The sequence below is a fragment of the Danaus plexippus genome (assembly GCF_018135715.1).
Source record: "Danaus plexippus chromosome 13 unlocalized genomic scaffold, MEX_DaPlex mxdp_40, whole genome shotgun sequence".
NCBI classification, from domain to species: Eukaryota; Metazoa; Arthropoda; class Insecta; order Lepidoptera; family Nymphalidae; genus Danaus; species Danaus plexippus.
This window is the reverse complement of record NW_026869850.1, coordinates 374,071-446,159: the sequence shown is the minus strand read 5'-3', so window position 1 is coordinate 446,159 and position 72,089 is coordinate 374,071. Positions and strand designations below refer to the sequence as shown.

The 72,089-nt window shown below is 31.4% G+C and overlaps 1 pseudogene; it reads right to left on the bottom strand.

Annotated features, from left to right (window-relative positions):
* Positions 1 to 20,066: 20,066 nt before the first annotated feature.
* On the bottom strand, positions 20,067 to 46,284 carry LOC116770129 (uncharacterized; annotated as a pseudogene).
* Positions 46,285 to 72,089: the final 25,805 nt, after the last annotated feature.

Below are 72,089 nucleotides of genomic sequence, written 5' to 3'. Positions count from 1 at the left end.
GCTTTTCTTATCCATGTGCTCTCTGCTGTCGCCTGAATTTCATCTGCTCATCGTTTGCATGATCTACCTTTTTCTCTTTTTATGGGTAGGTTACAAGTAAAGTATTATTTACCTTCTTTTATTGCACTAGTTTCTATTAGAGCTAAAGTTGCTAGTTTAATCCTTTGGTATAAATCCGCTAAGCCTAAAAATGAAATGGAAGTAGGTTCTATTTCTTAGTATTATTTGTTTTTCCAAATCATTGTTCCATGACGGGAGATATTCTGTTGACGTTTCTTTTCCCCATTCCTAGGATTACAACATTTTTAAGATATATTCTACCAGTTCAACTTCAGTTTTTCCGATCTCTTCTGCTCAAATTAAAACCAAAGTATGATTTTCTTCAACCTTCTTTTAATTGAATGACTATTCTTTCCAAATGAAAAAGTTTTCTTTTAAGTTCTCTCCAGTTGGATTACATTATTTCACCTATCGCTAACATGACACTTTATGTTTGCCTACTTTAGTTTGTTGCTCACGTTTCAAATCAAATTTGACCATAACAATTCTATACTTTTCTCTAGGTATTTTGAGGAACTTTTCGTCACTGGCAACACTGGTAATGTCAATTTGAATTATTAATGACATTAAATCCATGTCTTTGACATATGTTGGTTAGGTCGTCTGCACCTCGGTTATCAGATAATTGAATTATAAGATTAGTATGTTACAAAATTTCTCGTAGTTTTAACTTCATGTTCCACGTATGTGGCACTGTTTCCACTCTTAATTGATACTCCTATGTATTACTACGCTGATTTAGCTTTGTAAATCTATAGACTCGCGTTAATTACGCAATTAATGATTATATTCTGCGGAGTACGTTGAGGTCTATATTTGCCGCGCGATCGCAGAGAACTTAAATTAATAATTCGAGCCTATTCACTGTCCAAAACAATATATTTAGAATTAAAATCTGCTCGTTGGCTTTACATACTTTGTGTTCAGATTCACAATTTTAATTATAAGTTTTGATAAAGAAATTCTAGCACTTACTTATTTTATGAAATATTATTATAAAAGATTACATTTAATGTTGACTTGTCATGTCTACGTAGTTTTAATTTAATATAACATCAAGAATATTATTTTAATTTAACATAAAGAAATTAATAATTTATGTTTATATTTTATCCTCATATGTTTTTTGAAATAATTTGTTTTTTATTTATTCATGTACTAGGTATAGAAAGGTTTCAGGCAACGCTATGAAATCTCTATCGGAACTTATTATCGGCGTATCAGTTCAAGTCCCCAAGAAAAGACATCACGCTGTTTGTTATAAGACTCACTGTAATTGGATGTATGTGGAATCTTGGTCCTAGACTCGATTGCCATGGGCGTATTTTCATATAAAAACATGTCGATTTCGATGTTGAGAGGAACCAAAAAAAAATCAGTAGGAGACTCTACCGCTTTACTTAGTTTTGAAGGCAGAACCTAATACAATTTTAAAGCTTATAGAAACTATAAATTTAGAATATAATACACGTGATTTTGTAAAAATACCAAAACTTAAAAAACCTAATTTTAGATATCTTATATAATGTGGATCATATTGTAATTCATATAACTAATAAAAATGTTAACTTCAGATACATAAGCAGAGCCGTAAAGCTTTTTATTTCCACCGCAATGTAACGCAATAAAGCGTCTTACGTGATATGTAAACTCAACTTGTGTTATAAAGTTACAAGTTGTGATTTAATTTTAAAACAAAAGTTTCATGAACTTAGAAATCTAATATGACATATCTCCCTACTTCGTAAATATTACGTAATTAAGAAAAATAAAACAAGATTCGTTTTTATACTTACAATTTCTTTGTTTTGTAATAATTGTCTTTCAATCTAAATTAAAATTTTCATTTGACATTAATAAAGTATTTGTTTTATAATTGTTATTTAATGAGTGCGTAGCCGGGCGGAAGCTGTACCATGGGTTTGTTATGAGATTCGTTGGTCTGTGTGTACTAAAGTCAAGCTTACATTTGGTTTTAGATTCCAGCTACATTAATTATGCCACCGGTTTAACTCAAAGTAACGCCACCCGTACCCCATTTTCCGGCACGTGTATCACATAAAAACCTTTTAAACCCATATATGTACATAGGGTATAAAAAGTACTCTGGACTTCAAAATTTAAAGTTCTCAGATGCTGCATTTGCTCTTCACTAACCTTGAGCTAAGGACCCAAAAAAGAGAACGAATCAATAAGTGAAAATTATTTTTTTTTAATAAAAACAGACTATACAAAATGAGATTTAAGACTTTCGCGAGTTTTATTCATTTAAATGAAACTAATATATTTCGGACATACTACGCGAATTTTTGTTATTTTAACATCATAATCCCGACGTTTCGGTTACTTTTCAGCAACCGTGATCACGGGCACGGGATGAAATTCAAAATTGTACTTTTAAAATAATAAAATTCGCGTAGTATATCCGAAATATATTAGTTTCACTTAGATAATACAAACTTGTTTCTTACTTAGAAAGATAGTGCTTAAATTCTTAGACTTAGACTCGGAGTTGGACGATGATTTTGTTTTTTAATGAAATTAAATTGAATAGTTAGTTTTAGGTAAAGGAGCACATTCACAGATTCAGTGTTATTATCTTTGTTGTAACTGGAGAGGCACGACTGATGAACTGTTCGTTACGATGTTTGCTTGAGACCGAATTACTTGCACATTTGAATTTCAAATCAAATGCACACGTTATCTATCATATAAGGTTTTAAACATTTTAGAAGAGAATCTCTGCAATCATAACTTTTCCTGAAAAGTAAAAGTCTAATACTTTAAAGCCTGAAATAAAATATTTTAACAAATATTTTTTTCTTATCAACACTGTAAACAAATTTGTTTAGAAAGAAATGGTACTAATACACCACGTTGTTCATTTGACGCTTGTCAACTATTTCTTTGTTTAATTTTACGAGCCCAAGTCGTTATCTGTGTTATAATAAATATTGAAAGCCATTAAAATGGCGACTGATGTCTCGATATCTGATTTTTACATTGTGTTCGTGTTTATTTATTGGGTTGTTACTGATGTTAGGAAAACAGTAGTACTTTTAGATACAATAAAACATAAAATATAATGAAGCTGTTAATGCTTTGTTATCTTGTTTGTTTCTTCAATATTTCTTATAGCACATAAAATAAACTTTAACATGGTTTCCTATTTGTTTTATTTCGTTTGGTAATGTTTATTATTTAATTTGTAAATACCATGTACATCAACAAAAATCATATTTGAGTTATATATATATGTATATCGTTGTGAAATAATCTTTCCATAAGCAATTTTTTTGTAATTTGTACATGTATTACTAATACAAATGCAATAAAAATCTTTGAAGTCAGAGTGCTTTCCACTTTGTCATGCAGTTTATATAGGTTTATAATACCATCTCCTTTTCCCAAAATGTTAGGCACCTGATTAAAACAATTGTATTTTCTTTTAAGTTTTTTATCACTTAAAGTAACTTTGTTGTGATCAGTCTGAAATATATTAAACATGTCATTTATATTATCAATGTAAAACAATAAAAAAAATGCGACTGTCATGAAAGTGGCATTTAAATTGTCAGTATTTTTAGGTAATTCTAAATTTTTGCTTGTTCGATATCAATAATTAAAATAACATTTTAATTTCTATGAAGATCATACTTGATAAAACATATTTTTAAATTTAATAATAAATAAGTAAAGCTTTTTATTTAAACTGATAGAAATATTTTTCCCAATGTGATAATTTGAAATTTTGAACCAAAAAACAAAAATGACTTAATTTCAATTTTTACATTTTTGACTTTCGTAACCTTCATGATTTTTTTAGTAAATTTATTTACAATTTAAATGAATTAAATTAACTTTATAAGAACACGGCATTGTATTAATGGACAAGGTATAAAATACTTAATATTAATGCGAAATGAATTAATTCCCAAAAAAACTTTTGTTCCGTTTAACTTGGCACTTAACGCCAATTCATTTGATGGATGTTCAAAAGTTTCTGAACTTGAATCAAATGTATCTTGAGCGACAAACATCTCATTGATTCATGAAGTAAAGCGTCATAAAATTTTAAATTAATATTGCTGCGAGTAAAACATGCGAGATTGTTTTCATAAACTCCTAAGACAGGTTTAATAAAAAAAATACTTCTACAAAAGTAATAACGAAAAACACTGAAATGTAAAGTACAGTGATTTAATATACTAAACATATTACATTCACAAACTTACAGGATTCAATATTAAGTTAGATAAATTGCTAATATCGTCTGAGTTTAACTACTACCCGCAATTCTTTCAGCTTCTAAGCTAGTTTGAAATAATCCAATTTCAATAAATTGAATTCTGACATTTTCATTGGAGAGATTGTCTCGAATTGACCTGTTCTGTAACTGAATCTTATATAACTTCCATTTCTCGGCTCCACATTTGTATGGGAGCTTTTCTCATTGTTATTCCGTATTACATTCTGAATAACACAAAATAAAAAACAAACATACTTCAAACTTTCGTTTTTGCTTTTCACAAAAAAAAATTATTTCATTTATACGATATGATTTTTTTTTATTTCGTTAACAATGACTTATTTAATGTTTTATATTAAGTTATGAATATTACAAGTGCAAAATCTTTAAAGTGCTTTGGTACATTTTTAATGTATGTATTCGTTTTGTTCTTTTAATATATATTATATTTCTCAAAGAAAAAAATAATTAGTAGTGAAAAAACTTTCATCTTATAACTGGATTGTCTTTGACTACAATTTCAATTGGCTCTAAGTGTAAATAAAGGGTAAGGTGATAAGCGCACTATCACAGAAAAAAACATCCTATATATTAAAAGACATTGCTGTGTTTGGTTCGTAAATTAAGATTTGCTGTTTAATCACAGTGTCGGTTTTCCATATATCCTTAGAAAAATATGATATTTTGTTTTTATATTTAAATATTTTTTATTTAACATTTCTTCTTTCAGTTTATTATTTAATATTAAAGGCTTTAAAAAAAACATGTAATGCGTGTTACGGGCATTACCGCGCCCTTTTAGGGCAGAAACACAAATACACCCAAAATGGGATAAGGCTTAATACACACCTTTTATACGATGGTAATAAAAACATTATTAATTTTAATTCATTAAGAAAATATAGATTTTTGAGACAGTTTTATATAAGAAACATATTATATTTTTTATCAAAATAAAATTAAATAAAGTTTTTTTTATAATTTCAATTCATGCAATATATTTAAAAAAACAACATACCTTCAAAATACGGAGTAGTTCATCAGAAATCATTCACGATTCAAAAGACACAAAATAAGAAACACTCGTAACCGTTGAAAGTTTATATCGGAGGCGGCAAATCAGATTTCCACCGCACCGCTCAACGGCTGGCCACCGACTGAAAGATTCACGATGTTGTGTGTTACAGAAAAGTTTATTCCATACTGTACTCTTGTAGTGATAGCCGAGTGAGAGCATAAAAGCCTGGCTTATATTTAACAGATCAAAACAGAACAAACCAAGTTAACAGTTTTGTTTTGTTTTAACACGTAATGATGTTATTTAATAACGAATTGCTGTATTTCAATTAGACTAATGGATCGTTTTAACTTTGCCAGTTACTTAAAATACATTAATATCTTGTTGTTAGGTTTGCATAAAGGGGACTAGTAAATGACTAGGAGAAAATACGAGTATTTTGTATTCAAATTTATGTTTCTGTTAAAGCGATACGAATAGATCGGGGAGGAATTATATGCAAAAAAATGTAGAACATTTTTACTCTATCTGTATGTAATCTAGGGATCTGCACCTGGATTTTAATAACGTGACCGCGGTGTATAGAATAAATCTTATTTTTGTTTTTATTTCGACAAAACTGCGATCAAGGGGAATATTAAATAATCATCATAATTATTAAAATGTATCCACGCTGCGCATGCATTACTATATTATAAATTCAAAACAACGCTTAGTAACTTGGAATCAAGCACTTCATTCAATTTTGAATTGCGTGCCTCAATAATAACAATTTCTACTCTTTATTGGACAATTTATTAATTATAACTAACTTTTAAATTCTTTTAGAAACATACAAAAGAATAAAAATATCAATAAGAAGACTTAATAATGCATTTCCGTTCAATTTTCAGATATCACATTCAATAATAATCCGACTGTCGTTGCCGGAAGAGCTAATTGTCTTCAGATACATACATACAAAGAAGCTTAATTCATCAAAAGTTTTTTTCTTGATATTACTCCAAAAAAGTTTCTCTTGTATTTTTTTAAAGTAAGCTTAAATATTAGAAATCATTTATAATTCTTTAAAGTTATAACTACCTCACTAACCAAGGACTTCATAGCTAAAACAAATAGGTAATAATGCGGTAGGTCTAGGATGGCTCCGAATGGTAATGTCATGTAAAACACTTAGAATATTAGTTACAAATAAATAATGCAGACTACTCAATATTTATTCAGAAATACAAGTGAAAGGGAATTGTTGAAAATTTCTTTTACATTTTCTATTTCTATGAAAATAATTAATGGCTTTATTAATAAAATACTGAGTATTTAAGTAAATATTTGAGAATAAAAATAAACTCAGAAATTTTTTGAATAAAAGATGCTTTTGAAAGGACAAAGATGTAGTATTATTTGTAATTTTCAACATGACTAATAAATGTTTAAAGCAATATATGAAAAGGGGTAACACAAGATATGAAATCAACTACCTGTATGATAATATTATTGTTACAAATATAGTAGGACGAAAAATAAGTTTTCTTTTATAGGGTAAATAGTCCCTCTGCGTAACCTTCCTTTGGACTTTACTCCTTGTGAGTTGATATCTTGTTTATAATGTCAAGTGTATGCTGACAGCTTTTTTAAGTTTAATAATAAAAATAATTCAATAAAACTGAAGTAATCCGGATAGAAAAAATATTTTATAATTTAATTTTTCTCATTAAAATCAACACTGATTAACAGCTCTTGGTTGAACGAATACTATTACAGGTACAAGCGAAATCTTTCTTGTGAGACCGGAAGTACATAAACATGTACAGCTGAATATTTATTTCATGTCAATAGAAAATGTGATAATGAATATGATACTAGTAAAAACTTTATTAAATCACTTCCACTATTATAACATGTACTTCGCATTTTAAACAAGGAAGATATTTTGGGAATAAAGTTATCTAAAATTTTATTTAAAAATAGAAAAGGAAAAATCATTCTTTTGTCCTAGTACACGCTACCTTGCATCGTTTTGGTTTAACATTATATAAAGTGTCTTTTATATTATTGATACAATAAATAAAAATTCTATATATTTTCATACAACTGAAGAGGTTCTTAATTTTTTATTAACTCTGCGATCAAAAACCTTGATAAATTTACATGGACTTGTGAAATTTTTAATACGCTTTTGCTACTGAATATAGTACCTTGTTTCGTTCGTAAAAAAATCTTTAATTATATGAATAAAACAAATGCTACAAAAAATGTCCTGAAAACAAAAATTGTACGTACACCTATAACAAACGTTGTAGGTATATGTAATAATTATTTATTGTGTATATCTGCATTTAAATAGTACCTTTTACAAATATTAAGATCCCCGCACACAGCAATCCATACTAAATGTAACTTTCAACTTGTTCAATTTGTTTTGTTTCATTTCTTATTACAACCAGCTAAAGAATATCAAAATTTAAAGGAATCTTTTTATTACGGTGAGAACTTGCTATTATTTTTTATATATATATTATTTGAATGCAGAATCCTCTCGTACCAGATCTCATGGGATATTACCGAAATATATAGTATGAAGTACATAACATATTATACAGCAAGGATGCTTTTTCATGTACCGGGAACATGGAAACCTCTCGTGGGATTGATTTGCTTTTAGATTATTTCGTGTTTTTTTCATAAAAATATGAGTTATATTTAAGTGTATGTAAACGGTTGTTTAATTATAATTCACTCACTAGACGTTATATGATTCAGCTTAAGAAAGATTTTTTCTTATATGTATATATATTCCTTTGATAATTTCCTCTTAAAAAGATGATATTATAAGTCTGACATCTATGTGTGTATGTACATGCGTGTGATCGTGTGTGTGCGCGCGTAATTGTGTATCATCTCTTTCCAAGACAGAGATACGTTTCTTACGCACACAATTTTACAAAAAATTTTCAAATAAGTGACGAAGACGTGATTTTTTACACATATAAAATTTTAAAGATGAAGTGAAAATGATAAACAATATTTTGTTAATAGTTTACATATAATAATAAAAGGTTTGAAAATAAAGGTGATGACTGTAAAGATCTGGATGATATATTTTGAAGAAATTTACAAAAAGTTGAATTAAATAAATAGGAATGTAGTACACTTCTAAATCACCTTTTTTTTTACATATTGTGATATAAACTTTACAGGAAATAAATGTAACAATTTCTTCGGAGACACGCTCGTCAATAATTTAAATCGGAACGAGATGATTGTCGTTGTACAAGTTTGAATAATAAACATTATTTTCGATACAAAAAACACAAAAAGTTGTATGACAAAGTTACCTAATTGCTTTTCGTGGACCGGCAACAGATGTTACAACAATTATTAAGACTGCGAGAGAGATATTGATTTTTTCCGTTCTCGGATATCATAAACTGAACCTCCTTATTGAGGAATGAATTTTAGAATATACAGAACATATTAATTTTAGAACGTTTTATACAGATTCTTCTTATTATAATAATATATCGTATATTATCTTATGTACTTAGTAAATCTCTATGAATATATTCAGACAATATTTTAGCATAATATTCGTAATTTACGAATAGTTTATGCTGCTTAGCGAATTGGACAGAAGTGTGGTTTTATTTACTTGATGGGCATTTCTATAAAATCGTGTCTTTTCTCCTGCCATTATCGAAAAACTCAGAGCCGTCGGTACAAAAACAAATGTTATCAATTAATCAAATAAGAAATAGAATATACAAAGTGATAAAGTCTGAGAAAACATGAAATGTAAAATCATACAATAATTTATTTACTATTTTTAATTTAATGAGTTAAAAATTTATTATTTTGTAGATTGTATACATAATTTTTATATTTTTGTATGTTTTACGATTTTATTTCATAGGTAAATTCAGGAGAATTAGCTAGTTGAGAAGAAAAAATATAGAAGGAATGTTCAGAAAATTAAATCTTAAACTATTCAAAAGAGAAAACTAAATGCCAAATCAGCATAAAATACCTTTTTGTATATAACAGTATACATAAAAGACTATAACCAGAGTCAAAAAGATTGTGAGCACGGCTTTTCTTTGATACAAACAGATTTTACAAAAAAACATCGTAGCCAACGGTGTAAAGTGTAAACTACTGGACTGATTTTGACAATATTCGGTGTTGAAAATATGTATATACAGTGACATTGAAGAATTTATGGGTTCAGAAAATAGGCAGTTCATACTCGGGATAGGTTTCCGAATTACCTACCATTTTCCGTCGATTTCTCTGATACTATTACAGATCTTGGTTTTTACCTGTAAACTACAGTCGATATATGTCATTTCTAAAAAAAAAGAATCATCAAACTAGTTTAATGGGGGACGGAGTTAACCGCGACACACGTAGAAAAATATACGATTGGATTAAGAAATCTTCCCTTTTGCGAAATCGCTTAAAAATATCAAATTATTTCCAAAAATACATATGATATCTTTGGGATAAGGTAGCCATTAAATTCACTTGAGAAAATGGACTCAGTAACCTTCTACTTATCGGCAAGTATTTAAACTTTATACATTAATTTTATTTAGAATAAAATTATATTTTTGAGTCCAATTTCTTGCTCAAGCATTATGGATAAAACATTTGATTTAACTCAAAAATTTTCATTACATTTCATTTCTCGTTCTTTACAGACGTTGAGTTTAAAATGTCTATCAGCTCATCATACTCGTATTATTCTTTGACGTCTGTGAATCCCTACCGCATTATAAAGGAATTGAAATAATGGAACAAAACTTAAAAGAATTCGTTTTATGAAAATGAGGTTAGAGTATAGATTGTAATTTTGTTATTTGTATTACAATACATATAATGTATTTGAGAATTGTTTATTTTTGGGTAATACCGATTTATAAAAGACAGTTATAGTATTCGGAGTGTCAGCTGTAGGATTCGAAGGAAGATACAGATGTTTGATTCTCCTGTCTATATCTATATCTAAACACCATTTCAGTTAGGTCACATTATAGACAATTTTAAAACGTTTAGAATTGTTTCATATCGGAGATATGAGAAAGAAATTTTCATTTGTTCCATTACTTGTATTGTATTTGGAGTTTTTAGTGCAATATCTATTTATGTTAAAATGATAGATAAGTAAAATCAAAATACTAACTAAAATAAATCTCGATAACCTAAACTTTAAACTTCTCATTGGCTACTATGATATACATAGATAGGTATTATATAATTCCAAAGTTAGATAGTAAAAGAATATTAATTTTAATAGCATTTGTTAATTTGGCTATCAAATGCCAAATATTCGATAGATTCAAATGCCAAAGTAGATGCTCATCGAATGCAATTTTTTTTAAATTATTTGGGAGAGGCATTGTTGTACCACTAAAACAAGCTTTCATATTAATGTACTTACACTACAAAGACCAATTGTTATTGCTATTTTATTATAAGTTTCTAACAATAATTACATTTGAAGGAATTTGAATATTTTAAAATTGTACTATTGTTAGCAATTACAACAGACTATTTAATAAATTCAACAACACAATAGACACTTCAAAAACAATATATTCTCATAATGTAATAAAGAACAGTACATTGTTCGTTGTCTCAGATTTTGATGGCTAAGATAGCTTATTTTATTAATTATTACCAATGTTGCTAACACTATCGAGATCTCACAGATTTGTTAACAGCTAATAAAATAATTTAAACACTCAAGTTAAAGATATTTATACATTTACGACCTTCAGATTTGAATATACGTTTTTCATTTCCAGGATTAAATCAAAAGCAGCGGAGTATTTCACCATGTTACAGTGAAATTATGCTGCCGAAACGAATTTTATTATGTTAACTGAATCGCGGTTGAGTTTTTAACACCGGATATTAAAATTATAACAATGTTGTTTTTGAGTCTTTTTGAGTTTTTTTCATATTCTTAAAATAATATAACATCATTTTTATTTGAAAAAAATATATATACATATGTATATTACTTTTTTATTGTTATCACTCTTTTTGTCAGATGTAAGATTATAATTATATTCAATTTTTTTTTATTAAAAAATAAAATAATGAATAGAGTCCAGATTAATATATATATATAAGTCCCCGTGTAAATCAAGGCTTACAATAAGTATTTTTGAATTATTGTGATTCACGTCCAGGAGATTGGTTGTCCAACTTAATGTTCTTTTAACTAAAAAGTTGTTTTCAATCTTGTAATGAATATACTCTTAATTTACCGCAATACGAACAACTTTATAATATCCCTTAGTTTTTACTAAACAGTATTTTTTATAAATCAATTTTCAATATCTTTTGTCTGGTATCACTCCATTACCGAAACGCCATCCACTCATGGACTGAAAGTGATTACCGCGTTGCCAGCTTCCTTCTATAGATACTTTCGATAAATTTCAGAATAACGTTAACAAAAAATATGCGAGCGCTAGAGAGATACATGTCAATAGATTGGGTCATTGATTCTCATAGTGGTTAAAGGGGTCAATAAAGTAGGGATTTACAATTCGTAAGAGGCGGTCCAACAAAATATATGTGGTTTTAGGGTTCATAACAGTTAAATTTGCTTTGGTTCATCTAGCATTATGGGCACATAATATTTAAAGCAGCTCAGTGAGTTTCAATTATCAAGTAAATACTTGTTATTTGCATTTTCAGTATATGTCAAGTATCTAAAATATAATATCGTAGTCTCTCATATTCACATTCTTTTTTGAGTCTTATGAAATTTTACAAATACAACCTTGGATAGATTCCAGCCACCTTCTCTATTGAAATTGGGATGTTTTTTTAATTTCAATAGCCTCGCGGCTTAACCTCGGTATAGATCTGTCTTCACGAGACAGGATTTGTTGTTTATCAAACCGAATGTAGTGGAATCTATCCAACACCTGGAACCCCCTCCTTAAAAATATAAAATCCCATGTCTGTGACCACACCGCAGGACCTCATGAAATCATAAACGTATCAGAGCGGTACGCACGTAAATTAAGAAATCGATGGCTGTAGATGATAAAAAATAGACATTCACATCTCGTCTGCCCGTGATCATGGTAATTGAAAAGTAACCGAAACGTCGAGATTTGTAGTTTAAAATAATGAAAATTCGCGTAGTAAATCCGAAAAGGTATTAGTTTTATTTAACCAACATGATTTTATTGTAAGGGGAATATCACAGTAACCCATCGGTAGCCATGCTCACATGCCGAGAGAAATATGGAAGTCTCGTTATTCCCAAATTGACGGCTGTATTGTTGTATTCTGGATAACTTGAGTCCAGACGTTAGAGGAAAATCAATCAAGCGAACGGTAATCTACTATGAAGAGTTTGTAACGTTTTGTTAGAAATATTTTGCGAGGGATTGAATTGCATTTTCGGGTACATGGGACGTAAATAAAAAAATAACCTTTTTTCTATATTTAAATTTGATTATTTTTGTTCATTGCAATTTAAATTTTGGTTATGCTAACAGAGTGCCGAAAAATTGGGTGACGACACAAATTTTCATTCGTGACATATCTCACGTGACACTAAGCTCTTTCCGTTTGACAACAGGTCATTCACTGGACATTTACAGTTCCTGTTGTTTTATTTAGTGGGTTTTCAGGTTCTATGGAAATGTTGTATTTTTAATACAAAAAAAGAATTGTTTTGTAGTTTTTAAAATACTGCAAAGTACAAAGATTGAAGATGACTTTTTTTATTCTCATATTATTGTATCCAAATCGTATTCGAATGTACACAGCAAAGAAGGACTTGAAGTTTAACAGATGAAAGGGGATCATGGAAAAAAAATCAACAAATCTGAAAAAGGAAGGTGACTTCAGATATAAAACAATTTAATTGGTAAATCAATAATAATAATAACTGAGTAACTTTACGCAGTTGGTGGCACTCAGAATGTTCGGCGTTATAAACGTAAAAGAACTTTTTGTATAGATAGAGAGCCAACACTGTTATTTATATCAAGACGCAATTCACCATCATCGCTGAGGAATAACTCCAGCACTGCCGAAAAATTCTATATTCTTCTCCAAGCAGCAGTACGCAAACATGGGGGTTTTGTACCAGGAATGAAAGAAAGATCAGAACTGCCTATTTCTGAGATATAAGTATTAACATTGTAATTTTTTTTTGTATTGTTGTCATATTGTATTATCCAAATCTTTAATGAAATAGTGACAAAACCTATTAAAAAATTGGAAAACTGTTTTTAACAATGGGAATATGAAATTGAACTTTGAGTAAGTAACTATTGTTTAGAAAATATATTTTATTTATTCATAAATTTAATGGCATAACCCAATAATAACTTCGATAAAAATTTATAACTTTTATGTGTATTCACAAATTATTTTAAGGTAAATTGCTAAAGATATTTTTAAAGTGAATAACAAATCTCTATTGAAAAGAGTATATAAGAAATTCAACATTAACTCTTATACTTTTTACGTGAAGTAGCAACCCATTTGGCGCATAATTCAATTAACTTGATTGCACACATTCCGATCTACCCAAAGTGAAATAAACTGAGGTCGTGAATGGAAATTAAAAATTTTGAAAAAGATAGATTGTACGTTGTCGACTTACATTGGATAAATATTCACTTAAGCTTTTTAAGATATGGATGGTTTTATTAACAGAAAATGGACTTATTTACATTTGTAGTTAGTACAGCACGTATTCCAATGTTTAAAAAGTAGATTTTGGATTTTGCAAAATATATTTAACTCGTTAAAATAAAAGTAGTTTAAAATTATTATTCAATAAAAGCTCCTCCCAGTCACCACAATCCTATTAATATTATAAATATGGAACTTGGTTGGGTTGTGTGGAGGGTTGTTGCAATATCACACTAAAACTACCTCACGGATTTCAATTAAGTTTTACAGTAATGTATATATTATACTAGAACAAAGGCTATAATATATACCTTGATAAAAATGTTCATCCGAAAATATATAATAAAAAATTCATCGATACAGACAGGATTCGAATGTGAAACTTCCGGAAGATCACGTCGAAGTTTCAATTCCAGAGACTGTAGGTCGATCTGTATGTATGAAGTAGAATATCAAATTTAATTTAAGTAGAAGCTCAACTTTGTTTTAAAGCTCAAAATATAATAGCATAAATATAATGTTCTTCCCAATAGGTCACGGGGTGCCACGTCATTACAGTTGTTGTTAACATGAAATCACATGACATAGACTAAAGATGCGGTTTTCTGTTGGTTACGATGTCTATTGTTTTTTATACGATTTGTACATTTCTCATTGAATCTAACACCGAAGACAAAAGTTGACTGTTGAAGTTGAAGACAAAAACTAGTAAACCGTATTTTCAGAATAAACACTCAGTTAATTTGGCAGCTTTATGTACCATACTATACCATAAGCGATAAAACTATAATAATAAAGTCAAACCGAATATAAGTCCTTCACCTGTCTGTTAGCTGTCAGTTCCTTACTCAACTAAAAGTAAATGCGAAAGTTGAAAAACGAGGATGCCATTTAAGATTGACATATAATGTTTTAACATTGCTGAAAATGCTCGTTTCATATCTTTATTAAAAGTCAACTCGAATTTCTACCTTATACATTATCTATTTTTGTTTAAAGTGCATTGGGTAAATCAATAATTTAAATGAAATAATTAATCTTAAATGAATGAAGTATACATATGTATGTATTTATGGGAAAAACACTAAAATGACTAAACAAAACGTAGCAGGGATGTAGCTTCGTCTTAAAGAGCCTTATATCAAAACTTGGTGGAGTCACCTCTTTCTAATTGTGTTAAAACCGAAATCGGAAAATGACATTTTTAAGATTAATTTTTCTTGCGATAAATCTGGTAGATCATAACCAAATCCCCAGCCATGGAAATTTAGCGTAATTACACTTTATAAATCAGTGAATATTAAAAATAGTAAAATTAGCACATTAGCACAATTAGCACTTATAACAATAAATGATGACTTGCAGCTTTTTGGATATATTAATAAACTGAGGACCTAGTCTAGACTAGTTAAACCTTACTTACTTAGTTCTACCTTATGCACGATTAGGGATCATCTGACTATTTAATAGTGTTATAATGCCCATATCTAAAATACGATTTACAGTCGTAGCAACAATCCTAAATATATCCTAAAATGACTTCACTAAAATATTCCAAAGAGATCATGATCATATGGCCTGAAAACAAAACTGCAATGTTTCATAGAAACGATATTTCTTCGTCAGAAGAGTAAACTCAACAATCAAGTCATTGTCGAAATAGTGTTTGGTTCTGAAATTATAACGAGCGTCACCTGACGCCTCTAAAATAACAATTAAACATTTTTGCATATATAAGTAATATAAACGATATTTAACTTAAGACGAACTATCCAACGCTTGTGTCAACTACTTATGCAATGTCAGCTGCCGGAAATATGTCGCTCAAGTGCACACATTCCTTCAAAGAGCATTTGACTTCCCTTTGGTTTCAAGTTTGTTATAATGTGCAAAGTTGGTTTGCGTCTTAAACACAAATTTCAAGTAAGACAATTGCATTGTTATATTATTAACAAAGAACATCTTACTCAATCCAACATGTTAGCGAGCCCAAATGTCAGACGACTTAGTTTCATTATATTTGCATTATGGTATACTTCCAAATGAAAGGGTTCATCGAAAATAAAGCAAAACTAATAAATTTATTTCACTTTAAATACCTCATGAGCAAATCAACATGCTTAATAAAACTTTTTTATAAAATCATTTAAAAAAAGAGACGAAAAAATTTAGATTTTCATTACATTTTCCATATTTTATTTTTCTGAAATCAAAAAGTGAAAAATTATTTTTAAAAACTTTTACCTAAATTTAGGTAAATTATTTAAATAGATAAATTACAGTAAGAACATAAAAGTAACCATTTAATAAAAAAAGTGTATGAAAATCATATCGAGACAGATATAGGAATTTCCAAGAGCCGTGTATATTACATATGTACATACATACGCAAATCGTAAATTATATGTCTTCAACATAAAACTAATGATTTTTATTAAGAATGACACAATGATTATACCTTACAACTCATTCAAGTTGTTACTGAGATACTTTTTTCGTCGACTAAGCAATAAAAAGTTTAATGTTTTTATTTTTGCTATCTGTTTTTTCTTTATTATAATATGAAACGAATTTTCTCAGCACTCCATGGATTCGCCGTGTGGGTGTAGGGTCCATCACGTTGCAAGGAGAGGACCTTCAACAGTGTCTGGGTCATGCGATCCAGGTTTAGGTTTAAGGGGCCCCAATCTAACGAGCGTTAAACTCTCGCCTATACCGTCCAAGCTCCTCTCTCTACCCTACCAAATTTGAAACAAACCTAAACCTCCCTTCGAAGTAAGTAAGTAATAGCAGCGGTAAATGGTAGAATTGTTTTCTATAATATTGACACAATACAACGCTCTATAATAGAACTTTAAAGATTAAGCACATTTGTAGTAGTAGTATTAGGCTAGTTAACGGGCTAGCCGGGATTAAATTGAGTTTGAAAGAGAAGCCACAGAAGCGCGTTACTTTCTAAGTTCAGGCAGTTTGCAAAAGAGGGATGCTGATATTGTTAAATGAACGCCAATAAAATGCCAGCGTTTTTTTACGACTGAGAAGATCTCGTTTAGGTCTACTCTGACTTCTCAAAAACTTGGTGTTCCTATTAACTTAAGGCAATACTTCACCCTGGAACGGATTCTATGTCTCTGTAAGGCAAAGATCCTGTGTTGTATGTCCCGTTTAAGCAGGTGCTTCCAAATGTTATCTTATGGCTTCAGGCTCCTGGAAGATAAGAGCCAAGATACCGTTTTTAACCACGATTTGATTAAAACTTTATTAGGTAGCATTAAACATATGCTTAAAATAGACAGTCTCTATATATTTTATAGGAAATATTTTGGAGACCGTGCCAAGAAATTATATGATATTATAGTTCCTCCATCTCCCTTTTTCTATCGTACAACTAGACGCACGGTGGGTCGTCATCCTTTTGATGTAGATCTTTAACCCGCATGGACGAGGGCTTACCTTTTTCTTTTGAAACGATGACTTGACAAAAAAAAGACATGACCATTGGTTACAGTCAGACAACGTTTTGGTATTTCGATTTGCTAGTCAGTAAATATGTCTGGTGAAGCTCGTGATATGTTTTCTACACTTGATCAACTCAGAGTGTCAAAGTCTAAATAGTTAATTAGGGCACAGGAAAAAAATGCTATTATTATACCTGTTTGAGTGCAATGAACACCTTGTTAATGTTACGTTTTTAATATAGTTTATTAGTTTTTTACTTTTCATATATAATTCCGTATGAGCCTTAATAATTTCTATTAAGTATAGAAATTTTGTTATTTCTTTATAAACAAGCTTTTTTAAATTTGAGTTATGTGACATTATTTCGTTTTTTTTTTTTTAGTAATATAAATAAAAACTAAGTTTTTTGTTCAAAATATGAAATTAAGTTTATATCTATGACTACATATTTTAATTTTGTCATCTTCAGTATTACTACCCGGCTCCTTAGATGAAAAAAGTTCGACTGATGTACACCTCCCTCCTCTTAACACCTCTCTTAATTAATGTTCCTTATAAGTCTGAATATATTTGATATTGTTCATTTCAATGCTCTTGTCTCGAAAGCTATGACATCCGTGGCATACTTGTTTCTGATTATGGCTTAATGAAGTTTATCTCTTTTTAATTTGATTTTCAGAAATCCCATAGTGTGTACGCTAATTACTTAACATAATTAAATACTAACACCAATATATTATTACGCTGTTAAAGTAAATATATGTAAACTAAACATTGCTTAAGTGCTAATTAACAATTACACGTATAAGAAGAGATTGTTTGGCATGAAAACACAATGTAACTCACGAGCAAAACATATTATAGTAATTAAGATTGTTTAATGTGATTGCAAAATCGCGCTGACTGAGTTGCGGGATTGGGCATTTTTTTGCAGATGTTGGTTTTGATGTGCATTGTGTTGTTATGCGACTGCCAAGTCAACCTTTTTTTTTCATATAAAAGACAATTAATGTGAATGTGATCACTATAAGAGGTTGCTAGATAAGCCAATTACGTTATAGCTTAAAACAGAAGGTCCCTTAAGCAAGCAACGAATAAATCAACATAGATCTCACAACTTTTTGCGGTAGAAAGACTTGACTTGCGGTAGAATTTTTTTGTTTTACAAGTTTTGGTTTCCCTTTTGATGATTTTTTGACATCTCATTTATTTTCTGTATATAGACCACTTTTTTTCAGTAACCTCTACTTCTCAAATGCCATCAATAAATTATCTGAAAGACCAGTCTTTGACTTATGGAACGATCATTTATGTATATATATATACAGAAATCCGGACGGAAATCGCATAATATTATAATTTTTCATTGATTTATACTCTTAACACTAATTGTATTGAAAATTTGAAGCTCCTATATGTACTATAAGTGCCTTACTTGTGATCTGTCAGTCAGTGAGTGACAAAATTAAGTACTTTTTGAATAGTTATAATTCTCAAAATACAGGTTCAAATAGAATAAATAATACATCGTGTTTATAGAATGCTTGCTTGGTTACTAGAAATATAGGCGTCTAGTTTATACCACAATAAAGTTATAGGCGGTCAAAAATGGTCCGAAATGCTTCAAAAAAAAGTATGTTCCGACTTTACCGCATTTTTCGGAGCACTGCAGCGCCCCCATATAAAGCATCCTCATATTATAGTAGTTGTGACGTATCTGTTATGCATGATAATACTGGCAAGCCTCATATTAATTGTTTTATGTTCTGTAGTTCTTGTAACAAAGAAACTTTTATTTATTTTTTCTGAATGTATTGAACTCTCTTCTTGTAAGCATTATACACACATCTGCATATTATAAATTTTTAGTACATTCAATTATAGACAGACTGTCCCTCACGTTTTAGGTATCACAGTCGTCTATAAGCTTTATTGTGATTTGTATGCTCAGTCATTAATAATTTCTAGTCGACTGAAATCCGAGGCCGCGTACACAATGATATACATTAATTATATATTTCAAAAGTATTTGTTTTGCAGATACTATTTACTATCCATTTATATAAATTGTTTTATTAGCGTTAAAATTTGTAAAATTATCACGATCACGTTAAAGTTAAAGAAAATCAGTAAATGATTAAATCATTAGAAAAAAAAAAATTGTCATCTGCAAATATGAGAAATCAGGAATAATGTATAGATGTAGGAATACCAAATTAATATTCTGTATCGAGAAGTGGAACTCACTGCAAGCACTTTCCAAAACCACGTCTTGCCTTAATTAGCTTACATACAAGTAAAACCATCTATGCAATTCACCACGTGTGCCAAAAGCTTGCAACTTCTCAAGTAGAGTAATAAACACGACTTAAAACTTTTCAAAGCTAAAGTAAATAGCATCAACAGGAAGCTTTTTTATATATAACCCTAAGGGGCAAACGGGCAGACGATCTGCCTGATGGAAAGTACTCACCGTCGTCCATACACATTTGCAACATAAGGGGTGTTGTAGATGCGTTGCCTTCCTTGTTTGTGAAGGAACCACCTGAACACTTGATGAAAGACCCCATATTGTAACTCTCTGGGAAAATCTTGGGCGGATGATCGCTAGAACACACAGAGGAAGCTCACATTCCTTCGAAGGCTTAGTGGTTCTAGATCGTTTGTGAGCATGGGATCGCAGACAATAGGAACTGCTCGACGTTGAATGGAGTCAAGTGGGAGAAGTTGTGGGGCACCACACCAAAGGTGAGAACATTACTCTATGTGGGGACGAACCTGTGCTTTGTTTTATAAAATCAAATGTCCCGTTATGAAGTACTGCCTCGCTCTACTTAGTAAACCTAGTTTTCTAGAGGCTAGTTTAACCTTATCCTTCAAATGTCTCCAGAACTGAACGTCGTTCGCTATGTCAACTACAAGCATCTTAATACTCTGGTTGATCTTAAGGGGAGTGTATTGAAATGTTGGAGATACCGTAAATGGGGTCTTTTTAAACGTGTGAACGCGCAAAACTTGTATCTTCTCGTGATTAAACTGAACTAGATTCAGCTTACCCCATTTAGAGACTTGCTTCAGGGAGGTCTCTATTTGAGACAGAAGTGTTTTTCTACTCTCTTCTACTTGTTCACGAGGAGTATTAGCTCGGTCCATATAGTAAGCGTCATTTGCATAGCATAGAATGTTGCCGCTTCGCATAATATCGTTAATATGCAGAATGAACAGTGATGGTGATGGCACTGAACCTTGAAGCACGCCAACGTTGATTGATATGGGTTCCGAGCATAAACCGTCAACAACGACCTATATGCTCCACTTCAAGAAGGAAGTTTGCTACTCAATTGCATAATTCCTCGGGTATTCCGTATGATGGTAGCTTCAATAGAAGTGCGCGATGCCAGACCCGATCAAAGATTTGTGATGTCAAAGCTGAGATCAAAAATTTGGGATATCAAGACTGACCGCCATAGCCTCCCCTTTGCTCTCAAGAGCTTTAGCCCATAAATACGCGAGTTATACAAGATCCCCAGCGCTTCGTCCGTGGCGAAAACCATACTACCGGTCAATAATTAGCTGGTTATTTTCTAGATGACCCAAAAGTTGTGTATTGATTATTCGCTCCATCACCTTTGAGAGCAGGGACGTAATCGCAATAGGTCTAACTGGCCGGTTTTGTGCTGTGACCTTTCTTAGGAATAGGGTGAACATTGGCCACTTTCCACGAAGACAGAATTTTATCAGTATCATAAGAGAGCGAGAAAACGCGCGTTAGAACCGAAGTCATTTCAGGAGCACACATCTTAAGCACAATCGCTGTGATACCTTCTGGAACGCTGGACTTGACGTTGAGGGACGATAGGGCGGCATGCACAGCGCTCTGCGTCAAACGCATATTGCGCATAATTTCCCTGCACCGCAAGATGGTAGGAGGTGCCTTTCCATCATCGTTAAGAGTTGAATTCGACGCAAAAAGAGTGCACAGAAGGTCAGTCTTCTCTTTTGCGGAATGAGCTAGCGCCCTTTCAGGATTGTGCAAAGATGGTAGAGAGCACTTACAGAAATTGCCTAGTACCGCTTTGGCAAGAGACCAAAATGAACGATTTCCCGAGGGAACTTCTAGTAGTTTTTCACCAATTTTGCAATCATTTAACTGTTTTGAGAGTGATACTGCTTCACAGGATTTACCGAACCAGGATTGGCACTAGCCGCCGTTGTGAATTACAGAGCTGGGACTGAAACATCCCTGCAGAATAGTATCCGTAACGGCGGTAGCGCAGATCGAAGGATCTTCCGAGGAAAAACAAAGTTGCCTCCAGGGGTGGGATGCGTAAAATCCTTTCCAGTCTGCTGAATTGTAGTTCCAAACTAGACGTCTTCCAGGTGGACGTGGTGTCGTTTTTGGTACTAATTGTGCCTCGGTGTGCGCCATGCAGTGGCCGGTTGACCCTAGGGGTGCTTTGACAGACGCACCGTAACAGTCCGGGCGAGTGGTCAGCAGAAGGTCCAATAAGGAAGGGGTATGGTCCTAAATATCGGATATACGAGTGAATCCTCAGGTATTAGTTGATTTAGACCATAAGCCAGAGCAAAATTATTTGCGACTTTCCCATTGTAGTTTGTGGCACGTGATCCTAACCATTCGCAATGGTAGGCGTTAAAGTCACCTAGGATCCCTACTCCGCGCTGGGATACCTCTGGAAAACAAAATCTGTAGCTTCCTGGACGTGAACAAAGAGACCATCGTAATCGGTGTTACCACTATGTTATCTGTATAAGCATGCGTATATACGGCTTGAGCTACCGCTGTCCACGCGCACCTACATCACTGACTGGTCCCTATGTTCGAGGCTGTCAAGACGTTGATAGCACATATGCTCCTTGACGTATAAGAAAACCCCGGCTTGCGGTAGAAAATGGTGCTCAAATCTGTTAACAGGGTAATGCAGATACTTTGTATTGCCAGGATTGAATACTTTTGTCTCGGTCAGAAATAACAAGGCTGGCTTTATCATCTCTAGGTTATGATGGACGGCATTGACATTAGAATGTATACCCCTTATGTAGCAAAAATCCACTATAAATATGAATGGGGGGTGCCACTGTGGATACCTTTATTGTTTTTTTGACAGCCATATTTTATTTTATCAGGTGAACGCAATGATGGAAGTTTTCTGATGGTCCACCAACGATCCTGTCAAAAAACATTGCCCATAGTCTGAACTGATGATCGAGTTTTGTGTATCACTGTCACAAGGTACCGAAAGGCCCCCGATCCGACCCGTGGTTGCAAGCCGGGTTCCACGCCAGTCTTCAACTCCGGCACAACCAACAACTGACTGGCTTTTATCATTGATGCTAGGACAGCCTCCTAGACCGGGACAGACTAGCTTCGGGTCCACTAGAGACCAACGGGTGGCGCGCGATAAATCGTTTCCTCGGGTCTCCCTGGACTCCGTGCCAAGGGAACAAGTTAAACACCTCAAAAATGGACTTAGGCTAACGCAGGACAGAAGGTCACTGAACACAACAACATCCTGGTAGAGGAAAGGGTGGGAAAAAGGCAAGATTCGGAATAGAAATAGGTGAAATTACGGATCTCTTCCTTTTGTACAGAAGAGATTCAAGCTCCCTAAGAGTTTAATGTGATCTAATACTTTCACGATTTTTATTCATTTAAATGAAACTAATATTTTTCGGATATACTACGCATGCTTTATTTTTGTAAAAAAACTACATTCTCCCGACGTTTCGGTTACTTTTCAGAAACTTTAAGAAATTAAAAGGTTTAAGAAACATGCAAGCCTAGCATGTTTCAATGTACTATATTCTGATGTATTTAAGAACATAACTTCATATTTACTCTAGATTTTACATCTAATTTATTCTATTTCATGAGAGACATAATAAATTTAACATTATACTAAACTTAATAGAATGTGTGTGTAAGTATTGTGAATATTCGAAGGCCAACGTTTCAAAGATATCAGGAAATGATGATGGAAGGGGAGGCATGTATAGGAGATACATTACACCAAATTATAATAAAAAGAAGCGGATATTTTACTTTATTATGGTTGTATTTTATGTATATAAGGTATTAATAAGAATTTATCTTCATTTTGGAGGAAAATTTTTAAAGCATCGCCAAGTTTTTTCGTATATTTATAGCATGTGCATTACATTTGCTAAGAAATACCGCAAAATGAGTGATCTTGACGAAGCAGCTGAAAGGACCGTGTTGCATAAATATCTAACTCATTTGTAGCGGTGTGATTCATGTCGGTATATATCAGTGATATAAATAAATACTCTCATATTTTTCATTAAATTTATCATCGTAAATAAAATTAATTTTAACTAACTACCTTTCATAAATAAGACTCTAAAAGGCAGTTACAATAAGAACCTGCTATATATAATTCATGTTAAATGGTGTCCGTAAATTTGAACAATAATACCAAACATTTCGAACATCAATTAAGTTATTATCTAAAATAAAATTTATGAAACCACCACACTATTAAAAATGTTACAATTATCGCTTTAAAAATGTGTAAAATATATCATATGATTGAAATAAGGTTACGATGAAAAAATTTAATAAAATAAAATATGAATGCCATGTAAAATACACAGAAAAAATAAATAAAATGTTAAATAAAATTACACCGAAACAATCTTAGAATTCACTTTAAAATTAATTAGTAAATTCCTTTTGACTGTGTGATATCCATTTCTATTATGGTTTCTAAAAATACTTACGAAAAATATCTTACAACCTACTTAATTTATTCTATATTTTTTTTAATTAATACGTCTCATTTATATTTAAAATATCTCGGTTTATATCCTAGGCCTTGGTCATGTAGCAAGTTTTTCTGATATGTGTGTGTGTATCTTACTATTGTAAAAGTTATATTATTTGAACTTATAACGATATAAAAAACGTAATATTTTAACGCTCTATTTATATATATGTGTATCTGTAATTTTTCTTTCTTTTGCTGTGTGAAGATCCTTTTAATTTCTAGTCCCTAGTTATAAGTTTGATACATTCTAATCCAAGGCAAGTTTTAAGATGTAATCTGAATTTTGACGATTCTATATTTTCTAGACATTAACAACTTAAAATATATGTCTTATATTCTACTTATAATAATAATAATAATAATAGTCTATGAAGTATACTTATTTGCTTGTACTCAACATTTTAACTTTATGCTGCAGAAAGATTTAGTAATGCAAAATATATCTCATACACCTTTGTATTCTAGAAACATGTATTCATAAAGTGTGTTTTCGGAACATAATCCTACACAATATCTTGTAAAATAGATTTGTTCGGATCAATGAACCACTAAACCAATCGGAGTATGAAAATATATGTTAGTAACACGCCCTATGTCAAATCTTTCTTTTTTCTTGCATCATTAACCTATGATGAGTTCAAATTTTTGCTAATACACATTACACTTGCAATTTATAAATTTTTTTCCATAATAATCGAAAATAAAAACAATTAATTATATAATTCTAAGTTTCTTCACAAAACTTTTATATATGTAGAAATTATGTGATCAGATCCTTATTTGATGCTGATTGGTTATGATTTGTCATTGCACATCAAGTGATAAGTTCCGGTTATAATATTTGAAAACTAAAACTAAATCGAGTTCATAGTAAATAAGTTATTTTTTAAGTTCTCCTTCAACAACCCAGTAATTTTAGCAAGAGGAGTTTAAAGTATGGAAATAAGTCCACAAGTATTTAGAAATAATTACACACTACAACTTAATTAATAATCTGTATTTATAAAGTAATGTCGGGTTAGTTACACTATTTATAACTCAAGAATGGCTGTGTCGATTTGGCTGAATTTTTTTATAAAAGATGCTCAAAACCAGGAAAGGAATAAAGAATACCTGTCGTCAAGTTTGTTAGCGTCAGGTGTGACGTCACACTCGTGACATAAAACGCTAATGAGAATACATGACACTATAAGACGATGCATAACAAAAACGCAACGGACTCTCTCCAAGTCGAGGCCTAAAACCATAAATGACAAACATAATCAAATATAAGGTGAGGTAATAAAATATAGAAATAATTAAATATATTAACGAAATTGTTCTGTCAAATTATGAATCCCAAGAATAATGTTGGAAAGAGGTATATCATGGCAATTAGAAGTAATGTGTACGATTATATTGAAATTAGTTTTATTGTGAAAACGCCTTTGGCAATAATAAATGCTTGGTTTGTCTTAAAATTTATGAGACACCAACAAAATGCTGTCAATTGGTGCTGACCTCCAAGTCAGTATTAACAGTGTCAATTGTAGAGCCCAAATCTTTAGGAGATCTATGATTGTATGTATAACTGAAGATTATCAGCATATAAACTTTGCGGCCAGGAGTTTATTTTGGTGATTTTATTAATAATAATGGGAAAAGCAAAGAAAAATAACAAACTGCGGAGTACACGAATTAAGATTATCTTAATCAATGAATGAGTGTTCCGAGCAAACCTTATTCTTTCTTCCTTGTCGATGAGACCGAAACTACGAATATATCTTATTATGATTATTACATCTATAGAGATATGTTACTATAGTGATTTTAAAATTTAAAACAGAAACAATTATAATAAAAATTCTCGATAGTGAGTTTCAAGGAAGTGATGATTGTTGACGCGAAAGTTCTGATTTACACTAAGCTGACTTTAATGACAAAGAGCTATATAATCTACTCATCAGGATGTAAGGAGTATTTTTTCGACGCATACGAAGTTTTTGACACAGATGGTTTCATTTATGTAGTCAATTATTTTTTTCACTTGCTAGAAACAAAATGATTTTAAACCATCAGTCAAATACCAATTATAGACTGTGAATTAAATAAGCGTCGACACTAACGGGTATGGGAAAGAAAAGATTTTCGAAATACTGTTTTTATTATTCTAAAATATACATATTTCAATAGACTTAAACTGAAAATTGAGACTTTGAAACGGTGAGACTTAAATAAAGTAGAAACAGAGGTCAACTAGTTTATTAGGCGTTTAGATTCAGACTGTCAATACACGTACAACAAGACATTATTTATTTAGTCAACAATTTATCAAACAAAGTGCAAAAGTCAGCGGTTACGAAATTGTTAAGAGTATGACTATTAACAAAACAGAAATTATGTAAAGTTAGCACTTTCCCAATTGAAAGCAGTCAGTGTTATTGTCAAATACTTTGAAGCCCCAGTCAGCGTTTTCTAGATAGTAAGAGGTTAGAGCTGTTACTGACAGCCTGTTTCAAATTCTATGTAATATAAATAAACTTTTAATCCAGAAACTGGCAACGTATAATTACGATGATAGTAAATTGTATAATTTATGTCAGAGTTAGAAGCACTTTGTCGTTTTTTAAAAGTGTCGTCAGCATAACTGACGTCACCAATACCTATATTCTTCAACGTCGTCAGAATCTCAGACTATTGAAGGTAACCTCGTAGACTGTAAGCTCGCCTCTATTTATACCAACTGGCACTCATTGTTGTGACTACACTTGCACAGGTGGCTCCGCAGGTGGTTATGCGGGTGACACCTGGTAATTTCAACTACCCTCAATTTTTATTAGTTATTCAAATAATAAAAACTGCGCCGATATTTATAGCTAAGCTATTAAGAAGTAAATGTAACTACTTACTTTTCTGTTTCAAATTAAAATTAAAACAGTTTCTACCTCCTCTATTATTTGTATTTTATATGAATAGTAATCTTTCACAATTCCCTGTTGGCACTCGTATTGTTTTAGATAATAACCAATCGAGAACAATAAGGAAACTTTCAACAATCTTGTATTATTTTGTAACCAAGACCATTCTAAATAGATATAAAAAAGCTGTTTTTTTTAATTTGAAAATGAATCACATGATGTTAAAGAAGTAATGATTCAAACAGTTACACGAGAGCCGTAATGACCACATAATATCTTTGGGTTAGAAAAGAAAGATCTTAGTTTTTTGTATAGTTAGTTAATGTTAACAAGAGCACATTTAGTAGCTGCGTATATAGCATTATTGTCAATTCAGAGAGAAGCCGGCAGCTCAGACGTGGTACAAGGATGATGTATGTCATACTATCCACCTTTTGTATATTAATCGCTTCGTCCATATTTGCAGACAAATGTTTGTGACATGAATACGATTGTTCTTCTTTTAGAAGCTTTTCTTTTACATTTAAAACTTTGACCTTTCTTTTAATAATAAACAACTAAAAATTATTTTATCCAGAGCATATGTAAATATTCTTCGTAACATATGTTTTATATATGAACATGACAGATAAATAAAAAAGAACTTATGCCATAAACTATAAATCTAAACCTAAAATTACTACAACGGTAATTCTCACGCAATAAAATTCAAGCTCACCATTCTGAGGATTAAATTAGTGTTAGCGACGTACTCTATCAAACTTAACTAAATTTAATGTACGGTTTACAAATGTTCCAGAAGACTTAATTAGAAAAGGTCCTTTTAAATCCAGGATGAGATTTATAAAATCCTTTTAAATAATATTTTATGTTAAATATAGATTTATTTTGGGTTGGGTTAATTTATAATTAAATAAGGCACGTATTATATTATTAAAAGTTTTGTCATTAGCACTGAAAATAACAAGAAACATATCAGTGCTTTATATTAGATAAGATTACGGTTTAACAAATGTCAGTCTATACTTAATGAAGTCATATAAATTCTTTCCTTGGCTCATTTTCATATATCCGGTAGCTGAAGTTTGATAACGTATTCAGATCGGATTCAACAAAGGCTATATTATGTCGATTCATTTAAAAGATTTATTACTTACAAAAGCCTTTTTCGACTTGAAATCATTTTAACTACATATATCTTAGTATGCTAGTGTGTGTAGGTTTTTATGTGTATATTAATGTGTGTGTGTAACATGTGTCTATCTGTGTCTGTCGGATCAAATCCTTCTAGATTAATTAAATTGGCTATCGTCAAACGATTCAAATTACCTCTTGTATACAGCTATACTATACAATGCAATACCAATCAAGTGACTTAATTCTAAATGCAATATGGTGGACGGTCCATGATGACAAACAAGCTACTCTAGATTCTACTAAATATTTCACCTATTTAAAGTTTTCTAGTTAGCAGATCATAGAAATTTACCAGAATCTCTAAAAACTTATTGGTATCTAGTTCGGAAGCTCTTTAAATTGAACCTCTTGCTGAAGTACTTATAAATAATTTCTCATTCACAATCATGAATGTGTCAAATAGGCAACTTTACATTTTTCGTTCCCGTATTTTAGTGTTCTCTAACTTTCAAATTTGTTTCAAGTAATTTACCAATTTAATATTTTTTTTAAATAACTAGGTTAGTGTGAGATTCTGTGATGTCGCTTCTTCGTTATAAAGAGTCTTTCTACGAAATGCCCCTCGATGCCGATTGCACTGCTTGGTATAGTTTTAAGAAAAATATTTACTACGGTTTCTTTAAAATGTGTCTAACTTTTTTTAATTAAGGAATAATTTTCAGTTATGTGTTAACTGTGGCTTGGGATACAGAGAGCATTAGAATATGTATTTAGTTAAATTATTCATGATTGTCATTGGAGCAGTACAAAACTTTATTTTACATTTTCCAAGAAAAAAAATTTTCATAAACTTTTTGCATATTTGTAGTTAAAACATATATATTGAAAACTGTTGTGTAGTTTTTCAAAATAAATTAATGAAATAAAATTCGCAATTAGATAAAATATTTGTAGATATGCAGTCGTGATATATAAAAGTTCGTAGTTTAGAGTTTTAGTCGTAAATTATCTTTAAACTTCCGTATGCTCGTGTCAGAGGATGAAAAATTACCTGGCATTTTTCACAGGGTGGATGTCGCTTTTCTTGCGCCTCGCATTTGAGTCGACACCCGAAAATCTGTTACGACGCATTCAATGTCATGTTATTGTCATTTGAAGTTTTTAAAAAAAATATCATTGAAGTAAAACTTCTTTACTAAAAGTGTTACCGTGTGAGATGATAGACAGACAGACGGGATGAAAGTTAAGTTATTTAATAAGTTTAGTCTTTTTTTGCATTTCTTTTTTTTTGAAAAATATTAAATGTTAAATTGTATAGTTGTTTTTATTAATTTTTTTATCACACTTTCATCACATTCAAAATAAATCTTTGAATGCGAGACAAGATAAAAATAAGTAAATGAATCGTCTAAAACGAAATAATGGATAGTGATTTATTCTTACTTATTTATAAAGTAATATTATCTAACCTTGACAATAAATTCGAGGGTGTACCCGTTACAAACCACTAGAGATCTTACCATCTTTATGTGAGACAATGCGTTGTTGATTAAATTGTGTTATTATAACAGGCTACTTAAGACCGACGTCAGACACACCTTAATATTTACCGAAAGGCGGAGTCTCGCGTGTACAACTCCTTGAGGCACTAGACTACTAGGTAGTAGATCATAATCAAGACCAATAATTACGTTAACTCACCTGTGACAGGCAGATATACTTTTTTTAACTTTGTACACAGTGACAATTTGGAATACAAGAATGAGGGTGTTTCGAAATAAAAAAGTTATAAAATTCAGTCTGACGCCGAAGTAAGTTCTTGATTATTTTGTTACTCTCTGTTCTTTACAATCTTTTAGTTTGTTGAACATCAAAACAAGCAACGACAGCCAATAAGTTTTATGTCACACAAATGCGTAATATCATAAAGTGATGGTTCAAATTAAATTATTTTGCAGTTTTAAGTGAGAACTCATTGCTCAACATGTATTTTTTTTAATGCAGTGTATTGATAAGTTAAGCAACAGTACATATAAATATAACTAGCAATAGAAAACCGTCATACATTGTTCTAAAACCTTAATGAGCCTGATGTGATTCCCTTAGTTTCTTATGTCCATATAAATTCTCATTTTTGTCAGATAAATATTCTTTTGACAAAATAAGCATAATTAAATTTGATAGTATAATAGGTCTAGGAATGTTAGTGCACATATTTTATTCTCAGCCTACTAAACCGCCTTAATGAAAACAATCTTCTCATGTCTGTTTAAGCTAAGCCGTTGATATATTAGTATATACGAGGGTTTCCACTTTATCTTTAGACAGATTTAATCCGTGCGATACGCCCAGTATTAAATTGTGTAAATTCACATTGTACCTAGTAAATTATATCATAGTGGATTAAATGGAGTGATCTTTCATATATGCATGTATTATATAATTGAAGGTCACATCAGTACGCCTAAAATTAGGTTGGTCAAAATGATGTCTGAAATTTACATTCTTACCTAATCATAATTCAGATTTTTTCTGATTATATTTATACGTTAACAGCTAATTCAATCATTTAACTGGTATGCAGATACATAATAATAAATTGAGTACGTGTCCTATTTTAGTGAAATTACACGGAAATGTTATTGAAAATAGAGCTAAAGAGGATCTTGAAATTGTTTTATGTGATGATAATTTTGCCTGTAGGTACTGGTAATGTCATTAGCTTTATGTTTAAGAGTTGTATTGATGTGTAAATTATTATTCAGAACTAATTCAGAATTAACGGGCTTGGTGTTTTATTAGGAATACAGATTTCTGTATCGTAATTTTATTACAAAAAGAGAGAAACAACGAAAAATTAGAAAGATCACTCACTTAGGTAATTTACATAAATTACTTAGTGAACGTTACAAACCCAAAATAAGTGATTCACAACTATACCCTAAGTGTGTGTTGGAGGTAGTTACTGAACAGTTTTAATAGCAGCATTTAAATTAACACAGTCTATAAATTTCAAGGGAACATACGAGAATATTTTTATGTTTATTTTACAGATAACAGCTTGTTTTGATTAATTTCTTTAGTTTTTGTTTTACCATGTAGAATCTTTTAAATTTTGTTTAAATTTTTTTTGTAATACATCAGGTTCATGACAATACTGTTTTAAGAGCCGGACTAGCCATTAAATTAAATTGAAATTACAGATCACCTATTTAGACAATTTAAATAATAGCCAAAGAAAACTATGATATAGTGACGGTGGGCCGCTTTGATGAGACGCTTTATATATATATGTAGGCTAGGATCGCTAAGAATAATCACACGAAGCATAACATATGTAATAAATAGACCATGTACATACAAAATAGAATGCACATTATAAATGTAATTATTTAAGATATCTACTTAAGTATGAGGTAACAATAAATGTATTGATAAAACCGAAATGTCTTCCATACAGGAGAATAATAAAAGTAAATATTTTTTGTCTTTATTATATTTGTACTTTTATATGACTTAATTTCTTTGTATGTATCAGCACTTATTGAGTAATGAAACATCGATTCATTTATTAATGAAGCACTCCATTGGAATTGAGTTCATAAACATACGATTAACGAACGGGTTTCTTTTTAAAATTATAATTAATATTTTTTTCACAGATAATTAGCAACTGACCGAGAATACCTACAACAGAGATGCATCATGAGTACTATTAACTCCAATCAATATTTTTTCAATCGTAGCGTAACCAAACTTTTCTCTTTTTTCACATATCAAAGGTGACAAATGAGCAGATGGCCTCCTAGATGGAAGGAAGTCACCTAACATGTACATCTGCAACATAAGGGAAGTAGCGAATGTATTGCCGACCGTGATCGAGGAAGAGGGAGATAAAAGATTGGGAAATGAAAAGGGAAGTAAAGGGTGGGAAAAGGGAAAGGGCAAGGGCAAGCGGCTCTCTTGAAATGCAGCCATTAAAAAGTACTTCACGCCGATCTTTTGGGAGAGGGTGATACTGCCCCGGTCGAGCCAGCCCATGTTCGAGCTGTAATAACTGACCACAGCTAGGCTCTACCACTTTTGCAAGTGCAATAGATATATCGGTCCAAGCTCTCTTCATTATTTTTCCCAAATAATCCAAATAATTATTTAAGCTCTCCTACCTTTACAAATCACCCTTCGTAGTAATTAAAATTACAATTTTTTTTAATCCTTTTAAAAAATAACAATATTTTATTCATGCTACAACAATATTAACTGAATGAGATGCACGGGGACTCATGAACACCATATTGGAAAATGTTATAAAGGACCAAGTTCTCTTTATTCAGTAACTTATTTTAATTTCAAATACAAGCTTATTATTTGCGTCAAACACAAAGTGACATATATACACAAATTTAATACTTAATTCAGTTAATTTTACTACGAGGTCACAGTAATCCAAGGAAGATGTTTCTTTGAGAGCTAAGTATTTAATGCTTATGCTTTAATCAATTTCTTCAGAATAAAACTTGTCTTATCCAACAAGACGTGTGAGTCTATATTAGTAAATATTACTTAAAAAAATATTAATGAAACATGGATGTCATTAAATTTTAAATAAAATACAAGGAGAGTGCGCCACGAACACATTAAATACCAGTAGGAGTTGTGGTTATGACAATGAAGCTGAGAACACATATTATACATTGTTTTTACAATTTTCTTTAACTTCGAGCGGAGTTATAATTCTATGTTTTGTTAGTTTATTCTTCTTTATTTGATCTTATCCAAGCATTGAAATTCATTCAAAATATTTCAATCGACCAGTCAAAGATACTTAGAAATATTTTTACTACAAACAATACATTTCTGACGAAATGCTTTTCATGACTGTACATTATATGTATACATGTACATGATTTGACGGTGCGGTGAGGCTGCGGTGTGATTCCACTTCTATACATATTGAGATCTACATCATAAATTATATCTAAGCTTTTAAAAGCTCATTTCAAATTCAGGAAAACGGAACGTTAACCGTTTCATGATATCTGAAATTTATCGCGCGCTTAATATTAGTGTAACGCAACTTTTAATCTTAATTCAAGAGTGTGTTTAGTTCAAGTACATTCAAGTTTAATTCTTAAATATTATCTTAAGCGTTCTTCTTATTTAAGAGTAGAACAGTTTCCCCTCAATTACATTGCTGAAATGTTAAGCCATAATCGTTTTGTATTAATAATTTCAAAAATTTATATTGAAAAACTTATGACAAGCTATGAAATAACAATATTGTATAGTCCAATACTCGTACATAAACTAACACATTATAAATAAAAGTACACCATTTTTTCGTTGGAAGTTACAAAAACGAGTTACGGAATATTAAGAAAAAGTAATTATATAAAAAATAATAGAAATCAAGAAAAAATACCAGCAAGAGTAATTATTACAAAATCCACAATATTATAGAAAGTATAATCACTTGCATTTGTTTATTTTTGAGTATATAAGTATATTATATATAAAATCCTAATCTCGTTTTGTAGTAAATTGTCACATTGATATTATATTAATATTTTTAAATAGTTTTAACTTGCTTTAAATAGCTATAGAGATAAAATATTTCCAATAACATTACGATTAAAGATGAATTTGATAAAAGATGTCAGTGTAATTTGTTTCTGAGGATTAATGTGTTTTAAACGACTATTAGTAGTCTTAGCTGGCAATAGCTGGCTGCTTCTCGGTGTGTTCTCTGGGGAATCAATGTTCAACGCTGGACCTCAATGGATTGAAGATGATTATCACTTGTCGTTTAATTTGAGAGACGGTTTCCTTAATTTCCTGTAAGCATAATTTAATAACGTTCCTTCAATTGGATTTTCTTATTTGTAAAAGAGATGTCTTCATTTGATTATTTTTCTGTTATGATTTCAATTTAGCTAAGAAAAATTATAGGAGTTAAGCTATAATTTTAAAACAGTTCTCCTTAAAATATATTATAATGAGTATTGTTCTGCGCCACCTAAATAAATTAATTTTAATATGATGTTGCAAATTACAGGTATGCTTTGAGAGAATGGAAAGTAAAGGAAAAAAATCAATTCGAAGTTCAATATAATTAAGAAACTTCGTCCTAGTCGTCGTCGAGTTTTTTGTGGTCTATTGTTACCGGAATATTTTATTTGCGATCTCCAGCCGTTACTGGTTGGTTTTGATATTTGCCATCCACCAACGATTTCTTAATTTTATTCTTTCTTATTCCAAATAACCCACAAGAATATATATAAGTAAGGAAGAAAGAGAATGTGTCTTTAAATTTTTTATTCATCCCGAAAGGTGATATACAAACATACATATATTTGAAAAATTATCACGAGAAAAACACGATTAATGTAGCCTCCGTCAGTAATTAATTCAGTTCTAAAACCGTGTAGATATTATGAGATACCAACCCACGGCTGGGTGAAAAAAGAATCAAGGGTATAAGGAAAATCAATAAAAAATGATAAACGATATAAATGCCTCCGTAATCGCCGAGATTAAATAGACTGATTATGACGTATGAGGGAAATAATCTCCTGTTATACTTATGAATAAGTTGATTTATTAGTAATTAAGATAAGACGATTTAATATTTAGCACAATATATTATGTATTGTGATGGTTTTGTAGAAAAATATTAGAATTGTTTAATTAATATTTTAAAGTTGTTTCAATAACAATAAATTTTAATAAAAAAATCCTCAATTAACAATATTACATAATGTGAACATTTAACCTGTATAATGTATATATGTGGCTTTAGCTTAAGTTTCGATAACAAATGTTTACCTTAATTTCGTCCGCCGACAAATTATCCGAAGTAGGACGGGAAAATAAAGTTTGTCATTATAAAAAGCTAATAAAATATTTATTGCTGAATAGATTTGGTGAAGAATTAAATACTTCGAAGACATCAATCAAATGAAGTAACGCGAATCTTTTCTTTAAGCTTGAAATTGAAATAACGAGAAGAAACGATTAAACGAGAGAGGATATTAAATATTGATATGGGAACATGTAAGAAGCTGGCTTAAACGAAAAATTTTGACATCATAATATTATATTAAAAATCGGCTATATAATTTACATTACTTAAAATGTTTTCTATTTGTTAAATTTAAAAGTATCATTAAAATATTACTATACGTCTTTTTTTATGTGAAAGGTGGCAAGCGAGCAGACGGCCTACTTGGTGGGCAGTAGCTACCGTCGCCCATGGATATCCGCAACATCTCTGTTGCAATAAGGAGGGATAGGAAAAAGGAAATAACAGGAAAGGGTGGGAATAGGGAAAGAGCAACCGGCTCTCTCTCTCATCGGACGAAACGTAGCCAAAAAGGCTACTTCACGCCGATCTTTTGTGAGAGGGTGGTACTCCCCCGGTCGAGCCAGCACATGTTCGATCTGTAGTTACATGATCACAACTATGCTCTACCACCTAAGAAAACGTCAACACGGAAGTGTTAATATTATTAAGATAGATATATTAATAAAACTATTGCCACAAACACAATTTTTTAAATTGTTTAGGATTCATAACATTAAGTAATAAATGTAGTACAACTTAATACTTATGTAAAATATATTTATATACTTAAAAGCAGCTTTACTACTGATTTTAAAATCTTGTTCACGTCCAGAAAAATAATAAATAACTAAAATTGATCACAGGAGTTCAGAATTCCTAAATGTCGTTTATTATATATGTACAAGTTGTTTCCATAAGTAATAATAATGACCATTATAACTTGATCCAGCAGTACTCCAGTAAAGCTTTACTTAAGGTCATTAGTAGTATAACGATATCCCATAAAAAATTAACCTTATTTTAAACAGAAACATGAAACTTTAAGTTTATTGTTAAAATACATTGAAGTTGCTCAATTTCGCTGTACTACTTCCAACATCGTTGTTAATGTACAAAAAGAAAGTTTTGCTCGCTGTAGAATTCCAGTATACTCTATTAGTGACAATAGTTCTCAGTATATGTAAATTCAGAAACTTTAAGTAGTTTGGTGACCAATGAGGCGCCAGTCATCTATTATCATGTCTACTACGCAGAGTCAAACGGCAAAAACTAAAGTAAAATTCGAACTTTAAAATAATATATAAGTCCATGGATACAAAAATGTTTTGTATTTAAACTTATTGACTTAAAGAAATGTGAAACGAGATAATTATAAAACTTCGAACAGCTGCGGAGAGACCGCAGATTAAATTGTAGATTACCGATGCATCTTGATTTATAAAAACTTGAAAATTTTTATAATCAACTACAACAAACATAATTAGTTGTAAGCGATAATTTGTGAGTGTGGATTTGAAGAAGGCATTTGTGAATTTAATAATAATACTTTAAGTTTCAGCGAATAAGATGTCTTGTAGGAATGTATTAGTTTATTGTTAGAAAATATGGAAGATTTTGATGCGAATTCCAAAATGTTGGGTAATACATGATTACATATGAATTGTTAATTAAATATTAAAGTTGGATGACGTCACAGACTTGACGCAGTTATTTATAGTCAAAACGGTTTTATTTCGTGATGTGTTCATGTAACATTGGAAAAAAATTTAAGATGTCATTGAAAGCTTTGTAACACCAATCGAACACTTATTTTATTATCATTCAATCCCGTACCCATTTTTGTACTACACTCAAGAGGAGCACTCGGCTTTCAACATCTTAATGTTAAATAAAATAATAGTTTGAAAGCATTTTAAAAATATTGTTTTAATAAACTTTTTTTACGATTATTTGTGAAGGAATTTTTTTAAAATGTGAAGCCATGTGTGAACTATGTTCTAAATGTGGGTACTTCTTCTCGCTTTTCTAAAAAATTTTAACAAAATTAGAGACCATTTGGAACTGACCCAAAATACACAATGCAATCGGCTTTAAATTAAAAATAATGGTAACCTAATTTAGATATAATTCGATATAAGATTACAATTTTTTAAGGAAATATGTTACCTTACGTAGTAACGATAACAAAGTGGATCAACTTAATAATTTAAGTGATAAGTTGGTTTTGAAGTTAACTTGGTTGTGAGACAATATAAAGGGCTTACCTCTCAGTTGTGCCTTTTCCTACTGAGTTGTAATATAATTTCAACAACGATTAAAAACAATTACGCCGCGCCCTAATTAGCTCAGTATATTTCAACAACATTAATTCTCATTATTTCATTTGCATATTTATGAACTTGAATGCTGAGAACAAATGAGCTTAAAAAATATATTCTGAAGTGAAACAAATATGTTTCGGATTTACTACTACAGACGAAATGTGTACCCGTGATCACGGTTGCTGAAAATTAACGGAAAAGTCGGGATTATGTAGTTAAAATAATAAAAATTCGCGTAGTAAATCCGAAAAATGTTCGTTTTATTTTAATGAATACTCGTGAAAGTCTTAGATCTCATTATATTCTGAAGTGTTTTACACAGTTAAAAAGATCGGAAGATCGGTTCATATTGACTGTTCATACATTTTAAAATATACTTTTAATTAAACTTGTTCACTAATAAGGTTGATAATCTTATGTTTACTTTTGATTCATCACATTGAATTAAAAGTAATAAAAGTTAATAATCAATAAAAAAAGGAGTATATGTAAGAATAATATCAACTTTTTTTTATTAAATTGGTTTATATATAGAGTTTTATAATGTTTTCACTTTAAGCGACCAGCCTCCGCGTAACAACCCTAGTTGTCTGCGCCGGTCGTCGTGATTCACCGGGAATGACTGGCCAAATTCGTATTCAAATTTAAATGGCGTTTTCATCCGACGATAAAGGAGTTTAAAAAATGTGAAGCGACATTTTACATCAGAAATATAATGAAAAGAGTAGCTTTTACGTAGAAAATAAGAAATGAGCAATACTACTTCTGAATGAACGAATAAAAAAAAGGGATTAAAAAATCCGATACAAAACAATCTGTAAGAATTTTAAGTTTGCTCGACTTTAAAAAGGTGGGATATTTCAGATGTAGTTTTGTTTTAAGCAGAATTTTATGACTGTTTTATCAAAATAATAAAAGGGTGGCATCTTTATGATTAATGTAGTCTTGCCTTAATAACTTTTTTGTTTTTTTTTTCTTTGTTATGTTTCGAAAAAAAGTAACATAATTTAATTTGAAAAAAGGACAAAGACGTTCGAGTTTATTGTTTTTACTTTATGTATTTAAAAAAAAATGCAGAAAATGGGAATGTATTAATCTTTAAATGAAAGACAAAAATAATATGATTGGGTTCAACACAAAAGGACTCCTATGACATCTTATTCAAGATATATTTGTTCTGTTTAATTTTCCAAAAGATATTTTAAGTCTAGACAGAAAAAAAGAGGTTAAAAGTGAAAATGAGATAATTAAATTATTTAATATTTTTCAATTTCGTTTTCAAAATATAAATTGTAAATTGTGTTGATAGCAATAAATTTAACCTATAACAAAATGTTTTGCTAAAATTCAGTTTTTCTACAACCTAATAAATATACAAAATTCTAAGAAGATTGTCTGCGCAAACCAAAAACTTACAAATTTATACTATTACGAGCTAGACATGTAAAAAGCGTTTGTATAATCGTTTTGATATTCTATTCGCTTAATATGGCAAGTCCGAAAGAAGTAAGGAGTGAATTACTAACTTATTTTTTTGTTATTTATAAACTTAAAAAGAAACGATTCAGATTACTTATAACAAATATTATGAGTAGACGACAAGTACTAAAATAACAAAATACTTAAACGTATAAGATATAGCATATAGGATGGAAACTGAGTTAATTCTATTGAAAGCAGTATTTTATTACTCGTAACATATTTATTCCAATAAAAAAAATAATAGCTTACCCTATATTTTTTGTAATTAAAAATTTATTTGTTTTTCTTTAGAGAAGTTAGTTAATTTTAGAAGACAAACATCTGCGCTCTTAGGCAATGATTTAATTGTTCCGCAAACTGGTGAAGAAAAACGTGCCATGAGGTTAATATTAGATAGAAATAAGTAATTTAAAACTCACGTTTTATAAGAAAAATTAAACTTTTATGAAATTAAGAAAAATTAAGAATTTTGCTCCCGGATATAAAATTCGTAAGAGATAGTGACTTAAACTGATATTATTATATATATAGTGTAAACCATAAACTATCAGCTTTTCATAGATCAGTTTAAAATTTATCATAAATATTGTAAATAGACTCCGAGTGTATGTGAGATGCTGAATGATACAAGGGAATATGTAAAATTTTAACATAAAATTGACATTTTGAAACAAATGTTTTTTGTATTTGTACAATAACTTCGAAGTAACAGATATTTGTTTTGTCATGAATATCTAAATTATATTTCATCCATACAAAACAGTACATTTGATTCAGTATTGTTTCATCAATCACTCCACATCATCGACACACAATGATACTCTCAAGTCGAGTTGTATTCATAACAGTGTTTTAAAAATGGGGCGTATTGTTTGAAGAGTCAATACGATTTTAAATTATACTCTGAATCTAGCGCGCTAGAGAGTTTACAGAAATTGTTACAAAGAGAAAAAAAAATACGATACAATTCTGAGATAACACAAATGCGTTCTTTTATTTGTGTAACATTTATTCTGTTGTAACTATAAAAGGTTTTGTTATACGCGTTCTTTAACCACAGTGTATATCTTTCTACTCAAATCAGTTGATCAGAATTGTAGACGAATGCATTCTGCTGTTTTTATAAATCCGCATATTAATAAAGAATCTTTAACTGACAATTGTATTAAAAATATATATATCTTAAGATATATTATCAAGTTTGATGAATTAGACTGATTTCTAACCACATTTTATTTGGTTGCAAAAACCAATAATTTCATTTCATTTGTTGTACAAATGTTTAAATGATTAATTAAATGTAAATACAAAGTTACAAAAACAAACGTTATGTTTTACTTCCGTAATCATTTCGTTTGAATTTTAAATATAAAAACCATAATTTGTACTGTGTCAAATTTGATACATGAGAAAGAAATAATAATTTAGGCTCTAATTTTATAGTGCAAACTTTAACATTGTGTCTCGAGCCATTAAATTTAGCTTTTGATTGAAACTGTGGTGTAATACATTACAGCAAGAGCGGATATGTAAGATTTTCACCAACACCTACACATTTAAATAAAACTACATATGTAACATATAGCACGCACATTTACTACTGAATCAGAAATGTTATTACAAAGTTACCAAAACGTCGAGTAAAATGTAAAATAAAATTAGTATTGTCGAAAGCCATACTTACATTTAAATCTGTACTCACGAAAATTTTAGACATCATAATATTAAATTTTCTTTATTGAAGTAGATGAAGGACGTTTAATACAGCAGGAATTTAATAGTGGGACATTAATTAAGAGAAGAGAAAAACCCTTGAAAAATATTCTCAGACGAAATTAACAAAGAGATGTTTAACAACGTATGGGTTGCGTTGAGGAAAATTGGAAGTTATTTAAGTCTATGCCTTAGGAACATTCATAGGTTATAATAGTAACTCAAGTAGGATCTTTTATATTCTGTTGGTTGATGACAAGTTTATCGTGTTTCAATATTCATAAATTTGTTTTATATTAGTTATATAGGGTTTTCCATTAAAGGCGCTTGATCTTTGAAATGCAAAAAAAAATACATGTAGGAAAGATATTTGCAAAATTTTTTTTTTATTTGGAAGGTCTATTGACCCCATTATGTATGGAATATGACATCATTCAAATGACCGCCACGGCTTCGGTTGGTGGCGCGCACACGAAAGGTCCAATTTTCGATGACTCTGGCGCACAAATCGGGCTGTATTTGATCGATGGCGTGGCGTATGTTGACTTTGAGGGCATCGGTGGTTTGCGGCTTGTTGGCATAGACCTGCGACTTAAGAAAACCCCACAAGAAAAAGTCCAGCGGGGTCAAATCGCACGATCTCGGTGGCCAGTTCACGTCGCCTCCGCGCGAGATGACCATGTCCAGAAATTGCTCGTGCAGAACTTCCATCGTAGCGTGTGCTGTGTGGCACGTAGCGCCGTCCTGTTGAAACCACATGTTGTCCAGATCCATATTCTCGATTTCAGGCCAAAAGAAGTTGGTTATCATCGACCGGTATCGCTCACCATTGACGGTGACGGCCACACCATTATCGTTTTCGAAAAAATACGGACCAATCACGCCTCCGGCCCAAAATCCGCACCAAACAGTCACTTTCTGCGGGTTCATTGCCACTTGGTGAACCTCGTGTGGATTGGTCTCGTCCCAAATACGGCAATTTTGCTTGTTGACATAGCCATTCATCCAAAAATGCGCCTCGTCGCTGAAGATGATTTTTTTGCCAAAATCGGCGTCAACTTCCAACTGCTCTAATGCCCAGTCAGCGAACACACGGCGCTGTCTATGGTCATTAACCTTGAGCTCTTGGGTCAGCTGGATCTTGTACGGGTGCAGGCTCAAGTCACAACGCAAAATTCGCCAAGTTGTCGTCTGCGAAAGGCCGAGTTCCTGTGCGCGACGCGGAATTGAGTGCCGCGGGTTTTCGAGGACACTGTCGCGCACAGCGGCGATATTCTCGGCAGATCTCGCGTTACGTTGACGCACGGGAACCGGCTGATTGTTAACTGACCCGGTTGACTCGAATTTGTCCACCAATCGACGGATAGTCGACTCGGCAGGACGATCATCGCGACCGTAAAACGGGCGAAGTGCGCGGAAGGTTGCTCGAACTGAAGACCCATTTTCATAAAACAATTTTATGATTTGCACGTGCTGCTCGACACTGTAACCTGCCATGGTGGTTTGGGAGGACGGAATGAATATAACACACTGCATTTGACAGCTGTCACTCAAACAACATGGCCGCAATCAGCTGTCAAAGTTCAAGCGTCCCTATTGGAAAACCCCATACAATTCATGGATTAATTATTCCTACTGTTGTAAATTTCAATTAGGGTGGATATTTGTTGCGAATAAGACTTTCGCGATTATTTTAACTATCTTCAAAGAAGCCACGAACAATGGTTTTTCTTGCTAGAGTTATTTTTCAGTTTATCAAATGAATACTCACTGTCGATCATCATCAATCAATACATATTATAAAACAAAGTCCCTCACCGCTTCTGTCTGTCTGTCTGTTCCCGATAAACGGAAGAACTACTGCACAGATTATCAAACTGTTATCACCACTCGATAGCGTGATTCTCGAGGAAGGTTTTAGTTTATAATTTGTTAAGTTGTTGTATTTACTTTGGTATACATTAAAGATATTTGTTGAAGATTTCGGGAAAACATGAGTCGTCCGAGAGCTTTTAACGGAAATTCTGCCTAAAGGCTTTGAGATATAACAAAATAATATATGGTGGAATTGTGTATCTCATATAGGACTACAGAAAAATCTACGGTGGCATATGTCTACATCTTAAGGATAACATACTATATCAAATTTAAACTTTTAAAAATTGGCATTCCTAAAGCGTTTCTTGGAAAGCTATGAACATAAATACGGTCTAAGTCTTATCGAAATATATTACTTCGTTTTCAAGCCTACATCAGTATCTGTGAATTGCTTTAAAATTATTTAAATCGGATGTACCATTTGAAAGTTATCATAATATAAGTTTAATAATTCTCATAATTAAATAGACTATCCTATATTTTTGTAAACAGCCCGTGCGAAGCCGGGGCTGGTACCTAGTTTAATATAAACAAAAATTTGAATATTAAAAAAATGTATAGAGAAAGAAGCTGAAACCTTCCTGAAACATTCACGCTACAGAAACAAACGTATTATTAAAAACAATATATTAAAGGATTTTGCAACTTCTTTTCATATTATAAGATGAAGATAATACAGAATATTCTAATACTCCAAATAAATTATATATCAAAACCCGGAATCTGCTCACTGCTTACACAGAGATTTGATTAGGTAACATACAAAGAATGGAAGACATGCTCAAACAGAATACGCAATCCTCTACAAATAGAATACGGAGGACTCGTTTTCTTGGAATGAGTTGACATTATTTTTGGGATTAAATTTTAAAACGATACAATTAGTTATTTCTTGAGTGAAAATCGTTACACGTAACAAACTAAAAGAACGAATTAGTGGTTTAGGCGGCTACCATATTACAAAATAATCATGAAATCATTGGCTTGAAACAAAGATAGTTTCATATTACGTTTTAGTAAAAAATTTATATATTTTATCAATGAAGAAAATGTATATAGATGTGTTATGTTTGTACAAAGATTCATCATTGGATGGAATGATCAGTATTCAATGTTTGTAATACAAAACAAAATTAGTATGCTAAGATACTTATTTGGAAGTATTCTGTAATTTGAAATTCGTTCCTCTGAATACTAATGAACTCTTTGGGTCAATGCTATAGATATAATAAATTACAATCTTTCAAATAAATTTCAATGTAATATTGTTCATCGAAATTTATTTGAAATAATCACAAAGGTGATTGGAATATTTAAGACTTATTTCCTCTAGATATTCTTTCTCAACATGAAAGACAAAGATATGATTTTACTGTGTAAGTTATATATAAATACAACAAAACAAACAACACACATGTCAATAAACAAAGTAATGCTTTTTTATTTTATACCTTATGAACTAATGAAACAAGATCAGAAATTAAGAGAAATAATTAATCTAAAATGTCAAATGAAGATGAAATGTAACCAAAGCTTTCATCGACGTTAGGATTTTGTCATATAAACAAGACTGTACTTTGTCCTCCGACCCCGCATACAGTAAGTACCCCGGCAATCACGCCGTCCACACTCCGTGGCCGCTGGTGATTTCATACCTCGTCTTCAATAGCTCTATAAAGTTCACTGGTTTTAATTTAAATGCTATGCTAATTTTACTAAAAGAATTTAACCGCGACAATATCTTCTGACACAATCTCCAGTGCAAAATGTAATTCCTGTACTGGTTACTAATGAAAAAGTTTTATTTGACATTAACAGTTATTAAACGAAAGTAAATTAAAACTCAAATTATTTTTTTCCCATGGGTACCGGCCATTTTTAATAAAGAAATAAGGAAACTCAATCTTAATATTGTATTATATCAATATTTATACTTTATACGAAGCATGATGTTAAGACAAACGCTCAAAAAATGATTTAAGACATTGGGCAATTTATGGAAATTTAAAAATCAGGCAAAAACATAACAAAAGGAAGTATTTAAATTAATAAGTGTGAAATACAAATCGTTCTGAATTTTTTAATTAAATTTAATATCCAAGGTATTAACGTAGCGTGAGTCACGCTATACTTATGAAGAGGACTTAGCGTCGTTCTCTGTGTAGGTGTATTATTATCGTTGAAAGGATTTCTTATATAGCTCTACTTTACTGTATTTCTATTAATGCGTAGATATAAGAGTCTTTTGAACTATGTTATTTTAGAAATGTTTACGACATTTTTCTTTTGGAATGATTCGTTTTCAATTTCATTTATCGCCCCTGGGTGTACTGTTCGCGATTGTTTGATTTTATTATTTTGTTTTAACGACACGGCTCTTAGAAAAAATAAATAAGTAGGACTACAAAGGGACTAAATAATGTCAGTTGAATTGATTGCAGTCAAAGCAGCTGTGAACTAAATCGATGAAATATAGTATAGTATACGTTACGAAATTTTGAATTCTTTTTTGCATTATGTCTTACTTTCAGTTAAGATAGTTAAAATAGAAAAAAACATACAGAATATTTGTTATACACTCAAATTTTCAGTAATCTTTTTTAGCTTACATTCAAAATTGCCCATTTTTGAGTTTTTCTATACAATTCTAAACTTTAAAATTCGGTATTAAGGCTTCTACATAACACGACAAGCTTTGTAAAGTACGTAAGTGTTCCAAAAAGATAAAGTCTGGATTATAAGATAAATAAATAAATAATAAAATTACGTTTATTTAAAAAAAAACGGAATTTATTTGATTTGAATAAGTTAATTACCCTCTTTTAAATATTAAAATAGTAATCATTCAAGGAAAAAGTCTTAAAGTAGCTTAAACATACTTACGAGTATTACACATTGTCTAATATGATCTAGAATTGATTGGAAGAGTATCCTTTATGGTAATAGTTGTTCAACAAACTTACACAACTTGACAAAATGCAAAACCAAAGCCTTAAAGTGTCCGTTACACATCAAGCAGAGACGTTAAGTGTGTCCCCACTATTCGTGAGAAAGCAATTTTTATCTTATCTTTTATATGAATGAAATTATGCTGTATCTCAAAGTAATTGGTAATTATTGACAAAATAAAAAAAAAACCTTTAGCAGTCACTGTTACTCACACACTAACAATAAAACTGTAACTAATAGTAATAGACTCCATACGTGTGTTAGGATACTGTTCTGTGTTTATACAAAGTTTATTAAATAAACTATTCATATTTAAACATGCCAATTATTATTTTGTGACATTTAAAGAGTAAATGATCAAGTGTAGGACTTTACAAGTGTTGCGTCATCAATACTATGTATATCAAACGAGTGTTTAGTATACTGTTATATTGAAATCTGCCTTATTATTTAACTTTTTTATGTATAAGTAATACTAAGTAAATATATTTATTGTATTTAAAATTTTATTTTCTGCTTTAATACTGAAGTAATTATTATTAAAAGAGTGAAAGTTGGACCTACAAAAGCGGTTTGTAGCCAGTGACGTGTCCCATATGTGTAGGGTATACTATTGTATTGGAATCTGTTCCCAAATATATAGTTATCCAAAATAATCGCTATTATTTTAGAGTCATGTACAATATTTATATTTTTAATATATACTTTTTACAATTAAAAAGTATAAATCTTTGAATACCTATGAAAAATTGCTCTTCGCCGGGGCAAGTCATGACTGACTTGCCCCGGCGTCATCTTCAACGCCCTACTGAATGGATGCGCGTTTACAGACCAATGGAAAGAGGCCATACTAATGCATATTTTGAAACTGGGTAAACCTAAAAATCTACCGAGCAGCTGCCGGCCGATTAGTCTGCTCTACACTCTCGGAAAGATTTACGAAAATATCGTCTAGAACCTGATGGATTACGAAGATACATCTCAACGCGTTAATAGTCAAAAGCTAAACTATCTCTAAACTCCCGATTGGCAAGAGGCGTAAAGGTGTCCTCTGAGACGCTGAAGACAATACAAACATGAATAACCCCATGACACACGTTAACAACACAAAAACACACCGCCTTCGCCTACGAAGACGAGGTCACGTTTCATACACATCGCTGCCGTCTGATGGAGTTATGCATTCCCAACACCCGACTCCCCCCCCCCATTCAACAACGCACTCAGCTGAAGTCCGGCCATGGAGGCATCCTTAGGACGGGCGTAGCACCCCGGACCGTTACGGCCCGAAATTATCAGGTAGGTCCCACAGGCCACCCATCCCTCCAGATGACGCTGTCCAAACTATAAGAACAAACAGCTACAGTCAAGTCTAAACCAAAAAAAAAAGGCAAGTCAGTTGACATCGGACAGCAATAGGACACGGATCTCCAAGACATAACTTGCGGATTATAGTCATGTATTTAGCTGCGACTGTGGACCGATAACTGGCAAATATATAGACGACATAAGTATATTCTTTTGTCTAGTTTCTTTACAAACTATATTCTTCAAAATTGTGTACAGTAAATAAATAAAATTTTATTAGATTGTTCAATTGATTGTTTTATTTTTGTAAAACATTTAAAATATGTATGTAAATCACAAGATTTAAATTACACAAGATAAATAATCTTGTGTAATATTCTAACACGTGCAATAGACACCTGGGTTATAAGAATAAATAAGAATATTACAGTTTATTACGTAGTGTCTCTCAGGCTATAAATCTTATGAGGCAAATGAGCTTAAACTTAATGTAAGAAAAGAGTTAAACGAATTATTTAAAGATTTTATTAAAATATTTACAGATGAAACCAAATGTTGCCTGTGAAGGTTCGGATGCTGCTATATATTATATGCCCATTAATAACAATAAACTACCAAATTTAAAACGAAAATTTTGTTCATAATGGTTTTAGTAACTATCTCAGAATTCATGGTTTGAATTTAAACAGTCTCTGGGTATACACAATATGATTTATCAACAGACAGCAAAACTGCATTACAGAACCTTAAGCAACATACGGTTACAAAAATATATATGAGGTTTTTGTTTTTTTAATATTATTTTTATTTAATATTGCAATATGGTATGATGATTGTCGTAAAAATATAATATTATACTACACTTAACCACTTAATTCTAAATGTTGTTTTAAATAAAATTAAGGAAAAGTTCCACGATGTCAAGTCGAATCTCAGTGTCGACTGAACTGTTGGATTGTCTTAAAGTGAGTGACTTTCAACAAATACACGGTATGCTAGTCTATGGTCGTACCAAAAGAGCTGCTAGTTTGATTTGACCGGCTTCTACATTTGTCTGTATAAATGAATAATGGTAAGTGATCAATAGTATGTATTAATGTAAACAGTATATAGCCTTAAATTGAAGGTAGAGTTAGTAGAAGGAACGATGGTTATAAAGTAGAGAATCATATGATTTAAAATGTTACCCCTAACCAGTATATTCTCTGTCATTATTAGTAAAAACTCATTTATACTAAAATAACTTTGCAATCAAAAAATTTGTTAAGCTTGGTAGCAGATGAACTTTTCTAAAGGTCGTGCAGATATTTAAATTTGTGCAGTAAAACTACATTTTGTATAAAATAATATGATATGATAAATGAAAATATTATTTAAATATCAAATGAATGCTGAAACATTTATTTTCATGTAAATTTTGCTCCAAACCAAAATTGGAAGATGTTTAAATTCATTATAACACTGATTTTATATTGCAGTCGCAGAATATAAAGTTGAAATATAAATAGCTCAGCACTACTGTCAAGTTACGCTTAGTCACGTAGTCAAAAAATATTAACTTGAAGAATAAGTCAAACGTTGAACGAGGTTTATAGTTTACATAAATTTAGCAAGAAACCGTTTTAAATTCATAAGAGAATATTAAGAATGAATATATAAATAAAATGTTTATGATATTTACATTTGTTACGTGACGGTGTCATAGCGATAGTTAAATTAGATATTAAAAGAATTACTGTGTAATAGCAGGCCGCGCTAAGCTTCTAAGTAAACTTGTTCATTCTACACGGGTCTGACTCAGCAGTTCCGTGTGAACAGACTTTTTAGTTTTATATTTCTTTTTCGAATATTTTAGAATATTGTGTCACTATTTGTTCACCCTTCGTACAATATAGTCGAACCAATTAATTGTAATTTAGATTTAAAATTAAATTAAGTCATTTAAATTTTGGTTTCATTGCATCCACCGACCGTCGAAATCATAATTGGCGCAGTCGGTAGGATACTCGCGGATAGTTCGTGATTATATCCAATTTCGATACCGTGTTCGCGAGCTACCCGGGTGGCTAAGCACCGTTTTCGAGTATCCGAAACCTATTCGGTTCGAACGGTTCGGGGGAGATCTGAAAATCGATTCCGCAATTGATACCAAAATTCAGATATGCTGTAAGTACTTTGAATCTATCTCAGTCCTTACTTTCCTAGTTCATATCCTTAATTTAGTAAGACTATAACTATTTTATTAATTAATTACTCACATATACCCTATTAGGGTTCAGTAAAAAAATAATTAATTTCTTTTATAGACGTAGTTAATCAATTTTATATTTTTTTTTCTAATCTTTATTTAATAAAATCGATTTATTTCATAAAGAATATAGTTTTGAATAAACTTACATTTTCACCTGACTTTCAAATCAATTAGTGTGATTTTTATTATATTTTATGTTCGTTTCTTTCGATTGTTTAAACTTACTTTTTGAATTTTAATTGTGTATTATTTTAAATTGTGTGTGTCATTTTAAGCAACCAAGATTTTTCATCCACTCGAATATCGTAACTCTAGATTAAAGAATAGGTTAGATAAAAATAATAAGTTCAATATAATAGACGAAAATAGAGATTTAAACGTAAAAATGGCTGACATTGACAATATCTACAAATCACTAAGGTTGCTACCCGATTTCGACGGGAACACTCATGTTTTAACCCGTTTCATTAATTTATGCGATCAATTAGTATTGCAATATTACCAACCGGGTCCTGGAAACGAGTTGTCTAATTTGGCTTTAATAAACGGAATCTTAAATAAAATTTCTGGACCCGCGGCTAGGCTAATTAATTCCAATGGAATACCAGAAAACTGGCTAGGTATCAGGAGTGCGTTAGTGAATAATTTTGCAGATCACCGTGACGAGACCGCTCTTTATAGTGATCTTTCATTACAAACACAGGGTAATAGCACACCTCAGGAATTTTATGAGAGGTGCCAGAATTTATATAGTACCATTATGACATATATCTCTTTACATGAATCTGTCCCAACTACCATAGAAGCTAAACGAGATTTATATAAAAAGCTTACTCTTCAAGCATACTTGCGAGGTTTAAAAGACCCCTTAGGTTGTAGGATCCGCTGTATGCGACCGGAGTCTATTGAAAAGGCTCTTCAATTTGTTCAAGACGAACTTAATACTCTGTATTTACAACAAAGAAATGAAGGTGGTTCTAGGAAAGATCTTCATCAAACTCATTTGAAATCTAATGCAATCCATTTACCGCCTAACAATTTCGTACCATTTAATATGCCCTTCAGGCACCAGAACATGCCTGGTCCATCAAGGTCATTCGCATCACCAAATAACCAAGGATGGCGTCCGAGCCAACCACAACAGATGCAACCAACCCGTGGCCCCTCTCGAACTCAACAAGTAATGCGCGCTCCGCCTGAGAATTATAATCCGCAAAGTAATCTTTTTAGATTGCCTAATAGCCCTCAGCAACCCCAACAACCATTTAAACCACGTCCGATGAGTGGTGTGAGTCACTTTATACCTAGGAATTTACCCCCTACAGGGCATGATTGGCGTAAATTTGGCAATCCACCTCCTAGTAATTATTTCAAAACCCGTGAGTTAAATTTCAATGAATTTGACGATGATTATAACTATAATGAGTATGAATATTACCCCGATTATGATCAGTATTACTATGATTATGATCAATATAATGAACATTATGAGCCATATTATACCTCCGAAGAACCCTCTGCAGTATATAACGTAGATGAGCCCATTTCCACCTGTAAGGATAGTAAAGATGAAAATTTTCAGGATGCCTTAAAACCAAAAAAACCAAAATAGAGCTCAATTTCCACATACAGAGGCAATTAGGTTATATTCAAATTTCAAAACCTCCACTTAAATTGTTAATAGACACAGGCGCAAACCAGTCATTTATTAGTCCGGAATCCGTTGAAAAATACTTTAATCATATACCCCTTAATTATGAACCATTTGAGGTCACTAATGTGCATGCCACTAGTACAAATAATTATTCCATTACTTTACCATATTTCCCTGAATTTAAAGAGCAAGGCGACATGACACTATTCATATATAAATTCCATAATTACTTCGACGGACTTATAGGTTTAGATTTATTGAGTGCGTTTGATTGTAATATTGATCTTAAAAACAGAATTCTAAAAACCCGCAGTACACATATTCCTATACACATGTATGACTCTAAAAACGTTAATCTTTATGAAGAGATTGTCCCCGCTAATTCTTCTAAACTAGTTAGATTACCTATTAATACGCAGGATGGTGATGTAATAGTGGAAAATCAATGTATATGTAATTGTATAATTCCTGAATGTCTAACTAAAGTAGTTAATAACCGCGCTTGGGTAGAAATAACTAACCCTTCATCTAATGATATCGTATTTTCCATGGACCGACCTGTAGAAGCTTCGCTTTTTAATTTTGAATGTACTAATACTGAGATTTTATCAGACCGCATAAAAAAAGTTTTATCTCGTCTCCGAACAGATCATATGAACGCAGAAGAACGCGCTAACCTGATTAATCTTTGTGCCAGCTACGCGGACGTGTTTTATCTTGAGGGTGAACCTTTAACCTTCACCAACAAAATAAAACATAAAATAAAAACTACTGATGAAATCCCGGTACATACTAAAAGCTATAGATATCCGCATGTTCATAGACAGGAAGTTAGAGATCAAATCAAAAAGATGCTCGAGCAGAATATTATCCGACCATCAGAGTCTGCTTGGAGCTCTCCTATATGGATAGTACCGAAAAAGGCTGATGCTTCCAATAAAATCAAATGGAGTCTCGTCGTTGATTTTCGAAAAGTAAACGAAAAAACAGTTGATGATAAGTATCCCATTCCGAATATAACAGATGTATTAGATAAACTTGGAAAATGTCAATACTTCACAACCCTGGATTTAGCTAGTGGTTTCTATCAAGTAGAGATGGACCCCGCGGATGTTGAGAAAACCGCATTCAATGTTGAGAATGGTCATTATGAATTTTTGAGAATGCCAATGGGTTTAAAAAACTCTCCATCCACATTCCAACGTGTGATGGACAATGTCCTTAAAGATCTTCAAAATCAGGTTTGCCTCGTTTACCTAGATGACATAATAGTCTTTAGTACATCATTGCAAGAGCACGTAATTAACCTTGAGAAGGTATTTAAAAAATTGAGAGAGTCTAATTTCAAAATCCAGATGGATAAATCTGAGTTTTTGAAATTGGAAACTGAATTTTTAGGTCATATAATAGGTAGAGATGGTGTAAAACCAAATCCTAACAAAATCCAGGCTATTCAAAATTATCCCCTTCCTAAAACTACAACCGAAATCAAACGTTTTCTCGGATTACTAGGCTATTACAGAAAATTCATACCTAACTTTGCACGTGTGACTAAACCTCTAACTAATTGTCTTAAAAAGGGAAACAAAATAACATTAGATCAAAATTACAAAAATTGTTTCGAGCACTGTAAAACTCTTCTAACAAATGATCCGATCCTACAATGTCCTGATTTTAGTAAAGACTTTATACTGACAACAGATGCGTCTAACGTAGCCATAGGTGCCGTTCTATCTCAGGGTAATATAGGAACAGATAAACCCATAGCATATGCATCCCGTACACTTAATGACAGTGAGACTAACTATAGTACTATTGAAAAGGAGCTTTTAGCTATAGTTTGGGCTACAAAGTATTTTAGACCATATTTATTTGGGCGGAAGTTTAAAATCATTACTGATCATAGGCCTTTACAGTGGGTTATGAACTTGAAAGAACCCAATTCTCGATTAACCAGATGGCGTCTCAAACTTAGCGAATACGATTTTTCAGTTACATACAAACAAGGAAAATATAATACCAATGCAGATGCCCTCTCTCGTATTGAACTTAATAATGAGGAACTTTCATCTATCATTGCAAATCCATCTACTTCAGATGACTCTAGAACTTTAACAGCCCCAGATGTTGATGAAAATTCATCAACGGCTACAGCTCATACTAGTGCTGAAAATCCCATACTGGAAATACCTATATCCGATTACCCATTAAATAAGTTCACAAAACAAATAGTTTTCAATATAGTTGGAGATATCAAGGTTAGACCAAGTGTAACAAAACCTTTCGATGCTTATACTAGAATTAATTTACAGGTTTCACAATCAAATTTAGAAGAAGATGTTGTAAATGCAATAAAAGAGCATGTCCTTCCAAAAATTAACACTGGCTTACTCATAAATCCACCTTTGGCTATGTACCAAATAATACCTATTATTCAAAATAACTTCAAAAATTCTGCTATGCGATTATTTGTAGTAAAAAGGGAAGTAGAAAATGTAAGAGAGTATCTCCAGCAACAAGACATCATTCATAAATACCACAATGGGAAAACTAATCATCGAGGCATCAATGAATGCTACCTTTCTCTCTCTCACAGATATTTTTGGCCTAAGATGAAAGAGCATATATCAAAATTTATAAACGAATGCATTATATGTGGTCAAGCAAAATATGACCGCAACCCTATCAGGCAGCAATTTCAAGTTTTAACACCTGCCACAAGGCCATTTGAATTAGTACATTTAGATCTCTTGACTATACAGAGTGAAAAATTCTTAACTATTGTAGATGCATTTTCAAAATTTGTTCAGGCTTATCATTTGAGAGATGGAACTGCAGTTAGCGTCTTACAGGGTTTACTTAACTTCTGCACTAACCATGGTGTACCGATTACTATTGTTACAGATAATGGAACTGAATTTACTAATCAGCTTATGGCAGAATTTGTTAAATTTCATAAAATTCACCATCATAGGGTTGCTCCACATACACCGAATGAAAATGGAATTGTGGAAAGATTCCATTCTACTATACTAGAACATTTACGTATTCTTAAATTGAGCCAAAAATCAGATTCAGTAATTAATATTATGCCTTACGCGATTTTAGCTTATAACAGTAGTATTCATAGTTTTACTAAGTGTAAACCTCTAGATCTTGTTACAGGACATTTCGATCCTCGTGATCCTTTTAATATAGACATTTCCGCACACTTGTTACAACAATACATGATTGATCATAAAGCTAAAATGACTATAGTATATAACACGGTTCACGAGATAGGTATCAACGAACGGACTAATATAATGGCAGGACATAATAAGGATCGCGAGCCTGAAGTTACTTATTCACCTGATCAACCCGTTTTCATTAAAAACCCAGTTGCCTCGCGTCAAAAGTTGGCTCCGCGTTACACACGTGACGAGGTGACAACTAATCTCCCAATTCACATTTACACTAAACGAAAACAAGGCCTTATTTCCAAGTCAAGATTAAAAAGAGTACCTAAAAGTGCACAATTGTTGCAGGAAACTCCTGGTATTTCATCTCTTCCTCATACCAGCCCTAACGCAAGAGATAAAACTTGAGAGTTTGGGAAATGGACCCGGAATTTTACCATTCAAACTAGGTTTAGCTAAGATTATATCTCACTATCATTCTTTCATACAACACATAGACCTTCATGAGATACGCAGTACAATCGAATCTGTGAAAAACCAGCTAGATAGTTTTAGCCCTCAATTACATAATAGAACCAACTCATTATATCAACCTCACATGAATTACTTGGAAAATAAGCTTTATAATGTTTTAAACCAATTAAAGTCTTTTGAGACAGATCGTGCAAAGAGAGGCCTCATAGATGGACTCGGGTCAGTGATCAAAAGTATAACGGGAAATCTCGACTACACGGACGCTCAGCATTATGATGAAGCTATAAAATCCCTTAAGGGATAGTGAAAACAAATTAGTCACTGAATTCAATAGTCATGTCAGTCTCTCTAAAGAATGGTCCTCACAGTATTCAAAAATTATAAGTAATATAATAGAAAATCAGAGTCATTTGCAAACCCTTATTAATGAAATAAGTGAAAGCATTATTACGAGTGATAACGACTTAATTAAGTATGCACATTTAGCTCAGATACTTTTAATTATAACTGATAATGTAGATTCCGTTACCCATGAGCTATATAAACTTCAAAACGTACTAGGTTTTATTAAACTGTCCACCGTGCATCATGCGGTCTTGAATTTAGAAACGATGAATTCAATGATAAGTAATGTTAGTAACCTATATGGCAGGCAGAAGGTATTAGATTTAGATATTAGGGATTACTTTGATATAATTAAGATAGGTTCTTATTACGTAGGAAATAAAATAGTTATAGTTTATAAAATCCCCATAGTTTTGCCTTATACTTATGATATGTATAAACTATCTATTATACCTAACCTTAATCAAGAAATCCTTATTCCACCGTTCCCTTACCTAACCTTGTATGAGAAAGATTTCATGTACATAGAGGCAGAATGCCCTAAGTCCAGTAAGTGGTATCTTTGCGAGGATGATCGCCATCTTCAAAGCCAGGAATCCAATGATTGTATCCAGCATCTCATCTTAACTCAGCAACGTGGTTCGTCGTGCAACCCTATCACCGTATCATTGAAGAAGGCAGCTTTTGAGAAACTCGACGATCTACACTACAGCATCAGTTTCCCAGCTCCGACTAAAACTCATTTATCCTGTGGACAAGATTCTTATCGCACACTACACGGCAGCTATCTCGTTACAATTCCTCAAGCATGTTATATTGAAACACCGCAGTTTGCATTAACAAACGTCAATAACCGGCTAAAAGGACAAGCGGTGAGAATAATGGACCTGCCCAGCTACAACGCCACTCCAGCCTCAGCATCTAAAATTAAACTGAACTCTATCGATTTGAAGCGTCTTCATGAAATAAACACCAAGGTCGGCTTACAACCTTTGCTGACCCTAGACCAGAACCGAAATTATACACTGTATCACACCACTATCCCTCTCTACGTGGTACTGATGAGTGTAGGCGCACTAACCACCGCTCTATTATATCGCAATTATTTCTACAAGCGGACATTACATTCCGGAGACAACCCTGAAGTCAACCAGATGGAATTGCAAGCAGTTTACACCATCCCAACACCAACCAGAAGGGTCGATCTCAATCAACCCCCAGCTCAATTCACAACTAACGTTGCCCATACTCGCTGATCTTCAGGAGGGAGGTGTTACGTGACGGTGTCATAGCGATAGTTAAATTAGATATTAAAAGAATTACTGTGTAATAGCAGGCCGCGCTAAGCTTCTAAGTAAACTTGTTCATTCTACACGGGTCTGACTCAGCAGTTCCGTGTGAACAGACTTTTTAGTTTTATATTTCTTTTTCGAATATTTTAGAATATTGTGTCACTATTTGTTCACCCTTCGTACAATATAGTCGAACCAATTAATTGTAATTTAGATTTAAAATTAAATTAAGTCATTTAAATTTTGGTTTCATTGCATCCACCGACCGTCGAAATCATAATTCATTTAAATATATTATTTATTTTTGTTCTTATAACTAAAAGTAAGTTTATTGTCAGTGCTTAAGATGTTTTAATATATTAGAACTTCAATTTTCAATAAAACAAACCTTCTTGTATTCTGTAACGAGATTATGTTCCCGATTTATTGTTTGAGGATAAGGAACCAAGTGGGATGATATTTGTCAACCAATGTATGTTGAAATAAAAATTTAAGAAGATTATTTTAAATTACCAAATTTTTTGTATAATATTTTAGTATAATATAATACATCATTGTAATTTTAGTTAGTTGATAAAGCAATGTATGGGACAAAAATGTTAATATTGTACCTTTTTAAAATATAAACGCTTACATTAACATTGTACATGTTATTATAGTTTAGAACATACATTTTAATTAAAAATCTTTATAATGTTATTTTGACAACGTCCCAACACGCTTTACTGTCAATTAAACTGTTTTTTCCAATATTATAAGCTAGTATTTTACGGTAAAGAACATTTATTTCAGTATCATTCTGTCACCTGTTCCAACTTTCAGCGAGCTCAATAATTGGCAGCACAATAAATGAGCATCATAAATACAAGGCTTTGTTTGGTCGCTTCCGTTCATTTTTTGTAACATTTACAATGTTCTGGTCACTTTAAAGGTACATACTCTGCTTATATTTTTGCAAATTAACGTTCCTCATTTAAGACCTCTAAAATATTACATTATAATAATCTGAAGCGAATTGTATAACTTAATTGAATATGAGATAGAATTTAAACTAGAAAACCTATTAAATATCAAAAGCAGTTTTGTTTAATAACATAAATTTAATTTCAGGAAATAAATTAAAGAGATGGAACATTTTCTGCTAACATACTATTTGTTTGTTAAATTGTGGAATTAATTGTGAATAATTTTGTAATTCTTTAAGCTTATAATAAAATCACATTGAAACTGAAGTTACTCGTATATGGAAAATAATGGCGTATTAAGTAATGGATGGCTACTTGTGTTTTTGTAACAACAACGTTTGAACTGTTTATCAATGTATGAAGGTATTTTACGTTAAAAATTAGTAGTGATTTGGTAATGATTATTATGATATTAATAAATAATGAATTTAGGTTAAAATCTCTCGGCAATACTGTAACTTAGAAAACGATTGCATCATTTTTAATATAAACAAATATCTCGTTACAATTTAAGTTATAATATAAAGGCTTTATAAAGAAATAAATGCAATATTTAACTAGCTTTATAAATAAATAATTTCATCTGTAATATGACAAATACCAATTATTGTGTTCAGCTGGTATATGTAAGTGACGCGCGGAGCTTTAGGAGAATGAAGGTAATAAGGTTAAATATTTAATAACTCTAAGTTATAACATAGTTAAAACGTTTTTGATCAACAAAGTCATCAGAGGAATAAGAAATTCGTGCTTAAAAATAAAATGTACAGTTAACGAGAAGTGACAGTAATCGAGTGATGACAAAGTTGCTGCCGAAAATTTCATATTATTTACGAAATCGATATTTGAATATTTGAAACTCCGTAATAAATTACGTCAGTGTGTTAGAGCGTTCGATTGTTTTAGGGACGCTTTCGATGTAAATCAAAAAGTAAAAAATAATAATCCAAATTAAACTATAAAAAAATAAAAATCTGTTAAAACTTAAGTAAGTAATTTAATTTAGTGTGATCTTGTATTTTTCATCAATTGAAACCGTTCAGATATTCCACCTTTTGTTTTGAACTCATCGGAGCAGTCGGTCGGCACATTCTCAGTTTAACTCCGAGATGGCGTTATGTGGTACAAAATCTTCATTTCACAGCTTCGTCAAACCGCTGCTAAGAAAATTATCTGACAAAGGATGGGAAGGGAAATTTTGAATATAACTTATAAAAGCGAAGTGGGTGTTGTACTCCTATTGAAGCTGATTATGGTGTATTCAATCGTTTTATATATTTACAGAATTAATTTTAGTTTGGGACTGCACAGTGCACGTATTACAAATGTAATTAATGTTGACTTCTAAGAAGCAATATACATGTAATAACAAACAAGCCCCTAATCAAAACATATCTCATTATTACTCCATAAACATTTATTAGACTTTTTGTATCTAGCCTTGGTATTTCAATAACAGATTTACGACTGTGTATGGATTGATTTTTCATTTAGCCAGACCGATTGGTTTTTAGATGGATGGATGAATTTTGTTACTAATTATTTACAACCCGTAAACATCATTAATCTTATCTTAAACGGCTATTTTCTTATAAGAGACTGGACACAAATCACGATCATTGCAGAATGTCATTGTATTCTAAGACGTTTTTGTTAGTCCTTCACTACCTTTGATCAAATAAAAAATGAAATCAGTACCAGTTACATTAACACGCTTTTCTAAGAGAATTATACTAAAGAACTAGAAGACTACGAAGTGGCGTTGTGTTTTATATTACATAGGCGGTGAAGTAAATAATACAGTAGAAAAGGCTTCATAGCAACATAAATAGTCCTGTAGCTTTCACTTTCTGGTTAGGCTGAAAAATTCAGTTGAATATGGGGTTGTATTCTTTCAGAAGGGTTCGTGAGCGTTCTGCATTCCAATGAGTCAAAGGTCAGATCCGTGCAACATATTATGTGGCAACAACCTCCGATTGCGAATTCAATACGCAAGAGTCGCATTATTATAGTCTTAGTACTAGTTAAAAACTTCAAACTGGATCACCAACGTTTAAATGTTCTTTACTGTTAAATCAGCGTCAATATTACTTGATTAAACTTTTAATGTTTAGTTTAAATACATATACAATTAGTATTTAATTTCCAGATCTATTAATTTTCTCTTGTATCTGTTTTTTTTCAATTTTCATCTTTGAATATCATAGTTACACTTAGTAAAGGCGTATTACTAAGACACTTAGTATTGTATAACTTATAAATCCAACATGTTAAATTGTTAGCATCCTCCCTCAATCCTTTCATTCGTATTTTTTTCTCATTTGTTAAGATATTTTTATTGGAAAATTATGAATTCTTAAATTTCTTTCTTATAATTTTTAAAATACTTTTATTATAGTTAAAATTGCTATTTAAGTAGGTCATAGTTCTTTTAATTTTTTTACACAAAATTTGATAAATTTATGACAACTTTTATCTAACCAGAAGTACAATGTACCGTCGGTACACTTTAGATAATAAAATATGCTTCAGCATTTTCTTCCGTTTTGTGTTATTTTTCATAAAACATATTGCAATCAAGAAACCAAATTTTTAGGCAACAAACAATTTGAATTTCAAGGAAAGAGACACAAAATAATATTTGTATAATATTATCCATAACATTTTTATCTACATTACGATATAGGTATAACTATATTTTACTGTTAAGTATCGTGCGGAGTGACAAGGACGCCATTCACATACGCAAGTAAGTTGCACGCTAATTGCTTTATTAAAATAAAGACGGCACGCGGGACGCAGCCCACAAACAAGGACAAATGCATACGGAACAATTACCTTCTTAACCATAATTTTTCAACCTTGATAACATATATTATATAATTTAAAGGAATGTAAGCTAAAAATTCGTGATAAATACAATAAATACGAATATATTATATGTAACAATGAAAACCTTCCCGTATTACATATGAAGATTATGTGCATTTGTCTTGCTTGGAGCCATAGTAACGATTATATTTAAGTTAACTCTATTCTTAAACGCATTTAATTTTAACATAAAAGAAATGATTTTTATTCTCAAAAATAATTCCATTTACTGATGTGAAGAAACAATCACTTAATGTACATAATACACACAAACATTGCCTAGGGATATTTCATTTTTACCATATTATATGAAAATAAAAAATAAAAAAATAATTATATATGAAATTGAAGTTTATATTATGGTTTATAATTACAATACATAAAAAGAGATTCATCAAAGTTTTTAATTTATTTTTTCGTGATTTTATATTTGGGTGTAATTTTTACTTTGTACATAATGGATTTTATGTAGGAGAATATGAATATTAAAGTCATAGAATAACAAAAAACGGCATTTAATTAAAGTTAATAATCAGTATTTCCTCCTCTAATATTAATTAGAGTTCGGCATCAGTTATTCATGCTCAAAATAAAGTTATCCAAATCGAGCTGTGGTATTAGGTCCCAGGTTCTTTTCAAGAACAGGAAACGTTGTTCTTCTGTTATCAAATTTGGAGAAAAAATTACCATAGCTCTTCGTTGTAACAAGTCCCATGCGTTTCAATGGGATTCATATCGGGGGATAGAGCAGGCCAGTCTATAACCCTGATTTCATGTTCCCTAAGTATAGTTGATACCAGCTTAGCCGTGTGGGAACGGGCATGATCGTGCTTGAGTTGAAACTCCATTTGCACCTGACCTGACCCATTTGCACCCTGTGTGGGATAATCACAGGTTCCACTACCTCATTGCGGTATTTCAGTGTATTCATATTCCCTCTTATCCAAATGAGATCGGTTCACGCATCGATACGAATATCAGCCCATACCGTAATAGTGACGTCTTGATATGAATGGACTTCTTGTGGATTCTGGGGACGGGTTCGTCTGCCAGAAACTCGTCAAACCCTTAATTTTCGTGAATCCGGATGAAATCCAAACCAAAACTCATCAGAAAAAGCACCATGGACCATTTTTCGTCACTCCATGCGAAATGTTCTCAAGCCCATAATAGTCTCTTCCACGATTGCCACGCCGCAAAGCTGGAATCCGAAGTGGTCTGCGAGAATGAAGACCAGCCTCATGTAATCTCCTTCTTACAATTTGGTCACTAACCAACAATTGGTGGTCAGATTGTAGCCTTTGAACCATTTGCATAGTTGTAATATTGGGTTGTCTCCTAGCGATATTTTGAAGAAAACGGTGATGCGATATCTGCCTGGATGCCATTGAGCGACATTGCCTGAAGCACGATATCATGACCATAACCAGGACTTTAAATTTTGGCCGGTTTACGAGTTTCAGCAACCACGCTTTGTATCGCGCCCGCCTCCAACATTCCTACAGCTCTAATCTGCTCTTCCCTTGTCAAATGTTGACGGGACATAACAATAAATGTAACACACGTTGAAATTAGGAAAATTGACGAAAAGAATAAATTATCATTATCACTTTTAATTTTTCAGAACTACACTGTTTTATTATAACATGAACTAACTTTTCGACGGCCAAATTCGAGTAATCGACATTCTTTTGTTTCAATATGAGTTTTTAAGCTATTGCATAGCTTCTATCGCGGACTGTGAGCGTGGAGACCGAATCCAGAAATTCCGTAACGAAAAATCCTAACACCTATCGTCGAACGTCATTTCAGTTCGGCACGGTGTATGTGTGAGTACCACTACACGTATGAAGGTTAACTGGCTGCTAAACGCTCACAACTGATTCTATCTTTCACACACAACGCTAGGTGCTTTTTGTCTTCATCCACGAGTAAATTCAAACCTTATTGTGTATGTATATGGTGTTCAAATAATAAAAAAATAATTAAGTGATGACACGCTTTGACAGACCTGCTTACGTGTAGCTAGTGATCTAAGTCTGTACTGTTAGTGGCATCACAATAAAAATTAACTTTCGAGCCACGAGCACTCTCAACCGTATATATAGTTAGCGAGCTCCAAAAATCTGCTAGCACGATTCAGAACTCGAAACTGAAACGAGTGTTGCTTTCGTATCCAAGTGGCAATTTTTCATTTTACTTCGACAGTTTACTTTTTATGATTTTGTCACTACGCTCAAAGTGTAACTTGAATTAATATCAAAAAAATATCAAAGAAAAAAGAACAAAAAAAAAATACTGCATAAATAAAATAAATATATAATTGTAATTGCATAAGTTGATAAAAAATGCTATGCAATAGCCTTACCGCGGCAGTCTCCGAGTGCCACTCGTCCTTTTTTTTTATTTGGAAAGAAGTGGTGAAGAAGAACATATTTTATATACAAACTTTTATCATACTGTAAATGGTTTTTAAATTAAGAAGTCTCTCATGTAATATCCCTAGACATTGTTGATGTGTATATGTTGACGCTGACTTCACACAAATATTACCTCGGCTTAGCAATTAAGAATACTACTGAAATCATCCAAACATCTTATTATTATCTCAGTTTTTGATATCTATTATAATATTTCATATGTAATTAATAATATATAATGTAATATAGTTATTAAAATACTTTAAAAAGAATAATAACAGATTCATCGACACGAGCAGAAACCGAATCTGCGACCTCCGGAATATTGCTTTCAGTTGATTAACCAAGTAAGCTATGGTGCACATCTCTATCATCGATATTTTCATTATCATCCTAGAGTTTAATTGAAATTTTAATTTAATTATTAGCTCACTATTGGCTTAATGTTAAAACATGACTACACAACTTGAAGTCAACGTAAACTACACGAATTTTACATAAATTTTTATAACCTTTTTAGAAATGTAAGTATCTAGATAGCTTTTTAGAAAAATGTTACTATATTGCTAGACAAATAAATCCAAGTTAGTAACAAGATAGTTTTCAATATAAACTGTGTCTACTTTTGTTTGTAACACGTCGATAGTAAATATAATAATAACAAAACTTCAATAAATTTATATAGTTTTAAATGAGTATGTATAATTGTATAATAATTTAGTTTGTGGTAAGTTTCAAGTAATTTGTTTACTATGTTGCATTTTGTATTATTTACCGTAATCTCTCATAGCTATTGGTTATTTAATTACAAATATAATCAATTGATTCATAAGTAAATTTAAATTAACAGATACCGCACGTATTTTATTCTGCTCTATAAACAACGATTTACCTATATACGAGTGATTGTTATCATGGTATAGAGATTAAGTATTTAATAAAAAGGAAATGTTAATTTAAAAAAGCTGTACACATTTCACTTTATACAATATATACGCCTCTCGGTTGTAACAGTGTTGTATACAAAATGTTGATTGCGAGCCTCCACACTCATGCTCACAACAAGTTGAGTGATTGATGATACAATAAGGGGCATACCTGATTTATACATTCAAAAGTGTTGATGTTATGAAAATTTCATTTACAATTCTGTATATAATTTATATACCTCATATTTTACAGTATTTAACGCATTTCCAGTTCTATGTTCTTGAAATAAAATATATTGAAAAAATGGAAAAATCGTCAATACCGAATTCAAGCATGTGACCTCTAGCATCGAATCTCTATAACCTTTAAGATATTGTAGCTAAATTCAGGTTAAGTTCATCTAGTAAGAATGTTGATCAACCTCTATAAAACCAGCGAATCCTCATTTGTGGAAATTTTTAAACAATTTAGGTAAAAACTTCATGTCATCTATCCTAAATCAAAAGCAGTCAATCAGATTCACTCAGAAGGAGACGGTCCGAGTGTGTACTTTAATTCTCAATTGCGTAGAGAATGATGAATGAATTTGATAAGCCTCCTTAGTTTAAGTATTCTCATTCTAAACTATTAAGGATATCTCTTTACTAATTGACTTGTTAATCTTCTCAGAACCTGAATTAATTACTAAAGCTACTAGGAACATGGAACCAGGACAACGGGAAATTATTCCCGCAACAAGAAATTTATTTTTTTAAAAAAAGACAAAATTTGTATCAGATAAACCCTCGATGTATGTCGTATACTTGTATCAGCACTTAACGTTATCCCGTATAAAAGAAGTTGGTGACTACAAGCTTCATTTAAATTAAATCTACTACACTTCATCTTATTAAGAACTGAAAGCGAGGTAGCATGCAAAAAAAGAAGACATACTAATATTCCTTGTACAACCTAAGTTTTTATGGAATTTGTCAAAGACAGACAATTTATAACTCTGGAGTGTTGCTATACCTTAATATTTGGTATTTTAGTTCCATATGAGTCAACAGTGCCATAAACTGGGAACATTAGTCTAAACTGGTGATTTAATTAACGTTATATGATAAGTCACCATCAAATTTTCATTACTACAGGGCGTCTTAAACTCGAGCGAGTGCACATTTAAATGAGACAATGTTTTTGTCGGAATAACTTCACGAATTCTGTTATAACACATTTTACGAAACATTTTCATTATTTATTACTTTGTCGAAATAAACAGTCACTGAAATAAATGGTAGCTATTTTTGTGAAACGCGTAGCGTAAGACTGATTGCATTTATAAATTATACATACTGAAATACGCACATACATATTAATATTTTAGTAAAATATGATTTGTCAATCTCGTAGCCATTGTTCAGTTAATTAATAAAGATTAAAAAAGTTTAATACTTACGAATCGAGAAGGTTTAGTTGTATGCCAATTTTCACATTTCCCTGTTTTCGATATTTGTCGTGTAATAGTGTGAAGCGAAATGGTTTCAGAGGAATTTTCTAATAATGTTACTACTAATACCGCTTTAAATATCGTTTCAAAATTGGTATAAGAACTTAAAAGATATATTTTTACTGTGAATTCATCGTTCTATAGTTTTTAATTAAAGTTGTAGCCCAACTTTACTTTAATGTTAAAAGCACGATAATAAGGGATTCTTTGATAATGCTATATTTATTTCAAACGCTCCAACATTAAAATGTTTTAAACAAACATCGCAACAAAAGATGTACTCACAGCTTTATTTTCCATTCATATTTCATATTTTAACGTCAACAATTAAAATTCTGTGTTTTCTTCTTGAACCGTAACTTAGAGCTCTAATTAACATAGTGGGTAATAACTTTGCATTATACCTTCCTTGCAATATTTACATTTTCTTGCACACTTTTAGATGTATTTTACATTTTTTTTTTATTCTTTTAACAGAATTTGTGATTCTTCTAAATTAATCATTTATATAAACAAAATTAAAATAATAAGATGTTCTTTTGTCTCTCTTTAACAAGATTGCTCGCAATGAATTATTTATGACTATTTATATACATAACAAATCTGATTAAAACAATCACCAAATATTATATAATTTTAAAGTTCAGTTTTGTAAATAAAGCTGATGGAGTATAAATTTATGTAGTTGCTATGATTGTACGTGTACACTATACAATAAATATAAAAATATATATATTTTATTTATTGATGAAATTAAAAGACCCACTATTAAAATAATTTCACAGTTCCATGGTGAACAAGTGTGTACCGCTCTGCCAAAATCCCTTCGTTTACTTTGAAACTTCGGTCAAGAATCGGTTTTAGTTTAGGATATATCTGCAGAATATTTCGCTGAACTTAATTATAAACGCGTGATAATTTATTTTCTAATGTTGTAAAGGGTAATACGAGTATATAAAATAAAAACTATATTTACATAAATGTTCACACAGTAGTCATTCTCATGCCTTAAGCTATCGTGTGTCACGCAATGATTACGTTTGACAAAAGACTTTTGACAGCTATAAATATAATATTCAATTGACTTTTTCATTTGTGATTCATGGTGACCAAAACTTAGGTTAAAAATTTTCAATATACGGAGTGGAGTAATAAAAAATGGAAAACATATTTATTTTAGTCATAGGAATAAACTTCCGTGAAACGGCAACAACAAACAACAAACTAACGTTCTTTTTGGAGATAAGCGAATGTATTTGTAACAGTATAAAAAACACAAAAATACTCTTTTTATTTATATGAACTTTGTTTGTTCTAAGAGAAGTAGTGATGTTGAAATTCTTGAGAGATGTCTTCAATAAAATGGACAAACACTTACAGCTAGAAAAATTTACATAAAAGATTCATATCACAACATACTGGATGAATTTCCGGGTACAACAAAACATGCCGTAGTGAAACTTTGAACGAAAATTGTTATTGATGTTTACATCGAAAGTCGAAATCACAGGAACTTTAGAACAAAGCCGAACTAGACCCATGCTGCTGCATCGCTACGTTACAGTAAAAAAATCGAAAATACCTTGCCACGAGGCGAAGGAAAACCATCATCATCACTTACTACTTTACCAAAGAAAAGAGGGGTGATAAGAGTGTGTGAGGACTATTAATATCTCAAGCAAGCTACAAATTCTTGAAGGATTCCTTTGCTTTTTAGCAAACTTAAATAAATACAGAAAGCACATTCCAAACGCCTTCTTTTTACAAGCTTTTTTAAATTGATATCTTTATTCTAGATTTATTGTGTAGATACCAATTTTGGTATTCCAAAAAGCGAGATAAAAGAATTAATTATTGAGGGGACGAACCGAGCATAATGCAAACGAATGAAGTTATGAACTTTGCTAGAAAGACTTTACGACACGGTTCTACCACGATGGCTATTCTCTACATGGTGTATCACTTTGAGTTCATTGGCTCAGTAAATGATCAATCAAAACCTTACGTCAACTAGACTAAATATGTAGAAAACACGTATAATCTTGTATGTGTACGAAAACGTATATAAACAAGCAATACTGTTAAATGTTAAAAGTTACCCTTTCGAGAGGAGATCTAAAAGCATAGAGATTATTACGAAAAAGGTACTAATTTTGCTGGTTCACATAAAGATATCGTGCTAATTGCTCTCTTACATTTTTTCTTGTGGGATTTTCTAAGAGGCATCTATATACTACAAACCACAGTTGTGCCCACAGCCAACAAACTCTGTGCCTCGGACATATTTATGTTCCATTGCCATGGAAGTAGAAGTACTCCATCCAAGATTCCGAGGGGGATATTTGAAAGACTTTGTAAACAAATATAAACCCACCGTTAAAAGGATAAAACATTTCTTTAATATTTTGTTCACAACTTTTTCATCTAAATTAAAAGAAAACAAGGTTTTAATGAAATTAAATTAAACGTATATTACAATTTCTAAATAAAAATCTTATTCAACAACCCATCTTTCATAGTACGTTTGACCTAATAAGTATGACTTGTAGATTATATTTCTAGGTCGCTCTGCATAAGCTCTACTGTCCTTCGATCTTAGGCAATGCATCCACATAAGTCTGCCAGCCTTGGATCCCATTTCTAGTTTCGTCTTAAGATCATGCAAAGGCTTGTTTCACTTCAAACTACTAATTTGGCGAGTTTCCATAAACCGCAACATCTATAGCCGCTCCAGTAAGCTTGCCCTTCATTAATCTTATCAATAGAAGATGAGGTCAATTAACATCATATAAATCAATAAAGCGCCCGACCTCCATAATATAACTATTTAAGGTTCTAGTTATTATAGCTCGAAATTATGTCTTCTTTAGTTTAATGACATTATTTTATCTTGAAGCAACTGATAAAAAGTAAATAAAAACCGAGTTACTCGTTGTGCTTTATCAAGGCCTTGTTTAAATAACTACAAGAAGTATAGTCGGGGACTTTGGGAGTGAAGAGGTATTTACCGCAAGCACCGTATTTCTTGCCAGATGCGGTTTCAGCATAGGATTTTCTTTTCCCGCAGATTTATGCTCTTTCCAGGTTCTTTATAATATACCGTGAGTTTGTTAAATTAATGAATTATTCAGAATCACTTTGTTAAGAAACTTGTTTTTTTTTACCTAAGGCTGAGATAAAACTGACAAATTATATTATGAAAATATTGACAATGAAATATCAACATAGGCAAATAAAGTTACCGGAACTCGTGACGTTAGTGGAGGTTTTGTAAGAGATGCCTTGATGTTTCCAACAGAAGTTTCCAGTTTAATTAAATAATTTTGTAAAATTTAAATTTAAAATCAATGAATCTAACAGAATATGGCACATGAAAACGTTGAATAGTGTCAGGAATATATTTCTAAGAGTTATTTTAATTTAAGAAATACCTTTTGCAGTTTGTTATCAGTGACCAAGATTTTCAAAAGTCTAACAAACTTGTTACAAATTAAATAATTAAATATCACAATTTAAAACACTACTTCAATCAACTTTGATGCTTGATTTACACGTGGATTATTTGTGCTGTTGTTTTACACCGCTCTTAAATACAAATAAGATAGAATAATCCATTATTAAAAAGTAGTTTTCATTAATAACTATTTATGACATTAATGTTAATAATATAAGCTAGTAAATAGTAAACTACTTACTCTCCATAAACCAAAAACATATTTAAGATTTCAATCTTATCTAAAAGTTATCATTTCATATCATAATATAACATGGATTTTGAAAACATCACTCTTCGCAGAAAACCAACTTCATAATTTTAACAACAAGAATGATTTATTGTAAGGTATTAATTAGTAAGTATTCAAAAACTTCTGCAATTTCGAAATTCTCAACTTAAATTTATGCAATTTAATGCAATATCTTAAAATTTGCTCAAACTTTTGCAAGCATTAATAATATTTTCGCTTCTCTAGAGCTATCAGCCATTATATTTAACTTTAGAATCCACAATGCATATCTTATAATGCACGCAGATTTCGTGTTGTGCATACAAAACTTGAACATACATTTACATACCTTATTATAATTAATGCTTTCTTAATATTTTAAAATGATACTTTAAAAAAAAAATACCTGAAAAGATAAAAAGTAACAATATTTTAATAAAAATTAATTTAAAAATAAAATTCTTATGTCATACAAATGCCATGTTAGCCAATTTATTTATTAATCACTCATTAATCAAGTTCTTTTTGTGGTGCATATGTACAAATTCATAGAAATAATTATAATGTATATATAAAAAAAATAACTCTTTAACTAATAAAACAATAAAAGCTAACTCAAATAACCCGAACTAAGATATACAGACACGAAGATACGTTTTGGCCTTTCAAAGATCTCTCAGAACTTTTGTGGCTTATTACAATTCATGATCTAGTTCCCGTGTAAGAAATTCCCCAAAACTATGTTTAGTCAGAGTCAACACACGGTTGTACATATTTTACTTTATTTTATGCATTTGTATGCTACGTCGTTGCATACATTTATCTTTTTCATCTTAAAGCTTAGCACATATCGTTAAAATTATATGTGACTCTACTAATAACATTTTAGACCTATTCAGCATGAAGGGGTAGCAACTCTTTATTTGAATTTTGATTAACGTTGATGAAAAATAAAAAAGTATCTGTCCAGTCTCGTCCGGGATCTGTCAATTTCGAAACAGACAGGTACAAATTTATCCCTAAATTAAATTGTCATCAGCAACAAAAAGGCCTCAAAACTTCAACGTCATTTCCACACGATGATATGTTAGAACTCACTATTTTGTTATTATGAAACAAATCTAAATATAACACAAACAAAAAAATTTAATATTTCATTGTGAACAAAATTGTCATTGAAATCATCAAATAACTTAATTTCAATTAAGATCTTAGAATAGTATCGTTACTAATATGAAAAATGTGAAAGTAACTCTGCCTGTCTGTGACGTTTTAACGCTTAAACCGCTGAACCGATTTTGATGAATTTTTGTATAGCGAAATATCATACGAGTATACGGAACCTTGGAGAAAGACATATGCCGACACCAAATCCCGACCCGACCCAGATGGCAAAACTACAAGAGTGGAACCATGAAGTGCAGTTATTATTTAGTGACCGTAGTGGCAGAGAACAACTCTGATGTTTATGCCGACGGAGTTGCGGGCAAAAGGTAGTGGAATATTAATTTGTCTGATTGTTTAATATATATTAATATTTATACATCTGAAAAAAAGGCATGAGTTTGTCCAGATAATATATATCTGATGCCGTAAAAGCTTAAATTTCAAAGTGCCTCAAACACGAATTACCAGAAGTCAAAAGTACCATTTTCACTGTCCTTATTTGGGGAAAATATGTAAATATTAGGAAATATTTTGTACATACATTAAGCAATATGGTTTGAAAATAGCATAGGCTTTCTCAATTTATTGTTTTCTTATCTCGTTTATTTAAAGGAAGCACTAGAAAACTTGCGCATTTACAGATTCATAAAATGAACGCAACTGCGCTGAATAGAATATAACATAGAGCTGGCATTGCGGCTTTTCTTCCGCAGACATATAAGAATAAATTCCTTTTAAGTGGGTCTTTTTAAACATTTACTTTCTGGCAGTTTTCAGAAGCTATAATGTCTTTAAATGAAAAATATCACGGAAAAACAATTCCCCTTTTTTCTTTCGTTAGTTTGTAATATATATTACGTTAATAATATCTGAAAGAGCGTGAAATCGTTTTGTGTATCCCTAAAAATTAATGAGAAAACTTTGAAACAGTTCCTAATGAAAATTTATATTAGAATTAACGTTGATCTTTTAATCACAAGAACTCTCACGAGACTAACATCACTAACATTAATCTGAAATGTTGACAAAACGTTCTACTGAAATGACATGTTTGTAGCAAAACAACTTGGCAATTATATTTTTTTGTAATTAGTTTAATAATACTGCAATGCAATATTTAACAAAACTTGTCATTTTATATTGTTTTTGATGATTTATAAATGTAAAGATGACACACAAGTATATTACCAAATCTGTATAATATTTAAATTATTTAGCAAAATAGACTGAAGATGAAAATATTAATAATGTATAAAATACAGAGATAATTTATTTTTCCTAAACTATTATTTCCTAAACTATGTCTCTCTTGGAATACTTGCCTGAGACTACTATAAGACTGCTATGTTTAACTTATATTATTTGTTTCTTGGCCCATACCTAAACATTAGAAGGCAGGTACTTACATAAGATAAACTTTTATTTGTATAAATTATGTGTTTATTACAAAGATGTGTAAATTCATTTAAAACTAGATTTTTTGTCCCTCCTCATTAAACATTAAACATTAGTAATTTAGAATTAATTTAAAAATAGAAATGTATTATATTTAGCAAAACATATAGTTGAAATCTTACCCGCGCTCAGATTTTTTAGGAAACATTTACAATTATCAGAATTATGTTACCTAAATAGGCGACATTGATAACATATTCAGATACTTTTTCCTTCAGTTGTGTAAAAATTGAGATAGATGTTAATAAATAAAACATTGATATTTATGTTTCTTTAGAAAATAATAGGAAATAAAGGGGGCTTTTTTATGAGAAAGGCGGCAAACGAGAATACGAACTACTTGACAGGCTGTAGTTACCGTCGCCCATAGACATCTGCAATATAAGGGATGTTGCGGATGCGTTGCCAGTCTTGATTGTGGGACATGGAGAGGAAAGGGTAGGAAAAGGGAAAGGGCAATCGGCTCTCTCACTCATCGAACGAAATGCAGCCATTGAAGACTACTTCCCGCCGATCTTCTGTGAGGCTGGTACTTCCCCGGTCGAGTTAACCCATGTTCAAGCTGTAGTAACTGACCAAAGCTAGGCTCTATCATCTAAAATAAATGTGGCTTTCTTGAAGTGTTTAAGGTATATTTTTTATTTCAGGCATTTCGGAATTTCAAATATACATACAGGTGGGCCTGATATCAAGACTTAAAATCTAAATGACAGTGCCTTTTCATGTAATAAAGGACAATTTAGGAAGTTTTGATTGTAAAGCAAGAGAATACAATTAAAAAATCTCCTTAGTCTAAAATTCTCTATTACATTTCTTTAAAAAAAAGTCTTTTAAATTCCACCTCGTTGTAAGAAAAGTCTCTGGTAAAAGTTCACTTTCAATCAGAGATAAGGCAATCCATTATATATTTAAACGAACTATGCATAATAACTTTAAACGAAATATTCCGAGCTATAAAAGTGAAAAATACTAATTTCACTGTATTTTTATTCATTGGGTTGAAGGTATTTACAGAAGATAGATTTGCTTTAGAAAGCATTTAAATTAATATCCTGAACGGCAAGGCCTACGACCA